The sequence below is a fragment of the Rhineura floridana genome, chromosome 11 (genome assembly GCF_030035675.1).
Source record: "Rhineura floridana isolate rRhiFlo1 chromosome 11, rRhiFlo1.hap2, whole genome shotgun sequence".
NCBI lineage: Eukaryota > Metazoa > Chordata > Lepidosauria > Squamata > Rhineuridae > Rhineura > Rhineura floridana.
The window spans coordinates 9,206,664-9,259,762 of NC_084490.1; the positions used below are offsets into that span (position 1 = coordinate 9,206,664).

General features: G+C 44.4%; 1 protein-coding gene across 1 annotated transcript; it reads left to right on the forward strand.

Moving 5' to 3' along the window:
- Positions 1–16,511: 16,511 nt before the first annotated feature.
- On the forward strand, positions 16,512–43,202 carry FIS1 (fission, mitochondrial 1). Its single transcript, XM_061589606.1, has 5 exons — positions 16,512–16,671; positions 33,923–34,055; positions 36,708–36,784; positions 40,731–40,836; positions 41,772–43,202. Exons 1-5 carry the CDS (start codon positions 16,627–16,629, stop codon positions 41,867–41,869), a joined length of 459 nt encoding a protein of 152 aa, XP_061445590.1. The 5' UTR covers positions 16,512–16,626; the 3' UTR covers positions 41,870–43,202.
- Positions 43,203–53,099: the final 9,897 nt, after the last annotated feature.

Genomic DNA, 53,099 nt, shown 5'->3' on the forward strand with positions numbered 1-53,099 from the left:
TGCATGTGCAACCGCAGAACAAGGTAGGTTAAGCAAGGGAATGGCGGAGCCCCGAAGCTCTCGCCGTGTGATCCGTGGCAGCAATCCTGCTGCGAATTGTGGAAGGGGAGGGGCCCTGTAGCCCCAGGGGGCCTCAGCCAGTGCCCCACCTGGCCGCCCTTTGGAACCGGCCCTGGTTATGGATTTTAAAATTATGCTTAAATCAGGGTGAATGCTGAATAAAAAGGTCAGAGGATCCCCTTATTCTGAAATAACAGCCCTGTCCTCTGCTGACTTAAAAACCATGAGCGTTTTTTAAATATGGCTTAGTAATATACTAGAAAAATGTAACATGTTCAGGACAGGTAGCTAGCCATCTTAGTCCATTGGAATAAAAGCAGCCTTGCGTTATCATTTATATATCTCCAGGTATCCACCAATTCTAAATGTCCCATCAGTTCAAAGCAAATCTTCGGTAATTTACCCTGTGTCTCTTTGATATTTTTTTCAGAAAGCCTATCAAGTTTTGGTGAGATTACCCCATTCCAATCACCCATAACGCACCAATGGTCATATGAAAACTCTGACAATTTTTCCATAAGTCCTGTGTAAAACCTTGTTTTATCTTCATTGGGGGCATAGATACCCACTATCAAAATGTTTGTACCCTGTAGAGTAATTTCGACCCCCACAAATCTACCACTATCATCCAGTAATACCAATTTAGGAAGCAATTGTGGGTTAATGTAGAGAACAACTCCATTTTTTTTTTTTGGTCCAGCCGAAATAAATTCTTCACCCAAATTTTTACAAATCAAATATTTGGAATCTTTCTTCTTAATATGAGTTTCTTGTAAACAAATGATATCCAATTTTAATTTTTTCAAATAATGAAACACTTTCTTTCTCTTCTGCGCCGTATTGGCTCCATTTATATTCCAAGTTAGATATTTGTAATCCATCTTTAAGAGTGTATTTTAAAATGTGCCTGATGCTCCTTTTAATCCATCATCTTCCTTCCCTTTCTCTGCATATTTTGTTGACTTTGTTCCCCAGGAATTATATCCATATCTTTGAGTTTATCTTCATCCATATCTTTTGAAGCTTTTCTCAAGAAGTCCCTTGCTTTTTGAACAGTATTCAATCTATATTTCTGTTGTCTGAATGTAAAGATCACTCCTTCTGGAACATCCCATCTAAATTGAATTTTGCGTTGCTTAAGTTTCTCTGTAAAGAAAGCATATTCTTTTCTCTTACGTAAAAGTCTAATAGGAATTTCTTTCATCACCAGTATTTCCTTACCATCAATTTTAAAGGAATTTACTTATTTTTCAGAAAGACACAAAACATTCTCGAGGATTGATATGATTTGGATGTCTAAAATTTTAGCGAAGGACACTTTTAAAATGGATATATTACCAAAAACTTTTTCGGATCATAACTCTGTGATATTAACTTTAAAAAAGAAAAATCTTGGATTTAGATGGAGACTAAATGAATCTTTATTACAGAATGACAAAGTAGTACAAGAATGTAAGAAGAAATTAAAAGAGTTTTTTGAACATAATTTACATAAAGGAACAAGTGAAAATATCGTTTGGGATACAAGTAAGGCATTTATGAGGGGATATCTTATTAAATGTAACTCTGAATTAAAAAAAAAGAAACAACAGAAAATGCAATTAATCTTGGAAGAAATAAAACAAAAAGAGGAAGAATTGAAAAAGAATCCAACTAAAGTTTCTATTGTAAATCAAATCAAAATGTTACAGAAGCAAGTATCAATGCTGACAGAGAAATTGAAAGAAAACTAAATTTTGCTAAACAAAGGACTTTTGAATTTGCAAATAAACCTGGGAAATGGTTAGCATATAAATTAAGAAAAGAACGCCAAAAAAATATCATTTTAAAGATACAAGAAGGAGATGAGACGTTGACAGATAATGTAAAAATTAAAAATATTTTTCATCAATATTATTCAACATTGTACAAATGTCAGGAAATTCCATCTGAAAAAATAGAAGAGTATATATCTAAACAGAATTTGCCTAGAATTACAGACTTTCAGAGACAAGCTATTAATGGTCCTATTACGTCAAGAGAGATATCTGAAGCTATAAACAAAATTAAATTAGGAAAGGCACCAGGACCAGATGGGTTATCTGCAATGTATTATAAATGTTTGGAGGAAGAACTCTTACTACCTTTACAGTCTACAATGAATCTTATTCTGCAAGAGGGAAAGATACCGGATAGTTGGAAAAATGCTAATATAACATTAATACCTAAAGAGGAGCAAGATTTAACTAAAACAAAAAATTATCGACCAATATCTCTATTGAATAATGACTATAAAATTTTTACAATGATCTTGGCAGAAAGATTGAAAATAATATTGCAACAATTTATTCAGGAAGATCAATCAGGGTTTTTACCTAAAAGACAATTACGTGACAACGTCAGGAATGTCTTGAATGTCTTGGAATATTTAGAACAACGAAATGATAAACAAGCAGCTTTGATTTTTTTAGATGCTGAAAAAGCATTTGATAATTTGAATTGGAAATTTATGTTTCAGGTTTTGGAGCAAATGGATTTTGGAGACAATTTTATAAAATGGATTAGATCGATTTATACATCTCAGAAGGCTCAGATAATTGTTAACGGAGATTTAACGGATTCATGTGAAATACAAAAGGGTACAAGACAAGGATGTCCTTTATCTCCCCTTTTATTTATTTTGGTCTTAGAAGTGCTGCTTAGAGATATAAGGCAAGATAAAAGAATTTCGGGATTAAAGATAAAAAAAGAAGAATATAAATTGAGAGCATTTGCTGATGATTTGATAATTGTACTAGAAAATCCTTTGGAAGGAATTAATGTATTGATGGACAAATTAAAAGAATTTGGACCGTTAGCAGGATTTAAGATCAACAATCAAAAAACAAAGATGTTGGTGAAAAATTTAACTTTAAGGGAACAGAAAGAGTTAATGGACAAGACAGATTTTACAATAGAGAAAAAGTTGAAATATTTAGGTATCATTATGACAAATAAAAATTCAAAGTTGTTTCATAATAATTATGAAAAATTATGGACAGAGATTAAGAAAGACTTGCTAAGATGGGATAAACTACAATTGTCATTAATGGGTAGAATATCTGTGATAAAAATGAATGTATTACCGAGAATGATGTTTTTGTTTCAAACAATACCTGTAATATCCTCTGATTTACCTTTTAAACAATGGCAAAAAGATATCTCTAAATTTGTATGGCAAGGAAAAAAACCAAGAGTTAAATTTAAACTACTACAAGATGCCAAAGAAAGAGGAGGACTGGGATTACCAAATCTGAGACTTTATTTTGCTGCCTGCTGTCTAGTCTGGATAAAGGAATGGATTTTATTGAGGAATAAAAGACTATTGGATTTGGAGGGCCATAATTTGAAGTGGGGATGGCATGGATATCTATGGTATGACAAAGTAAAAGTAAATGTAGACTTTAACAATCATTTTATAAGACGTCCTCTGTTGAAAATATGGAATAGATATAAACCAAGGTTTTATTCGAAAATACCATTATGTGTCTCAAGTCAAGAAGCGTTTTATAGAAGAGAAATGGCTGGAAAAGAGAAATGGTTAACTTATCAAGAACTATTAGAAAATGTACATGGAGAATATACAATGAAAGAGAGAGAACAACTGACAAAGGAAGGATACAGTTTTCAATGGTTTGCCTATTTACAATTGTTAGAAAGATATAAAATGGACAAGAAAATGTATGGGTTTGAAATAAGTAAATCTGATTTTGAAATAGGATTGTGTACAAATGATGAAAATATAATTGCGAAAATGTATAAACTCTTATTGAAAATGGATATGGAGGAAGAACAAGTAAAAGAGTGTATGGTAAAGTGGGCAAAAAATTTTGGTCATAACATACAAATGGATCAATGGGAAAATATGTGGAAAAAAGGTTTGAAATTTACACTATGCTATAATCTTAAAGAAAATTTTTATAAAATGATGTACCGTTGGTACATGACTCCAGAAAAGTTGTCAAAAATGTATAGTAATGTTTCTAATGTTTGTTGGAAATGTAAACAACAAGAAGGATCATTTTATCATATGTGGTGGTTATGTAAAAAGGCAAAATCATTTTGGGCACAGATAGGTAGGAAGATGCAAAAAATTCTAAAGATAAATATTCAGTCAAAACCAGAATTTTTTTTATTGGGTTTTATGGATAAACAAATAGAAAAGAAATATGGAAGAATAATATTATATATGATTACGGCAGCAAGATTATTATATGCACAAAAGTGGAAAATGGAATCAACACCAACAATGGAAGAATGGTTATTGAAATTAATGGACTTAGTAGAAATGGATAAATTGACATGTTTACTTAGAGAAAAATCGACAGATACATTTCTTAAGGAATGGAAACCTCTCTTAGACTTTTTGTTGAAAGATCAAAATAAAATGATGATACTGGGATTTGACGATTAATTAAGACAGCCTATGGAGAAAAGGGACTCTGTATGTATACATTAAGGGACAGGTTTGATGTATATTATATACTTATAGCTGATCTGCGACAAATCGGAAGTCAACTATTTTATTTTCATTTTTTGTTGATGTATTGTTATGTTTTTTTGACTTTGTTTTGTTTGTTTTTGGAAAAATTTGAATAAAAAATATTAAAAAAAAAAAAAGGAATAAAAGCAGCCTTGCAATATGTTCTCAGCAGCTGCAATGTGTGAAAGGCCAGGCTGTGCACTGTGCTTATGGAGAACTTAATGGGCATGCATTTATGTACAAAGATGTGATATAGTCAAGATGCATCACCCACTATTGGGGGGGGGAGGAATTCAATTCAGTTTGCATTTAAAGGCAAACCTCCCTAGTTTGCTCAAACTGAAACACAGCCATTCTTCAAATATTGCACTTCTCCAGCCAAGGAATGTGTACAAAATGCATATATTGGGGCAAAATATGCACCAAAAATGCATATATTCATGAAAGTAACATACAAAAATGCTTTACATTAGAGGAAATGGCTTTGCAACAATGTGTATCTTAGGCAAAATTTATTTATTTATTAGATTTATATCCCACCCTTTCTCCCAGTAGGAGTCCAGGGCGGTAAACAAAAGCACTAAAAACACTTTAACACATCATTAAAAACAGACTTTAAAATATATTAAAACAAAACAACCATTAAAAACTTATTAAAACAAAACATCATTAAAAACATTTTTAAAGCTTTAAAAACATCTATTTTTTTTTTTTAAAAAAGGTTTAAAAACATACTAAAAAGCAATTCCAACACAGAAGCAGACTGGAATAAGGTCTCTACTTAAAGGGCTTGTTGAAAGAGGGAGGTCTTTAGTAGGCACTGAAAAGATAACAGAGATGGTGCCTGTCTAATATTTCAGGGAAGGGAATTCCAAAGGGTAGGCTCCACTGCACTAAAGGTCTGTTTCCTATGTTGTGCGGAATGGACTTCCTGATAAGATGGTATCTGCAGGACTCGGAGGCCTTCACCTGCAGAGCTCAGTGATTGACTGGGTATATAAGGGGTAAGACAATCTTTCAGGTATCCTGGTCCCAAGCTGTATAGGGCTTTGTACACCAAGACTAGAACCTTGAACTTGGCCCGGTAGCAAATGGGCAGCCAATGCAATTCTTTCAGCAGCAGGGTGACATGTTGGCAATACCCTGCTGCACTGAGCAGTCTCGCCACTGCATTCTGCAGCTTCCGGACCAACCTCAAGGGTAGCCCCACATAGAGTGCATTGCAGTAATCCAGCCTGGAGGTTACCAGTGCGTGGACAACAGTGGTCAGCCTATCCTGGTTCAGAAACGGCCACAGCTGTCTTACCAGCCGAAGCTGGAAAAAGCCACTCCTAGCCCCTCAAGTCACCTGGGCCTCTAGCGACAAAGATGGATCCAGGAGCACCCCCAAACTATGGACCTGCTCTTTCAGAGAGAGTATGACCCCATCCAGAGCAGGTAACTGACTAATTATCTGAACTCCGGAGCCACCAACAGCCTCTCCGTCTGTTTGTTTTGCATAGAATTGCATAGGGAAATGTAGATATTAGGAGAAATTTGCACCCAAATGTTGATGAATTTTCATGAGGACATGAAAAACAAATAAACCTCAAGCTGATGTGGAAATGTGGAGAACTGAAATTCTGGAAAAAGGGAATTCTGGGAAAAGCTTCCAAGAAGGGCTTGATGAAAAACCTAAGACAATACTCTCTGTTATTCAGAGATAGACTGCTTCTGGACAGAGAAGGTCCATCTCGGCCATTATGGTGATGACTTTTTGTATCTGCCTTTTAGGACTGTGATATGAAAGGCTCTTGTTCCTTTTTCTTTTTTTAAACAGCATTCCAATCTTCATGTTTTCATTTAATTAAATCTTTTGTTCACCTTGGCAAGAAATCTAGAAGAGCAAATTTGTTTGTCCTGTGCAAATATCATCCTCTGAGTTTGGATCCTGATGTAGCCAAAAGGGCACAATCCACGCACAAAAGGGAGGTATCAGCAGGCTTGCAAAAGCCTCAGCATTTGCGAAAGTACAAAAAACTTTTTTAGAGGAAACACTGAGCAAACTCAGTGGGCACAGAATGCTGACTAACTTGTGGTAGGAAGAGGCATAGAAAACTAGGGAGTAGGAGTGGAAGAGGGCATGGCTGGCTGGCTGGCACAGCGAACACTTCACACTGCAACATTTTGTTGCAGATCCCACTGTTTCATGATGACAGTTTATCAGTTCAGATTCCATGCTAAGCCTCCTACAAAAAATGGGACTGACAGTGCTGGAAATAAAAGTCTCTAGGATTAAACAGTTATTCATATTGGGAGAGACTTTAATATAAGTGGGAGTGCCTGTATACAGATTGGGGCCTAGTCAAGGCAGAATGACACAAGCCATTTAAAAAGGAAATAAGAAATTGACAGCAGATTTCAGTCACAGGCTAATACAGTTACTCCAATGGAATAAATCAACAGTGTGCACCAGGTACAATAACAGTGTGCACCAGGTGCAATCCGTGCAACCACATTGCCCTCTAATGGCCGTTTGGTGCACTACAAAATCCTGCCAAAAGGATGTTGTAAAAACATACAGTAAAAACAAACTTTACTATAGCATAAGCTTTTGTGGAGGAGAGCTCCGTTTCATCAGATGCATCTAGTCCACAAATGCTTATGCCACAATAAAACTGGTTATATATATATATATATAAAACTCCATTCCTACCTGAGGGTATCTATAGAGATCCAACAACCTAGCTATTGTCCTGGATGGGATTATGTCTGCCTCTGCTATAAGACCAGCTTGAGGTGGGGTATGCCGGCACTGAAAGTTGGGGATGGCTTTTTTACTGCCCACAAGAAACTGCATGGTACTCAAGAGGGCTCGTGAAAGAGTTTGGCAGGAATCGAAGATCTGGAAGCCGAGAGTGATGTTAGGTAAAAGGCTTGAATCCTGGTTAATCTCTTCAATGGCAAAGACCATAGTTTGGATGTACTTGTAAAACCAAAAGGACAAGCTGTGGAGAAGTGGGAGAGAATGTAGGGGAGTCCAATCAGGATGTGGGAACTGATCTTTGGAGTTCACAGATTATTGCTACCAAGTGAGATGGGTTTACGTTTCAGAGAGACTGAAAGAACTGGGCATGTTTAGCCTTGAGAAGAGAAGACCAAGGGGAGATATGATAGCACTCTTCAAGTACCTTTTATTTATTTGTTTGTTTGTTTAATTTATATCCCACCCTTTCTCCCAGTAGGAGCCCAGGGTGGCAAACAAAAGCACTAAAAACACTTTAAAACATCTTTAAAAACAGACTTCAAAATATATTAAAACACAACAACCATTAAAAACCTATTAAAACAAAACATCTTTAAAAGCATTTTTAAAGCTTTAAAATCATTTTAAAAAAGGTTTAAAAATATATTGAAAAGTACTTGAAAGTACAATTGCTTGAAAGGTTGTCACACAGAGGAGGGCCAGGATCTCTTCTCGATCATCCCAGAATGCAGGACACAGAATAAGAGGCTCACATTACAGGAAGCCAGATTTCGGCTGAACATCAGGACAAACTTCCTAACTGTTAGAGTGATACGATGATGGAAACAATTACCTCAGGAGGTGGTGGGCTCTCCAACACTGGAGGCATTCAAGAGGCAGCTGGACAGCTACCTGTCAGGTATGCTTTAAATTGGATTACTGCATTGAGCAGGGGGTTGGACCTGATGGCCTTATAGGCCCCTTCCAACTCTACTATTCTATGATTGTCTGACTTTCACAATTATGCCTCAATCCCCACGAAAGTGGTTCAACAACATGCAACAAAAACCCTGCCCCTTCGAACTCTACTGTTCTATGGTTCTGTGATTGTATTTCAAGTCTTTTATTTAGCCAATAGCTAACATTATTTTCTCAGTACATATGAATAATGAACAGATGTTTCTTCAATGGCTTTTGATGGCTGGTGGCTACAAGCTACTGAATTCACTTATCAGTTAGGGTGAGTAGAGTGTACACACATACCTTTTGATTAAAATAAAATTAAAAAATAAACTGAACGTTAATTTTCTAAACATTTCTGTTGTTTTCTGTTAACATAACAGACAAAAACTTAAATATTGAGAACCTAAAACAAATAAAAGGCTAAATACTGAGATTCCAAGATAATAACTACTAGATAGCTAGGGGACCACCTTTAAAATTAGTAGGTAGGCCACCCCACCTTTCTCCCACATTCCACTCCTAAAACTTCACAAAATCAAAATGAAAAACACTCCTTCCTTCCCTGCTCAAACTTACAAGATATTAACGTTTTAACACAATCTTCACCAACCTGGTGCCCTTCAGACGCTTTGGACTATAACACCCACATATTGTCTGGGGCTGATGGGAGCTATAGTCCAAAACATCTGCAGGGCACCAGGTTGGCGAAAACTACCTTAACAGAAGCTGACAGCATTACAAACATCTGCCCCCTCTCCTTGCAAAAGAGCTTCTGAAAAAGATTAAAAACAAAAAACACCAAAAAGAGATATGAAAGAGGGGTGGGACTAACTGAACCCCTTTTAGTTGGGAATTTGATTAATGCACTCCACTGCTGTTCACTCTGTATAAAATCAGGGTTGGGAACGTGTGGCCCTCCAGATGTCGTTGGAATTTAACTCCCACCATCCCTGACCACTAGCCATGCTGGCTGGGGTCGATGGGGGTTGGAATCCAACAACATCTGGAGGACCACTGGTTCTCTACCCTGGCGTAAGCAAATCCAGTGCCCCCCCCAATCAGACATCCTTTTTATTGTGCATTCCTGATGATTTGCACTCATGATACTACTGGGGCAGTTATTTACACAATCCCACTTTCAGTGCCGTTTATGCCTGCAAAAGCTTTGAGGCGGGCATACTGCTTCATTTCTAGTCAGTACTTATCTTGTAACTTCCTGCTGAAAGCCTGTAACTTTTCATACCGCAAAAGTTCTGGTGTATTTTATTTTTGTGGTCACTCCCCCCCCCCCTTTTCATTTGGTGCTAAATCCTCTCTGGACAGCAATAATGTGGCAATATTTGGGAAGCATCACAGAACATCTAACGAAGCAGAATAAATCCTCCACTAAATGCAGTATTGTGGTGTCAAGAACACTTTGCAGAATACACCTGCGGTAAAACACCAATCTGGACTGGAGCCCCAAATGATGTCTATGCATGTGCGAGTGGACCAGGCCTTTTTAGGCAGCAGAAAGAAGTAGACGCCCTCCCCAAGCAGCCAAAACACACCAGATTTATTTATTTATTATTTGTTATTATTATTATTTGATTAAATAAGCTTTACCTTAAGGGGTGGCTTCCATTGGCAGTCCTAGTAGGATAGGTCAGATTTGTCAGAAGGGGTTGCTGACCTGACCTGTGGCTGTGACAGTATGTGGAACTAGGGGGCTCAGCAAAGGTGATGCTCATAGCCTCGCCTGATGTCTGCCAATGCAGTGGGAAGACCCCTCCAATGAGGATGTCTCCTCCTCTCTCAAAAGCCTCCATCCTGTGGGTGGGGAGCTGGCACTGGTGCCCATTGACAGGGACCACCAGGATGAAAAATGGGAGGCCGAGGAAGTTCATAGATCCACAAGCAGATCTGTATCGAGTTCTCTCAGATAACATCTAAAGAAGAAGCCCTTGGCCTGGATGGTGTTATGGTTCAGAGAAGGGAAGAGAGGGTTTCAAAACCAAATTGCAGCAAAGTCTGCCAAAATTGAGGGTGCGAGGGAAGACTGGAAGGTCTTCTGTTCTGCTTCTTGGTTGATGGCAAAAACAAACTATAAATAATACCTCACATTGTGTTAGTTAGTGGGCAGGACCAGCAAGAGGTAGTGGGCAGAGAAAGGGACCAGCAGCTCCCTGACATGGCCCCATCAGAGGACTCATCAGACGAGGATGACTCTGGAGTAACAGCAGCAGACCCAGAAGGAGAAACGGAGGAAACTCCTGAGAACCCAGCTCCTTCTCCCCCTCAGCTGCAGAGCACCCCAGACGCAGCTGAAGCCCTTCAGCCAGACGCAGACAGTGAACAGGATACTCTCCCCTCACCTGCAGAACGTAGACAACAGAAGGTCAGGCAGAAGAGGGGCAGGCCTGTCCACTTAAGGCCAAAACGCTGAGGGCTCACACCTGCTGACAAACCTGCTCCTTAAAAGTCAAACCTTGGGTTCAGCTTGTTGCTGACTACAATGTCAGGCGTGACCACTGTGTGTCTTCCTATCCCCTGAACCTTGACTTGGACTGATCTCTCGGCAAACTAGACCCGGACCTTCACTGATGTCTCTTTTGGATTTCTGGCTTGGCATGTAAGTTTTGAATGGCCTCTGTCCTTATCTTGCTTCCTCCTTGCTAGCCTGGCAGATTTATAGCCAAGCTGCCGGCTGAGGACTTACGGCCTGGCAATTACCAAGGAATCTCCAGCCCTGCCTGCACCCCCACCGACACTGCTGTCTCAGTGAAGAGCTGACACTCCCTTGGCTAAGGATGTAGAGGGTGTGCCAGGACCCCACAACTCTCTTAGATGGTGCAGAGAACAGGATGAAGATCTTGTTGGCTCTTACCGTCCCTGGTGCATTTCTGCCAAATGGAAAATTGTGGGGAGAAGAGGACGGACAGAGAGATGAGCAATGTGCCACTGTACGCCACAAAAGGAAGAGCACAGTTGAAAAGAGTCTCTGGGGACAGCACACTGGGGACTCCAGTCACTCGGCAAGACAGCCTTTGGCTTCTGTCATCGTAGCTAATAGCACAAAATTATTTCCACCCCCCACCTCCTCTGAAACTTTTATCCCCAAGTGGGCTGTTGCAGATGATCGAGCAAGGCCAGAGAATTCAGGAATTGCTCATTCTTTCATCTGGGAGATGGGAGAAAGAGACGTCATGTACTTCATCACATCTTTGCCACTTGGCTTGGGGCCCTCAGGCCAACAAGCCTCTCCTGGCAAGGCTGTATGCTTCTGGGTGTATTCTGTACAGACTGTTGAGAAACCTCCGGGTTCCAGGTCTAATCCAGGGACCAGGGTTTGGTTTCCTTGGAATGCAGGTCACTGGAAACTGTGGTGTCTTTAGGATATATGGCTTTATTTGCACATATATACATCCTGAGCATAAGATGGAAGGCTTTAACATTTCAACAGATTTTGCTTCCCCATTAGGTTTCTAGGGGATTCCCCAAAGCCATAATTTGGGATTAAGCCTCTGCCTCATTCAAGGTCCCAACTCCAGACTACTCTAGCCAAAGCCACTTCCTAGGCTATTGTTCTCCAACCAGACAACCTCCAGCCAGATGATGGCTGGGGGAGGCGGAGATCTACCCTCTCCTGAAAGATCAGCACCAGCCAGTTGTTCCTATGGCAACATGGCCAGCTCTTTAGTCATGCAAATAGGATGCTTCACAGACTTGGCTGGGGCCATTATCATCAAAGGGATACAGAATTACAGGCTTGGGAGTGGGGGTGGGGAAGAATCCAAAGACATCATCCAGAGACCAATCCCCCAATCCTATAACACTATGTAGGAGTGTCACATTAGTGTGGAATTTTGTGTCTGATGTGGAATTCAACCTCTTTCCATTTTATCTGAATAGGTTTATAGACCTCATGATGTCTGAGGAGCCTAGCATGCAGACACAATGTCTGTCCTTCTTACCATTGGTGGCTGGTGCCCAAGGGCACAAGAACAGTGGAGTAGGGCTCCATCCATCCTACTGGACCAGCCTCCGCTGTTTCCTATATAACACTTGTTAAGAAATCCAAGTGAAAAGTGTTAACAAGTAGCAAAGGTTCAAAATGACTAAGGGGATAGAGCAACTCCCCTGTGAGGAAAGGTTACAGCATTTGAGGCTTTTTAGTTTAGAGAAAAGAGCCAGTGTGGTGTAGTGGTTAAGGTGTTGGCCTATGACCTGGGAGACCAGGGTTTGAATCCCCACACAGCCATGAAACTCACTGGGTGACCTTGGGCCAGTCACTGCCTCTCAGACTCAGAGGAAGGCAATGGTAAACCACCTCTGAATACCGCTTACCATGAAAGCCCTATTTGTACGGTCACCATAAGTTGGAATCGACTTGGGCAGTACATTTACATTTAGTTTGGAGAAAAGGTAAGAGGAGATTGATGATTGATTGAGTTTATTTATATGCCACATTTCCACAGCAAGCTGTGCCCAAAGTGGATTACAACAAAGAGACGTCGGTTTACAAAACATAAATTCAAGCAGGACAAAAACCAACAATGTAAAAACATAAAATAAATTCAGTATTACAAAAGAAATAACCTTAATTGAAATACATTAAGTACAAAGCGAATAAGTAAATTTTTAGCTCAACTGAGATGTGATGCAGGTGTATAAATCTATGCGTGGTGTAGAAAAAGTGGATAGAGAAACGTTTTCTCCGCTCTCCTGTCTATAGAACTCATGGACATCCAGTGATGCTGAATTGTGGAAGATGCAGGACAGACAAAAGAAAGTACTTCTTCAGCACATCACTAAACAATGGAATTTGCTCCCACAAGACGTAGTGATGGCCACTAACTTGGATGGCTTTCAAAGAGGATTAGACAGATTCATGGAGGGGAAGGCTATCAGTGACTACTAGCCATGATGGCTATGTTTTTCCTCCACTCCTCTGGCCTTACTTGTGGACTTTCCATGGGCATTTGGCTTGCCGGGTGTTGGCTGAACAGGATGGTGGACTAGATGGGCCATTGGCATGATCCAGCAGGCTCTGCTTAGGTTCTTAACAGAATGCAAAAGCCACACAGATTCTGTATGAATGATGAGGAAAGGCAAGAATCTATTGTCTTGCCAGACTTTGACAAAATCCACACTGATACACATTCCCACTAGGTTGCCAATTTTTCAGTGTCAGAGACGATGTGAAAATTAAATGGGTGCAGCTTTTTCCGACTGAGAGATGCATTGGTGGGGAAAACCTTTGCCCTGTTGAATTTCTGCCCATTTTTCACCTGTAAAAAGCACAGGAACCTCAGTGCGTGCCCTACTTGAGGACAAACTTTGGGCCATGAAACTTTTGCAAGCTGATTGTCACTGTTTACAGATTTATTCCCAGTTGCTATATGCAATTAAGCCAGTTCCTGCCCTAAAGCTCATTTTGTCTCATTAACCAAATAAGCCAACACATTAGTAACTCAAGCGACACCCTTATCACCCACCAAGGGCGGGTAAACTGCATATGGCAGGGGAGTTGTTAAGATTATTTTTGTTCCAATTACCATTAAGAAAATAACAGATAAGTGCATGAAATTGAGGGCAGGTTCAAACATGAAGCAGAACACTTACTTACACCTCCCTCTCCCAATTAAGTGCCTGTTAGCTTGTGCGTGTATGTTTGTGTGCATGTGTGAAAGAGAACGGTATAACAAAGAAACATTGCCAGTAGTTGGTAACTGGCAGCCTATGGTGGCCAACGGTAGCATTCACTTTGCCAAAAAAAGAGGAAATGCATCATCAGAAAACATGGCAAAAATTGACTGAATGTGGCTCTCTCTAACTGGCCCTTGGGACTCTTCCACACCCATCCCTGGTCCTGCTCCACACCCTCCTTGAGTGCTTTTGCTTGGCTGAAATGTGTCTCTGAACTGTTGATAATGCTTCTTGCCTGCCTGGACAAGGATATGTGAATGTAGAAACCTCTGACTTTTGCACAATTGAACAAAGACAAGAGTCAAATCTGTTGCTTTGCCCACTTCCACCCCCTTTTCGTTTTTACAGCTGAAGACATTCTGTCTGACATTGAGCCAGCGCTCGTCCTGCCTCTCAGGCCTGTCTTGTGTCGCCTGAGCCACCACTCGTGCCTCCTCCCAAGGAAGAGGAGGCTCAGCCAGAGGCAATGTTAGGGGAGGATCTGACTAAAGCGCCACCATCGCCATTGCCAAGGATGCACTGGCTGATGCGCAGGTGTCAGTAGATAGTGCCAGCTTTTCATCCTGTTCATAGGAGTGCTTGGTTGCTCACGCAGCCCCATTCAGAAGAACCTTCCCCACACAAATAGAAAGCCCACCGCATACCTATTTAAAGTGTCTCCAGGGGCCTGTCTAATTGCTGTGACAACAGCTTGAGTAGCCATGCCTAGTTATGCTTTGTAGAGATGCAGAGTCCTGTGTAATCTGTAAAACAATCTATAAAAGACTGAGCCAAGATTTCACATTAATGGAGAAAGGCACACCAGTGAATCTCAGTCTGAATCCAATGGGGTTGGCCAGGACAATGCCCTTTCTCCAAATGGAGCATCTCTGGCTCAGCCACCATCCACGACAATGTGACCCCAAGAAAGTTCCCAATGAGGGGATGTGGCCTTCAGGCTAAAGAAGGCTCCCTAACCCTGGTTTAAATAGAAATAAGATGCATCTTGCCATAGTAGGTAAAAATGTGAGTAGGTGACCTACTTGCTCAATCTGCTGTCTAGGTGCTCACTGTTGATGGGCAACTTCAAGGCACCTCCAGCTCTTCTGCTTTAAGGTTCTTTATTTTTAAACCAGACTTGGACCAGAGAGCCCTTCAAACAGATGACTGTCCTCTGTAAAGTATGATACATGACCTCCCTGGTGGCACATGGGTGGTACTCACTCACTGATGGTCCAAAAAAGAAGTTAACAAAAAAATGTTCTTCAAGTTCTTCAGATCTTGGTTTGGGGGAGATGGAAGGGAATCTGCCAGGAACATAAAGCCCTGCATCATTTCCTGTAGGTCTTCTTTTCCATTAGGAAAAGCAGTGTTTGGGCCTGTTTGCAGAAGGGGGGCATGGAAGCAAAATGGATCCTTTGTTTGTGTCCTCCTTAAATTAGTCCAATTGTTTATAAATCTCTGATTTCCACTTAAACAAATCACTAGGGTGGGGAACCTGTGCTGCCCCTAGGATGGTGTCAGCTGCCTAGACAGATCCAGCAGCAGAAAGGGGAATAGCAATTCCCATCAGGCCCAGCCAAGAGGACAGCCAATGGTCAGGAATGATGGGGAGTTGTAAATGATTTAAATATGAGGCAGGTAATTTGTTGTACTGTTTTGGATGCTTGCTAAAATCTTTTTTGTTTATGACAAGCCAACCCAGATGTGTGTGTGTGAGATCCAGCAGCACTGACTAAGAAGGAGAACTTTTGGATATACTGTCTGGAGGCATTGGTCACCCAGCAAGCTTCATGGCTAAATCAGGATTTGAACCCTGGTCTCCCAGGTTCTGGTTTTAATCTGTTATTATGTCTTCATGTTTTTAAGTTTCATTTTATCTGTGTTTTGTATGAATATATTGTTTTATGTAAACTGCTTAGAGGTGGGTTGCTGTCGTTTTGGATTAAACCAGAGCTTGGAAAATTTACTTTATTTGAACTACAACTCCCATCAGCCCCAGCCAGCATAGCCACTAGATTGGGCTGATGGGAGTTGTAGTTCAAAAAAAGTAACTTTTCCAAGCTCTGGATTAAACGGTATAAAATTCTTGTTAAATAAATAAATAAATTCGGGCAATATCTGGAAGGCCGCATATTTCCCCACCGCTGCTTTATCTGCCTCAACTCTTCCCGTCTGAAAAATGGGAGATTTCAGATCACAGCCTACGTAATACTCAATACTAAGAGATATTACTAGTACTAGTACTAACAATACGCAGTATTCTCCTCTAACCTCTGCCCACACCCGCGAATAGCCTATGAGGCGGCGCGCTCTCAGGGTTGTCATGGTAGTGTACCGATGCTGGTTTTGTGAGCATTGAGGGGAGGTCATTTCCTTTTCCTCCAATGAACGAGGAGGAGAGGAGAAGGCGGGAAAGACACTTTCCCCCATAGGAGTTTCCCGCCGCCACGGAAACGAAGGAGCGCACGCGCAAGGTCGTCTTTCAGAACCTCGCCTCTCGGGTTTTTTTGCGCAGGCGTGCGCGCGCGACGTAGGGAGCAGAAAGGGAGGGGTTCGTGGCTGAAAACATGGGGAGTGAAAGGAGGAGGGGAGAAAAGGGCTGTCATAGAGACATCTGCTCTTTTGTCCTAGAGTAACCAGGGGGAGGGATAAAGGTTCCATTTCCGTGGGATGACTACTTCCGGCTCTGATTCTTGGGTCTGACGCGATGGAGTCGGTGCTCAGCGAAGTGGTGGCGTTGGAGGATCTACAGGTGAGCCAGAGGTTTAACTGGAAAGGACCCTTCGCCCTCCTGACTCTAGTCGTGAGACGCGACAGTTAAGTGGAGTCCCCAGGTTCAGGGGCAGTCTACCTTTGAGTGCTGACGGTAAATAAGCAGAGTGGGGTGTGTCCTGCCTTTGAGTTTCCTGTGGCCAGCTGGGCTGGGTGGACCATTTGGGCCTGGCCCAACATTGCTCTTCCTTAATAATAGTAACAATTATGATAATAATTTTTATAATAATTAATTATTAGATTTATATCCCACCTTTTCTCCCAGTAGGAGCCCAGGACAGCAGACAAAAGCATTAAAACATTTTAAAACATCATAAAAACAGACTTTAAAATATATTAAAACAAAACAACCATTAAAAATATATTAAAAGAAAACACCTTTAAAAGCCTTTTTGAAAAAGCTTTTAAAACATCTTTTTGTAAAAGGTTTAATAACATATTTTAAAGCAATTCCAACACAGATGCAGACTGGGATAAGGTCTCTGCTTAAAAGGCTTGTTGAAAGAGGAAGGTCTTCGTAATATTAATATTTATTACCCACTCTTCACCCAGAGGTCCCAGGGTGAGTTACAACAAGCATATAGATAGAGGTGATCCAGTGGACATAGTGTACTTAGACTTTCAAAAAGCGTTTGACAAGGTACCTCACCAAAGACTTCTGAGGAAGCTTAGCAGTCATGGAATAAGAGGAGAGGTCCTCTTGTGGGTAAGGAATTGGTTAAGAAGCAGAAAGCAGAGAGTAGGAATAAACGGACAGTTCTCCCAATGGAGGGCTGTAGAAAGTGGAGTCCCTCAAGGATCGGTATTGGGACCTGTACTTTTCAACTTGTTCGTTAATGACCTAGAATTAGGAGTGAGCAGTGAAGTGGCCAAGTTTGCTGACGACACTAAATTGTTCAGGGTTGTTAAAACAAAAAGGGATTGCGAAGAGCTCCAAAAAGACCTCTCCAAACTGAGTGAATGGGCGGAAAAATGGCAAATGCAATTCAATATAAACAAGTGTAAAATTATGCATATTGGAGCAAAAAATCTTAATTTCACATATACGCTCATGGGGGTCTGAACTGGCGGTGACCGACCAGGAGAGAGACCTCGGGGTTGTAGTGGACAGCACGATGAAAATGTTGACCCAGTGTGCGGCAGCTGTGAAAAAGGCAAATTCCATGCTAGCGATAATTAGGAAAGGTATTGAAAATAAAACAGTCGATATCATAATGCCGTTGTATAAATCTATGGTGCGGCCGCATTTGGAATACTGTGTACAGTTCTGGTCGCCTCATCTGAAAAAGGATATAGAGTTGGAAAAGGTTCAGAAGAGGGCAACCAGAATGATCAAGGGGATGGAGCGACTCCCTTACGAGGAAAGGTTGCAGCATTTGGGGCATTTTAGTTTAGAGAAAAGGCGGGTCAGAGGAGACATGATAGAAGTGTATAAAATTATGCATGGCATTGAGAAAGTGGATAGAGAAAAGTTCTTCTCCCTCTCTCATAATACTAGAACTCGTGGACATTCAAAGAAGCTGAATGTTGGAAGATTCAGGACAGACAAAAGGAAGTACTTCTTTACTCAGCGCATAGTTAAACTATGGAATTTGCTCCCACAAGATGCAGTAATGGCCACCAGCTTGGACAGCTTTAAAAGAAGATTAGACCAATTCATGGAGGACAGGGCTATCAATGGCTACTAGCCGTGATGGCTGTGCTGTGCCACCCTAGTCAGAGGCAGCATGCTTCTGAAAACCAGTTGCCGGAAGCCTCAGGAGGGAAGAGTGTTCTTGCACTCGGGTCCTGCTTGCGGGCTTCCCCCAGGCACCTGGTTGGCCACTGTGAGAACAGGATGCTGGACTAGATGGGCCACTGGCCTGATCCAGCAGGCTCTTCTTATGTTCTTATGTTCTTAACAATTTTAAAACACATAATTAAACCAGTTAAAAAAACAGCCTGAACAACATCTCTCCATTGTACCTCGTCTCTTGTTGCTTCATCCTTCTTCCCACGTAACGCTCCTTTCCGCCTACCTAATGGTGGTTGTTGTTTTTAAACTGCCTTTTCTAAAAAAAAAAAGTTAATCTGTGTTGTTGGGTTATATGTCCTGTCCAAAAATGACATGGGGTGGAACTCTGGACTGTAGTGGGAATACTTCATGATAGCAACTGTGGGAATGATAATTGTTTTGTGCTGGGCAACCACACTGTGAGGTGTGCTGGAAGTCTCTGTGCATTATATGCCTTTTTCTGAGTGAGAGAAAGGAATATGGTGACATCTCAGATTACTTGTTACCATAATCATAATAAAACTTATTACCTGCCCTTCACCGGTAGGTCCTAGGGCATGTTGCGTTCAATATTAAAAACAGTTAAAACAATTTGCAATCACAGGAAAAGCGTGGGCCCTGAAAACATACAACTTTGGTGTCAAAGGCCAAGGTAAGAGGTGCACCTTTGCCTATTGGTCCCAGTCTTTCAAGGCTGGAAAACATCAGGCCTGGGGGCTGAATGTGGCCCTCCAGGCCTCTCTGTTTGACCCTTAGGACTCTCCACAGGCCTTAAAGCTCCCTGGGTCACTCCATTCACTAGCCCTACTCTGTACTGCCCTCAAATGGTTTTGCCTGGCTGGAACATGTTCCCAGCTATGATTATGCTTTTTTGCGTGCCAGGATGGAAAGTAAGTGTAGAACCTTCCAGGTTTTGCATGGCTGAAATGTAGCCTATGTACAATCTCTGCCTATTCTTGCATCTGGCCCCAACCACCACTGGAATGTGGCCCCTAGAATAAACTGCAGGAGGACAGAATGCTGTTGTGCTCAGGTCTTGGTTTCTTGTAGGCATCTAGTTGGCCACTGTGAGAACAGGATGCTGGACTAGATGGGGCACTGGCCTGATCCAGCAGGCTCAATATGTTCTTATATCCACAAGGAAAGGAGGTCCTCTGGCTGAAAAAGCTTCCCCACTCCAGCTCTCTTGGTTAATTTTGGGTAATGTCCAGCTAAATTATGCTTGGTGTGGACCACTGAATGGCTCTACTCTAGTTTGATACTACCCTTTATGATTATGAATATTAGGTATGACCTGGATATTAACTCACTTAGGTAAATTAAATTAGTAAACTGCTTATACTATGAATGTTTGCTGTTAAAGTTCTATATTTCTTCTTTCTGCCCACCCACCCCAGTCTCAGAGAGCTCCAGAAGAATATAGGCTGTTTTTACTGTTCACCTGTGATCTTTCTGCATCCCACCAGTTACTCTTTCCTCCCCACAATAGCATACACATTGAGGCAGTTTCATGGCTGAGGCTTCTTCCATCCTGCAGTTAGGATTCCTGTGCAACAGTGTTTACCGCATATCTGAGTGCTGAAGTAGCTTTTACACCCTACCAACATGCCTAGAACGAAAACTGAAGAAACACTTCCAGTCACAGTTTTTCATGCTGTGACCTTTGAGGGTGTAAGAATGATTTCCTGTCAGTGCATCCTGGCTGTGTTCCACTGTCATTCTAATTGGAAGGAGGTCAGAGTATCAACTCTTGGAGAGACATAACTGGTATAGATTTGTTGTGGAATTATTTACTTCCAGTAGAGTCTGCTTAGAAAAAGACAGGCCAGAGCAGATAATTTGGGCAGCCTTCTCTGGATGAGTGATGTTGGGCTTCTAAGATCCTTTATAGTTTGCTTATTTTTCAGGGCACAGTTTTCTTGCAGCGTACAGTCTGGGAGTTAGTGCTGCAAAGGCTTCTCCTACATAACCTTGAGGAACATTTCCTCCTTCACCCTCTGATTTTGCCTTCTCTATAGATATGTATGGTCACTAACCATTTTTTCTTTTTTTGTAGTGGAAGGTCACTCTTAGTAGTGGTTTGCACATGACAGACCATGGCTCATACTCCCCCTCCCTTCTCCACCCTCCCCAATCTGCTACATGGCCCTCCAGGTATTACCAGACAACAACTCCATCTGTGACAATTGGTCTTGCTGGCTGGGGCTGATGGGAACTGGAGTCCAGCAATATCTGGAGGGCTGTGGGTCCCTCATCCTTTGCTTACAGATGACCAGGTGCTGACCCCTGCCACAAGGTGGACTGGCTGCTAACTTCGTATGTCTGCAGAATCTTATGCATTGATAGGTTTGCAGGGAGCACCCCTGCATAACTGCTATGTGACAGCTGCATGTTGCAAAGCATTCTGGGGTACGCTGTTGTTTCACAAGTGGTGTTTGGGTGTTAGGCCTTCTTGTTCTACACCAACATTGCACCCTGGAATGTGCCCTGTACCACATGGTAGTGCCACATGAACTGAAGAGGAAGGATAAACTCACACACCCATAATTGAATGAGAAGTAGGCCCCATTGGCACTATACAGTTGCAGCACTCTTATACCACTTTAAACAGTCATGGCTTCTCCCAAAGAATTCTTGGAGCTGTAGTTCTTTAAGGATGCTGAGAGTGGTGGGAAGACTCATATGCCCCTCACGGATTCCCAGAGTTCCTGGGAAGATGAATTGATTGGTGAACTGCCCTGACAGTTGTAGCTCTGTGAGGGGTATAGGAGTCTCCTAACAACTCTCGGCACCCTTCACAAACTGCAGTTCCCAGGATTCTTTGGGGGAAGCCACGATTGTTTAAAGTGGTATATTGCTGCTTTAAATGTGTAGTGCAGATGGGGCCTTAGGTGTGGCAGATCAAGTCCTTACAGGTCAGTACCCGGAAGATGATGGGGAGCACTGGACTGAGGAGGCAGGTCACCATGTTGCATGATAATTGAAGCCTCTGTGTGGCTGTTGAAAGCAGCCCCATAAGGAAGCACGTTGACAGCTTGTAATCTGATGATTTATTTTACGCGGAAGTAAATGGCTTAAGAAGTGAAGCAAAACCACTAGGGGGCGTCGGATCACTTCTGATAGCTCTTGAACGCTTACTGCCGAAACCTAAATGAGTACACTTATGTATTAAGTGTTGTTGAATTCAATGCAGTTTACATCCCACTAAGGATACTTAAGGTTACAGCCTTGCATAATTTTTTCCAGGGTAGCACTGAGGATTGGTGAAAGTTGTGACTAAACCAATGTCACGGCTCTTTTTGCAATCTCTTGAGTGGTGTCTTTGTTGTGAAGCGTTGGCGCTCTGTCTAGTCCTGTGTGTTGCACTTACATGGAATCTGCTGACTTGAGAGAGAATAGAAACCATAGTTTTCTGTGATTTCAGTGCAGGATAAGAACTGGGCATTCAGGTTCAATTTACTGTGAAGCAGATGTCTAACCCCTAAAGATATGAAGACAGAAATATGTGGGGAGTGGCTGTTGGAATCTTGGAAGGTCAGCCAATGCTGAGTGTAGGTTAGATTTCTTGGCATGTTTTTGCATTTCTCTTGAGCTCAGGACTGGCATTTCCCCCTCTCTCCCGGAATAGGTATTGAATGGTACAATGCAAAATCCTTTCCCTTTCCTCTAAAAGGGAGTTGATCCCGAGCAAATAGGAAGTGCTGTGGAACCTTATAGGTAAAATAGAAGCTGCCTTATACTGAGCCAGATTGTTTATTTATTTAATTAATTTATGTCCCACCCTTTCTTTAGTATGAGCCCAGATCATTGGCCCATCTAGCTCAATACTGACTACACTGATTGGAAGCGGCTCTTGAGGGCTGCGGGCAGGAGCTTTTTCTACCCCTGCCTAGAGATACCAGGGATTGAACTTGGGGCCTTCTGCATGTAAGGCAGGTGTTCTATTACTGAGCTACAGTCCTTTCCCTAGAAGAACAACATAACCAGAGATGTGAAGGCTTGGAAAGAAAACAGAATTTTTTGTGTGTGTGGGAACCGTTTTTCCCCTGTAAAAAAAAATGAAGAAAACCCCATTTTCCTCCCAGTTTTTCAGTCCCCCAGGCCTTCACATCTCTAAACATACCTCTCTGCAGGCTGAGTGGCCTGTGGCTAACTGCTCACTAAGAAGGAATGACATGGCACAATAAGGAATGGCCAAGATGTCTACAGCTGAGAGCTATTTCGCTAAGGGCGGTATATAAATTGAAATAATAAATAAATAAATACATTATTAACAACTGTTTTTAAGGACGACTGTTAATAATGCGAGAGCCAGTGTGTTGTAGTAGTTAAGGTGTTGGACTACAACCTGGGAGACCAGGGTTCAAATCCCCACACAGCCATGAAGCTCACTGGGTTACCTTGGGCCAGTCACTGTCTCTCAGCCTCAGAGGAAGGCAATGGTAAATCCCCTCTGAACACGGCTTTTCATGAAAACATTATTCATAGGGTCGCCATAAGTCAGAATTGACTTGAAGGCAGTCCATTATAGTATTATATAGTCAATAACGTAATTGTCACTGTCTTCTACTTTTTCTGCGTTTCATTTCCCTCTGGCCTTAGTGTTTACATTCCACCAAACTGAGTATCTATCTTATCTCATGGTAACATTTTTTACACCTGATGAAGTGGACTCCAGTTCACAAAAGCTTATGGCATAATAAATATGTTAGTCTTTAAGGTGCCAGAAGACTCTATGTTAAGTCTATCACAGGCATACTAACATGGCGACCCCACTGGAACTGTAAATTCACAAGGCCATGTGTGTTCATGCTATGACAATCAGTCAGGGTGCCTTTTACGTGACCAAGAATAAGGGCTGATTTTTAAAACTGATAGTTAAAGTAGGGGTTTCAGTGTTTTCATTCATAAATCATTGCTCCACAACAATGCATACTAATGTTTTGTTATAGCAACTAATGTCAATTTGCAACGAAATATGTTGGTTGCCCTTGGAGTAGAAATACTGGGTGGGGTGAGATACAAATGGAGCCTTTATGGTATTCAGGAACACAGTTTAAAACATTTATTCATGGAGTCTACTTTCCTTTTACACTACAGAATCTCTGTGTGTAAGGGAGCAATTGTGAAATTAAGGGTTTTTGTGGGGTTTTCTGTACATCTTTAAGACACTTATACAAATCAGGAGAAGGGATGGTAGCTGCAGAGCAGAGAGGTGTTTCTCCATGCCATGGAAAGTAAACCTTCATGCTGTTTATCAGTTTAAATAGTCAGTTGGAACCATAATCAGTTCTCATACTATTTGCCTTCAGAGACTATTTTTCTTATTATATTTCTATGTGGCTTTCCATTCAAGTGAATCCCAAACCTGTGCAAGCAATAAATCACAGCAATAAACATATCAACAGAAAATTACAGTTAACAGCACCAAACATCCCAATTGCAATGTCTAGGCTATTGGGAGCTGACCCGACCAAGTCATGTTAATACCATTAAGAAATCCACGATAGAAAAAGAATGGTAAGTAATTATACTCTTAAAACAAGACCGCAGCAAAAAAAGTAGTGGAAACATTACTGCGTTCACCCACATCCCACTGCAATAACATTGGTTTGTTCATTTACATTGAAAATGAAGTTTAACGTCATGGCTGTGGCAGGACGACTTGCTAACCCAGGAGTGGCGAACGTTCTTTGGGCCAGAGGGCTGCATTGCCACTTTGCAAACCCTCCAGGGGCTGCATGTCAGTGGTGGGCTTGCTCCAAAAGTGGGCATAGCCACCCACAGCTAGCATGGCCATGTCCATATTTGGTACCCTAGGGAATACATTGAGACTCACACTCAGAGACAGACAGGTGTAACATTGGCCACTCCCTTTGGTCATCAGACAGTCGATCTGATGAATGAGGGGAGGTCATGTTCTGAATCCTGTTGGAAGTGTTGATTCAGCCATCTCCTGAGCAGTGCATGCATTTGATGGACGTGGCTGAATCCTGATGTGATATAGTGGGCAATGCAGTTTTGGACTGTAGGTGGAAGGATGCCATTTTTTTTAAATCCTCCGCATGCGATAGAAACTCCTTGCAAGTAAAATAATAGCCTATAAGTCAAAGTTGGGGAGACTTGGCACCAGTTTTTCTTTGGCCTCTGGGGTTTCCCCCCCCCAAACCATGCCCTCCTACCATCATATGTGATATTGGGTGTGGGGCTAGAGATGTGAAGGCCTGGGGGGGGGGAAGTGCCCTCCATTTTTTCTGAATTCTGTTTTTGTGTGTGTGTTTGAAAAACTGGGGGGAGGGAAACCAGGGTTTTTTCCTATTTTTCCCCTGGGCCTTCACATCTATATATGGGGCAGATGGAAATACCTTAAAGTGCTCCCAAATGGTCCTTGACGAGGGAGACTTGCTGTCCAGCGCTCAATAGCAAGCCTGCAGTGATCACCTGCACTTTGGAATTCCCTCTCAGGAGCTCTGTAGCACAGCCAATACCTATAAATGGAGGGCTGCAGTTTCTAAAAGCTCCGTCGGTTAAAGGCTACCCCTTTATTTGCAGGAAGTTTCTATTGGGAAAATGGCCCCACTCTGTATATTTCCACCATCACACCTCTCTCCATGTCTGTGTATACTGTATAATTTGCCAGCTGAAGAGAATGCCTCTCTAGTCTGCAGAACCTTATCTGATAATAAATCTGTTAGTCTTTTTAAGGTGCTGCAAGCCTCTTGCGTTTTGCTGCGAGAGATGTAACTCTGATACCAGTCTGGAGGTTGGTACTGGTGAGAATGCTTTTAGCCCAGCCCGCTGCTTGAGGTGATAGACTTCCACTTGCGGAGAGTTTCTTACACGAGGGGCCATTCAAGACCTGTGATCGCTCACCTGAGGTCTGCATGGGAACAGTCCATTTCTGCCACCTCCAGGCTGTTTTACTTTCAGACCAGGCCTGTCTCATTACACCTTTGAGATAAGAGAGAGGACCAGCGTGAGCAGGGTACTTTACTTCCGAGGAGGAGCACTGTAACTGATGCTTAGAGTTACACATTGTGTTTATTTTATTGTGTCCTCCTTAACCCCCAGGGACTACCATGTCATCACTGGTGCTAGGATCCAGGCGGTGTCACCTTGTCTCTTGTCTACAGTGGACTCCTTGAGCTCTTCTGCTGTTTTTGCTTCTCAGATTGTCTGTTTCAAAATGTGGAAAATTGGACTTGAATCATAAGAACATAAGAAGAGCCTGCTGGATCAGGCCAGTGGCCCATCTAGTCCAGCATCCTGTTCTCACAGTGGCCAACCAGGTGCCTGGGGGAAGCCCGCAAGCAGGACCCGAGTGCAAGAACACTCTCCCCTCCTGAGGCTTCCGGCAACTGGTTTTCAGAAGCATGCTGCCTCTGACTAGGGTGGCAGAGCACAGCCATCACGGCTAGTAGCCATTGATAGCCCTGTCCTCCATGAATTGGTCTAATCTTCTTTTAAAGCCGTCCAAGCTGGTGGCCATTACTGCATCTTGTGGGAGCAAATTCCATAGTTTAACTATGCGCTGAGTAAAGAAGTACTTCCTTTTGTCTGTCCTGAATCTTCCAACATTCAGCTTCTTTGAATGTCCATGAGTTCTAGTATTATGAGAGAGGGAGAAGAACTTTTCTCTATCCACTTTCTCAATGCCATGCATAATTTTATACACTTCTATCATGTCTCCTCTGACCCGCCTTTTCTCTAAACTAAAAAGCCCCAAATGCTGCAACCTTTCCTCGTAAGGGAGTCGCTGCATCCCCTTGATCATTCTGGTTGCCCTCTTCTGAACCTTTTCCAACTCTATAATATCCTTTTTGAGATGAGGCGACCAGAACTGTACACAGTATTCCAAATGCGGCCGCACCATAGATTTATACAACGGCATTATGGTATCGGCTGTTTTATTTTCAATACCTTTCCTAATTATCGCTAGCATGGAATTTGCCTTTTTCACAGCTGCCGCACACTGGGTCGACATTTTCATCGTGCTGTCCACTACAACCCCGAGGTCTCTCTCCTGGTCGGTCACCGCCAGTTCAGACCCCATGAGCGTATATGTGAAATTAAGATTTTTTGCTCCAATATGCATAATTTTACACTTGTTTATATTGAATTGCATTTGCCATTTTTCTGCCCATTCACTCAGTTTGGAGAGGTCTTTTTGGAGCTCTTCGCAATCCCTTTTTGTTTTAACAACCCTGAACAATTTAGTGTCATCAGCAAACTTGGCCACTTCACTGCTCACTCCTAATTCTAGGTCATTAATGAACAAGTTGAAAAGTATAGGTCCCAATACTGATCCTTGAGGGACTCCACTTTCTACAGCCCTCCATTGGGAGAACTGTCCGTTTATTCCTACTCTCTGCTTTCTGCTTCTTAACCAATTTCTTATCCACAAGAGGACCTCTCCTCTTATTCCATGACTGCTAAGCTTCCTCAGAAGCCTTTGGTGAGGTACCTTGTCAAACGCTTTTTGAAAGTCTAAGTACACTATGTCCACTGGATCACCTCTATCTATATGCTTGTTGACACTCTCAAAGAATTCTAATAGGTTACTGAGACAGGACTTTCCCTTGCAGAAGCCATGCTGGCTCTGCTTCAGCAAGGCTTGTTCTTCTATGTGCTTAGTTAATCTAGCTTTAATAATACTTTCTACCAGTTTTCCAGGGACAGAAGTTAAGCTAACTGGCCTGTAATTTCCGGGATCCCCTCTGGATCCCTTTTTGAAGATTGGTGTTACATTTGCCACTTTCCAGTCCTCAGGCACGGAGGAGGACCCAAGGGACAAGTTACATATTTTAGTTAGCAGATCAGCAATTTCACCTTTGAGTTCTTTGAGAACTCTCGGGTGGATGCCATCCGGGCCCAGTGATTTGTCAGTTTTTATATTGTCCATTAAGCTTAGAACTTCCTCTCTCGTTACCACTATTTGTCTCAGTTCCTCAGAATCACTTCCTGCAAATGTTAGTTCAGGTTCAGGGATCTGCCCTATATCTTCCACTGTGAAGACAGATGCAAAGAATTCATTTAGCTTCTCTGCAATCTCCTTATCGTTCTTTAGTACACCTTTGACTCCCTTATCATCCAAGGGTCCAATTGTCTCCCTCGATGGTCTCCTGCTTTGAATGTATTTATAGAATTTTTTGTTGTTGGTTTTTATGTTCTTAGCAATGTGCTCCTCAAATTCTTTTTTAGCATCCCTTATTGTCTTCTTGCATTTCTTTTGCCAGAGTTTGTGTTCTTTTTTATTTTCTTCATTTGGACAAGACTTCCATTTTTTGAAGGAAGACTTTTTTCCTCTAAGAGCTTCCTTGACTTTGCTCGTTAACCATGCTGGCATCTTCTTGGCCCTGGCGGTACCTTTTCTGATCTGCGGTATGCACTCCAGTTGAGCTTCTAATATAGTGCTTTTAAACAACTTCCAAGCATTTTCGAGTGATGTGACCCTCTGGACTTTGTTTTTCAGCTTTCTTTTTACCAATCCCCTCATTTTTGTGAAGTTTCCTCTTTTGAAGTCAAATGTGACCGTGTTGGATTTTCTTGGCAATTGGCCAGTTACACGTATGTTTAATTTAATAGCACTGTGGTCACTGCTCCCAATCGGTTCAACAACACTTACATCTTGCACCAGGTCCCGGTCCCCACTGAGGATTAAGTCCAGGGTTGCCGTCCCTCTGGTCGGTTCCATGACCAACTGGTCTAGGGAATAGTCATTTAGAATATCTAGAAACTTTGCTTCTTTGTCATGACTGGAACACATATGCAGCCAGTCTATGTTCGGGTAGTTGAAGTCATCCATTACTACCACATTTCCTAGTTTGGATGCTTCCTCAATTTCATATCTCATCTCAAGGTCTCCCTGAGCATTTTGATCAGGGGGACGATAGATTGTTCCCAGTATTAAGTCCCTCCTGGGGCATGGTATCACCACCCACAACGATTCTGTGGAGGAATCTGCCTCTTTTGGGGTTTCGAGCTTGCTGGATTCAATGCCTTCTTTCACATATAGAGCGACTCCGCCACCAATACGTCCTTCCCTGTCCTTCCGATATAGTTTATATCCAGGGATAACCGTATCCCACTGGTTTTCTCCATTCCACCAGGTCTCTGTTATGCTCACTATATCAATGCTCTCCTCTAAGACCAAGCACTCCAGTTCTCCCATCTTGGTTCGCAGGCTCCTAGCATTAGCGTACAGGCACTTGTAAGCAGTGTCTCTCTTCAAGTGTCTTTGGCACTTGTGGTTAGGCCTGTGGTAATTTTGCTCTTCTGAATTTATATCCTGTGCCCCTGCTCTCACAATGCCTACTTCTAGGCCTACCCCTTTTAACATTTCATCATTTCTTTGGTTTTTATCCCAGGGGGGAGGTTTATTCCGAACCGGACCTTTCTCAGCTCCTGTCGGGTTTCCCCCCTCAGTCAGTTTAAAAGCAGCTCTGCCACCTTTTTAATTTTAATTTTAATCAGTGCCTTTAAGTTGATTTCTCTCTTCCCTCCCCCCCTCGCTGGTTTAAATCAATGATTTTACACTGCTTAGACATAAATCAGTCTCCATCCTACTGGATCACGCCCTGTAGGGACGAGGAACCTGTGGCCTTCCAAATGTTGTTGGACTCCCATCAGGCCCCAGCCAGCATGGCCAATGTTCAGGCATGATGGGGAGATCTAGTCCAGCAACATCTGGAGGGCTGCACATTCTTCACCCCTTCCCTAAAGTGCATTGCCCGCAGGCTTCATGGCTGACCGTCGTACGTGCATTCCTCTGTTGCCTCTGGGCTGGAAACTGGGAGTGTGGGCTTGACTCGGGGTTGCTAGTTGCTGACTCCTGTAGTAAAATAATCTGCTCCCCACACCCCAAAGAGGCCAAGGTGCTCTTCAGGGCTCCTCTTGGCTCCACTTGGATGTTTCCATGCTTCTGAGCGGTGATGTCGCAACCAGAGTGTTGTTTAAACAAAGTTCTGTTTCCTTAGAAGTGAAATGAAAAGGGCACTTTTATGGCAGATGACGTCTCTTCTTTGAGCTGCTGTTTAGTGAACGTGGGATTTTTGAGTAGGCTTCTGAGAAGCCACCCACCCACCAGGATGGATCTTTGGCTGGTGTTGGCCATTGCTGCGACCCGTTTAAGGAGTTTATTCCACTCCCACCCTGGTAAAGGTTGCCTCATTTTCATCGTGGTAGTGGAAGATCTCCCATATGTGTTCCTTATTTTTACCCCTTACATGCTTAGTTGATCACTCCTGCAGATACCATTTATCTGTTCTGCACAACATAGAAAGTGGACTTTTAGCGTTGTGGCACGTACCCTTTGGAATTCCCTGCCCTCAAATGTCAGACAGGCACCATCTCTGTTATCTTTTCAGCACCTACTGAAGACCTTCCTATTCCAACAAACCTTTCAAGTAGAGACCTTATCCCATTCTCTGTCTGTGTTGGAATTGCTTTTTAAGATGCTTAAAAAGTTTTTTTTAATGGTTTTTAAGATTTAATATATTTTAAAGTCTTTTGTTTTTAAGATGTTTTAAAGTGCTTTTGGTGTTTTTGTTTGCTACCCTGGGCTCCTTCAGGGAGGAAGGGTGAGATATAAATTTAATAAATAAATACAAACAAAGGAAGCTGCCTTGCATCAAGTCTGACAATTGATCCAGCTAGACCAGGACTGTCCACACAGAGGCTGCATATCCACTGTACATGTAAAGCACATGACTTCTTCTGAAGACTTCTGGGAGCTGTAGTTTATCCTTCCAGAGCTACAATTCCCAGTGCCTTTTACAAACTACAATTCTCAGGATTCTTTGAGGGAAATCATGTGCTTTAAATGTATGGTGTGTGCTCATTCATTCATTGGCGATCACTCGTGGCCGAGTAAGATTGTCTTCCAAGATTGCTTGGAAGACGCCTGTGCGTGAGTTTGTTTTACGTGGGGAGATTGGGGCACCACGATCAACAAACAATCTTGACAGAAAAAGGCTTTGATCCAATGGCATGGGTACCATGATGATTGGAAGTCCTTTATCTGCTGCAGCCTTCATCCACCTTCACAGCCGTAACGTACACATTGTTATCCTCCGCCTGTTCTGCCGTTGAGGACTTTCTTGGATCGTTCTTTGTCTGGTTCCTCTCCCTTGACCTTACCGCCATGGGTGACCCTGCTGGGAGTACATGACTCCCGATGGCATCGCTCACAGGGTTCATTGGAACGTGCAAGCCCACTCACCACTACAAGGCGAATGAGATCTCCGGGGTTTCAGGGAAAAGGAACTGCAGCCCTTTCCCCTTAAAGTTTACTTTTGAGCCCATTTACTTTTGAGCCCATTTACTTTTGAGCCCATTTACTTTTGAGCCCATTTATTAAGCATATTAGCCATAACAACAGCCTGGCAACCTTGGGTAGCAGTCAGTGAGAGATACTAGCACCAAATCAGTTGATGGGAGACAAAAGGTTCAGTGTCTCATTTCTGACAACACAATGCTGGTTACAGAGGTGCTTCCTGTTCTTATTTCTTTGATACTTGCATAATGCTTCATCAAAGATCCGGTCGTTAAGCCAGGGCGCTGGTTCCTGTTGGAGCAATTCCTCATCTGGGAATGGTGTGTTCTCACTAGGTACTCAATGCATTCAAATAAAACATTCTGCCGCCAGGCCGTGGCAGAGGAGCCGAATTCTCTGATCTTTGTGTGTGCATCATTCCTCTTGCATAATCAATCCTGCATTGTTTACTTGAACGTCTTTCCCTCTATTTCCAAAGTTCATGGTGAGCGTGGATCCTTTTTGTAGCCAAGATACCTTTATCTTGTGTGTGTGTGCTGCTCCCAGCAGGCTTCGGGGGAACCCTGAGTTTTTCAGAAGTACAAAAATATTTAGGGGGAGAATCCTAAAGGAGGAATCCCAGAACCCTCAAATGAGGACAGTGTGCTCAGTGAGCACAGGCCTTTTTAAAAAACCCTTTGATTGTGCTCTTTGAAACCAAAACCATCATTTTTGTGCTGTGAATGTTTTTTGTCACCTGGCTTTATTCTTCTGTGTGCTGGAAATCTTTAGACAGCATATTTTACATTACTTTTTTATGTTTGCGCTGACCAGAGAATAATATTATTGGGTGGCGCTGTATAAATATAGTTCATAATAAAATGATGATGTTCCATTTGGTTTTTGGATCCGCCAACCCTTTCCCTGACCCCTTGCAGAGAAATTGCACCAAATGTTTGGGATCCTTGCCTGTCTCTCTTTTTCTTCCTCTTCCTCCCTGTCCCCTCCCCACTAGCATGTGATATCGGGGATGTTGGTGGTGCAGAAACGATTTCTTGGCCTTTTTTTATTCCATAGTCAGAAGGCAAATGATGCCACCTTGCTAAGGCTAAGCAGGTCTGGGGCTGGTCAAGGCCTGGATGGGAGACTTCTTGGAATGCCCATGTCAACTACCTTGATTTCAGTAATGGAAGAAAGGAGAAATAGGAATGTATTAAATAAAAACAAAATACATAAATAAAGAATCCAGGCATATACAATATTAGCAAGCTTGGCAGTTCCAATTTTTTCAGCTTTGTTTACTAAATGCAGTAAGGGCGAATCAGAACATTTTCTGATTTTCAAATTATCCTAATTTTCTGTGGTCCCCCCCCCCCCCGGAAAACCCATCCACCCTGGAAAACCCACATCACTGGTTGGGATTAGTTGGAAGCAGGTGTAAGGGTGATATTTTAACACAATTGTGGTGTCATGTATACTACAGACTAGGAGCATCCTTCCCTCTCTGCAGGAGTGTTCCTGTGTCTTAATAGAACAGGCAGAAATTCAACGGACAAAGCTTCCAGTGCTGGGATCTTAAGCCCAGAAGAGTTTTACCTGTTGAATGCACCTTTTTAAAAAGCTTGTTCTGGGATGGCACCTCTAGTTTGGCAAATAGCGGCAGTGTTATGATGCCAGCTGGAATCATCAGAAAATGGGAGGTGGTGTCATGGTGCCAAGGAATTCAAAAATGTTTTCCCAGCTCAGTTCATTTCGCTTTGTCCTCATGGCAACCTTCGGAGATAAACGCCCAAGTGGGAAGAAATCTGCAAACCGCTGGAAGTCCTTCCTGGCTATAGAGCAAGGACCAAGCTCCCTAGTAGGGGATTTTATTTTTTTTACATAAAGGCTTGTTCCCTGGCAGTCTGCAGCTCCTTCTAGAAGGAAGGGTGGGATATAAATTTAATTAATAATAATAATAGGGCCAGATAGCAGGTGGTGGACAAGGTCCTCTCTGTGAGGTCGATGGAGAGCTGCTGCCAGTCAGAGTAGACAACAATAGGCTAGATGGAAATATAATTTGACCTGGTGTAAGGCAGCTTTCTATGTATGTGGAGAGTTCATTGTAAGTTGAAGACCCACCTCTGCTGCTGTCCTCATTATATGGCCCTGGGTGGATCACACCACTTTGCTCTCTTTTCATTGAAGTTGGAAGAATAGTCGGCAGGGTCTCTTTGCATTGGGCTTTATGAATGATAAGTGATAGCCATAAAAACAGGAGTATCTGCATCAAGGATGGAGAACTGGCTATGCTCTAGGTGGTGTTGGACTCCAACTCCCCCAGCCCCAGCCAGCATGGCCGGTTGTTGATGATGATGGGAGTCATAGTCCAGCAACAGGGGGTAGGGGTGCGCATAGGTTTCCCATCCTTGATCTGCACCCTCTTTCCCCTGCCTGCTTGTAGTTTGAACACACATAATTCAGATCTTTTGGATCTTGTGGCACAGGCAGAGAGGAAGTACCCCGTAGAAAATGCAGCTGGGGTGAAAGGAGAGAGAGAGAAGTGAGTGAGTGAGTGAGTGAGTGGCCAATAGCCAGGGATAGGGAACGTCAGGCCAGGGGGCAGAAAATGGCCCTTCAGGCCTCTCTCTCCAGTCCTTGAGACCCTCCCAAGGCCCCACCTCTTGCCAGCCCTACTCTGTGCCCTCCTTTAGTGCTTTTCATGGCTAGAATGTGTCTGAGCTGCAATTCAGTGCCTCTTGCTTGTTTAGGGGTGTGGGTATAGAAACATCTCACTTTTGCATGACTGGGATGTAGCTTGCTGTCAAAGGTAAGAGTCACATCTCTTACTCCACCCCCTTTTGTCTCTTGTCTCTCCCCACGACTGGCATGTGGCCCTTGGAAGGTTGCCCACAAAACAGTGTGGCCCTTGGGCTGAAAAAGTTTCCTCGTTCCCGCAATTGGAGCAAATGGAGCAATTTATAGCCCAAAGTCTCTTATCTGTCTTTCATGGTCTGTGTGCTCTCTACCTCCCCCCCCCCCAGTGACATGCTGTGGTCAGGATCGTGTCAGGCTGACCCTACTGAGAAATTGTTCAGATAATCTGTGAAATCACTTAATAGGTGGGTGGGAGGCAGCACAAAGGAAGTGATTGATGCTGACACATTTTGTCCCTTGCGTGGGAATCGCTGCAGCTCACCCACACCTTTTTCATTTGTTCTGCAGAGATTTGAGAAGAAATACAATGCTGAGCTGAGCTCGGGCAATGTCTCCAAAGGGACCAAGTTTGAGTATGCCTGGTGCCTGGTCCGCAGCAAGTACAACGAGGACATCAAGAAGGGAGTTGCGTTCTTGGAAGGTGAGCAGTAGACAAAAGCAGCGGTTCTCAAAGTTTCCCCCCTGTAGACTGCTTGCAAATTATTGAGAGTCTTGGCGGACCGCGTAATGCTTTTTCAGCCCATTGCAGCAATTGTAATACGCTGCGCTAGATGCTATATGATGTGTTACTGTATTTTTAAAGACATACCGTGGATCACCTGAGTGACGCTTGTGGACCACAGTTTGGGAACCTGTGGACTAGAGCATCCACTAAGCCACCTTGTGGATTTTCCTCAAGGGAATCTGCTCAGTGAGCTCCATTCTACTTAGTAATGATGCAGTTGTCCAAATGCCACCTTGGAAATCTAGTAACCATTTAATGTAATGACCTCTTCCCTGTGGGCTCAGCAGAAGGCCAGAACAGAAGGACCAGAGAGGTGCTTTTGTGCAAAGTGGCGAGAGGAGAGAGGGATCCACTCTGCAGAGTAGCTTTTTCTCCTTATCAGTCTCTGTGAATGACACTTTGAATTGCAACGGCGGGAAGCTAGTGGTTCTGGGGCAAGGGACTGTTTCCAGGAAATTAGGCGTGTTGAAAAATAGTTTTTATTTGTGAAAAATACTCCAAAGAAAGTTTCCTCTCCCATTCTCCATAAAGTTTTTTTAAGCAAAGGGACTGTTCCTCGGACATAATAGCAACTTCCCATCTTCGATAAAACCTCGAGGCAACTGCTTTTGGTCTTATGAGCAATACTCGGTCTTCCTCAACCTTAGATCTCCAGATGTTGTTGAGCAACAGCTTCTGTCATTCCTGGTCACTGGCCAAGCTGCCTAGGGATGATGGGAGTTGAAATTCAACATCTGGGGGACCAAGGTTGAAGAACGCTCCTCTGTCTGTTAGTAACTAGCCCCAGTCCACAGGCGAAGGAAGCATATGTTATTGAACTGGGGTGCTGGCCAATGTCATGTGAGCAGAAGTCTTTGGAATGTTTCCTTTCTTCTCTCTGCACACCCCAGATTGGCTCTGGAGGGTGCATGGGAGGCTGCTTTGTGGGGGAAGGGAAGGCACAGTCTTGCTTCACACACAGACGTCCGTTGCACTTCCAGGCAGACACAACTGGATATTTCCCTGAGTGATTGTCCCCCAGCAATGGCCACCTTGGTATACATAAAATGCTGATTTAAACCCACAGAACATTTGATTGCAGTGTTGATCACTCCCATGCAAAATCAGCCATCATTTTGAGGACATGAGGAATGTCCTCTGTCTTAATGTCCCCCATCTTAATGTGAGCTCCATAGGATATACTTTTGCTTGTTTTGGAGTTCTTATCACAAAGGATAAAGCACCTGTTCTAATAAGAAGAGCCCTGCTGGATCAGACCAAAGTTTATCTAATCCAGCATCCTGCTTTCCCCACAATGGCCAATTAGATGCTTCCAGGAAGCTCACAGGCAGGGCAGGAAGGCAATAGCCCTTCTGTGCTCTTGTCCCCCAGCAACTGGGATTCAGTGGCGACCTGCCTCTGAACATGGAGGATCCATTTACCAAACGTGGCTGAGTGGTTTCTTTGCTTATATTTTTTTGGATGTTTGTATACCACTTTTTGGGACCATGTAGTCCTCCCAAAGTGGTTCCTATCATACAGGAAATTAAAATACAATATAAAATATCCAGTCTGCGGTAAAACCAACGAATAAAAACAAATTCTTCCATAAATATGTCTACATCCATTTCAAAGCTGCCTAAGTTAGTGTCCATTCCCACATCTATTGGCAGTGAATTCCATACATCGGTTATGTGTTTTGCAAAGACTTGTTTTGGTCTATCCTGAATCTGCTGCCAGTCAATTGATTGGGTAGTTCCCAAGTTGTACTGTTATGGGCTGTGGGGGGAGAGAAATTCCTTAGCCATATTCCCACACCATGCATAGGCTACATTCACACCATACATTTATTCCACTTTAAATAGTCATGGCTTCCTCCAAAGAATCCTGGAAAGCCTAGAGTGCGGAGAGGAGACTGCTATTCTCCTCGCAGAACTATAATTCCCCAAGTGGCTTAACAGTCAGTCTCCCTTCCCAGAGAACTCTGGAAATAGTAGCTCTATAAGGGGAATAGGGGTTTCCTAACAACTTTCAGCACCCTGCAAACTACATTTCCCAGGATTCTTTGGGGAAAGCTGTGACTGTTTAAAGTGGAATAATAGTGGGATAAATGTATGGTGTGAATGTGTCCATAGCTTCATAAACCTCTCTTATGGGTCTTCCTGTCCTCCTTTGCTGTATGAAAGGGTCCTCAGCATTGGTAGAAAACAATTTGGGTGTATGTAGCGGCTGGAATACCTCCTGTTTTTCCTGCCTCTTCTGTTTCATGCATTCCACCATCTGTACCACTTCAGTCTTTTCATCAGTTGGGTGTGACCTCTCAGTGCAATATGCTCTTTTGCACGGCAGCGTCCTGTAGCTGGTACACCCTCTCTTAACCTTTGGCTTGCCAAAGTCCAGGCACTGTGATGATATTTGGAATTTGATTGTCAAGGATCCAGGTGGGGCTGTTCTAGTTGCAAGATCACATTTGTGTGTCTTAAGTTTTTCACAAGCTGTCAGAGGCAGGTAATAATCCGCATGCCAATCTCTGTCTTTAGAATGATAAAGCTAATATGTAAACTTTCTTTCCTTCACCTTTTTTTTTAGAACTGTTGCTCAAAGGAAACAAAGAAGAGCAGCGTGATTATGTCTTTTATCTCTCAGTGGCCAATTACCGGCTGAAGGTGAGCCAGTGCTGGTGGCCTGCTGGTCCTACCTCTTTCTTTTTAGTTGGTGCTTAGATTTGCCAGGAGACCAGCTTTTATTTGCATCCCTGAGGTTCAGGCAAGGTTGGATCCCAAAGAGGTTCATAATTAAAATCCACAAAAAAATCCTAACAGTTTTTATGGAGGTTATTTAAGGTACTGGCTCTTCCCTCTAGAGCACCAGTAGGGAACCTCCAGCCTACAGGACTAATCAGGCCCTCCAAGCCTCCCCATTTGGCCCTTGAGATTATTTCATCAAAGCCACACCCACTTGCCCTAAACCTGGTGTCGTATGTGATGTCAAGTCTAGGGCAGGTTAAGATGTGGATGAGATGAAGGGGGGTTGCAGGCACCGCTGATCAGTAGTGTCTGCAAAGCTCCATGCATGGAGTTTTGCAAGCCCTCGTGAACAGCTGATTGCCAGCACTTGGGAAGAACAGGGCTGTGCCTTTGCTTGCTTGTTTCAGGTTCAAACCACGTGGGCAAAAATGGGAGCAGGGCTCTAGCTTGGCAGAGTGTTTGCTTTGCGTGCAGAAGATCCCAGGTTCAATCTCGTAGGTCTAGATAGGGCTGTGTATGACCTCTGTTGGAAATCCTGAAGAGCCACTGCCTGTCAATGTGGACAATACTGAGCTAAATGGACCAATGGTCTGACTTTGGTATAATATTGCTTCCCATGAGAGCCAGTGTGGTGTAGCGGTTAGAGTGCTGGACTGGGACCTAGGAGACCAGGGTTCAAATCCCCACTCGGCCATGAAGCTCACTGGGTGATCTTGGGCCAGTCACTGCCTCTCAGCCTAACCTACCTCACAGGGTTGTTGTGGGGGGAGATGGAAAGGTGGGGGGGAGAACCATGTTTGTACATCACCTTGAGCTGCTTGGAGGAAAGGTGGGATATAAATGTAATAAATAAATAAATGTATGTTTCTATGAAGTCTTCCTAAGTTCCTAAGAGTCCATGCTCACCAGTCTAAGGAACCCTCCAGAGAACATAATGCAAGTAAAGCCCAGCTAGATCTTGCCAAACGCCCCTTTGCTCCAGCACGGGGAAGGGCCGTAGCTCAGTGGTGGAGCATCTGCTTTGGATGCAGAAGGGCCCTGGTTGAATCTTTGTCATCTCCAGGTAGGGCTAGGAAAGATTCCCTCCCCAAATCTCTGGGCAGCTGCTACCAGTCAGTGTAGACAATACTGAGCTACATGGACCAATGGTCTAACTTGGTATAAGGAAACCCCCTATGTGCCTGATGTCATTGTGATGCCAGATGATTGACAGGCAGGTTGCCTTGCCCACAAGTCAAACTTAGCTTGTTGGGGGGGGGAGGCCTTCTTCAAAGTGGCCTTTACAAGTAAGTGCCTCTTCTTTATTGCCTCTTCTGATCTCTCCCTTTATCCCTAACTGGACCTGATTTGACCCAGGGCTGCTAGTTGCTGATCCCTTCTTTAGTGTTTGGGCAGTACTCCCCAGGGTACTAGCTTCACATAACGGCCTGCGTAGCTTTTTTGGTTCTTAGGGCTCTGATGACTGAAAATCAAAGAGAAACACTTGACTCTCAAAAGGATTCAGTAGGGCAACCAAAAGCTGATGCTGCACTCGTTCTTCCTATATTCCATCCTTATCTCTTCTTCCCACCCCACCCCAAAAACTGACTTAAGGAAAAGTTGGGCTTGAATTTTTCATCAACTTCCTCCTTGCACAGATTAGAAAATTTGCAATGTTTTGCAACCTGCAGATTCCTGTAGGTAGGCAACAGATGTGTGTTCTCCTAGGGTTGCTGAAACCATAAGGGTGAAGTGTGTGTAATCTGCAGTCACCTGGTGCGACTTGGACTATCTTCTGCACCCCACATACATCCAGCCGTGTGAGGAGAAATCAAGTCTTCTGGCAAGGGTGAAAGTCCTGCGCCTCCCATTACCTCGGCCCTTCCTTATCTCTGGCAGCTAATCCCAACTTCATAAACCTTGTTGAAACAAGGGTGGTGCCCACATGTATCAGTCTTGACCAGGCTTTTTATCTCTGCATTTTTATGGACTGCAAGAGCAGCAGATCATCACTCTTCGGTCCCGTGTGTGTGGAGGCAACAATGCAAGATAAGAAGAAACTTGGGCCCTAAGGAAGAATGCAAAGTGCGGCTAAGTTAACAGTGCAATCCTTGGCATGTTTACTTGGAAGGAAATCCCACTGTGCACAGTGGGTTTTATTCCCAAGTAAGACTTGTCTGGGACTTTGGCCTTAAGAGCAGTGATGTGCAGCTGTTTACCGCTGTCACGCAACAGAAAAAGTGTTGGAGGCGAGAGATCCAGGGCAACATCCAGCCAAGTAATTCTGCTGGCACAGGGACACTTGGCTGTGCAATAGCATGTTCCCTCCTTGTGCGCCTTCCTAAATTTGTTCTGGAGGATCCCTCAACCATCTTGAGCAGATTTGGGAGGGTGTGTGTTGGGCTCTGCAGAGAGAAGGGGGAGAAGTGCCATTGTGCGAGTGGAAATCCTAGCGCTGGCAGAAATACTTCATTGGGTACCTCCCCTCCCCTTCAAATCCTGCCCTGCTCAAAGCTTATGGTGGGGGTGGGGAACCTTGGGCCTGGGGGCTGAATGTGGCCCTCCAGACCTCTCTGTCTGGCCCTCGGAATGCTCCCCAGCCACATCCCTCACTCACCGCCCTGCTTCATACCCCAGTGTTTTTGCCTAGCTGAAAAGTGTCCTTGAACTCGTGATAATGCCTCCCTCTTGTCTGGATAGAGAGGGATGTGCGAGTGTGGGCAGAAACTACTCTACGCCATAAGGGTAACATTTACATTTGTAGCTCCACCAACTTTGCCTCTAGCCCTGCTCTTTACTGGCCTGTGGCCCTGGGAAGGTTGCCCGGAAAGGAACACAGCCCCAAAGCAGGAAGAAGGTCCCCAACCCCCGGCTTATGGGGTGACCCTGGACAAGTCGCTATTCCTCGGTTTTACTGTGCTCGCAGCCTTCTTGTGTAAAGCACTTCCGTGGCTGCCTGCCATGAGTATTGTCACCTCCCAGACAACCATCCGTTTCCCCAGTTAAATCAGTGTGCGGCATTTGAATCTCCCGTGTAGCTTGAGCTCCTTGCTTTTAGCTGGCAGGAGGAAGAGCTTGGAGCCCTGACCTGGGCTTGTGAGGCAGGAGACACTTCAGGTGCCTCAATTTCCTGCAGAGGAATTCTGTCTCTCTTTAATAAGAGCTGCCAGGACAAAGGTTCATCTAGCCCAGCACTCTGTCCCTGATGGTGGTCATCTAGATGGCCACCTGAAAGTTTGTAAACTGGGCTGTTGCCTGTCATTTGTCCCTGTTATCTGGTACTCGGAGACACCCTATTTTTTTAATGTGGAGGCTTTGTTAAACCATTGTGGCCAATGGACTCATTTTCTGTGAACCTGTGCAGCTCTTCTGAAACCTATTTCGGCAGCCGCAAGAGAGGCTGCGAGCCAGTACTTATCTACTCAGAAGTAAGCTCCGTTGGGTTCAGTGGGACTTACTCCCAGGCAAGCGTGTATTGGATTGCAGCCTAAGTCTCTCTTTGTCCAGTCTGACCACACTCCAACTTCACTGGGTCATCCTCTGCTGTAAGGGTTGCATTCAGTTAAGTCCTACTCAAAGTAGACTCATTGAAACTAATGAACCTACGTTAGTCATGCCCATTTCATTGGGCCTCCCCTGAGTAGAACTGACATCGAATACCATTGAAAGTGTATATGAGTGTGGTTCTTACAAGGGAATGCATAACTCCTCCCCACCCCACCCTCTACAAGCCTCCATCCACTGCATCACTACCACAGCTAGGAAGCCCCACTTCCCACTGCCCTTCTCTCTGAAGGAAATTGCTCCATCTAAGATGGGCAATAGGAGCTGCACATGATGTCCCCAAACATGGATGCATTAACCCTCTCTCCTCTCTTCCTGGAAGGAATATGAGAAAGCTCTGAAGTACATCCGGGGCTTGCTGAAGACAGAGCCAAGCAACACGCAAGCTGTGGAGCTGGAGAAACTCATCAAGAAGGCCATGCAGAAAGGTTAGAGGGCCAGCAGAGAGGAAGGTGATGGGAGGGCAACCCTTTTTCTCCCACCTTTTTTAAGTTCCATTCAGACATAATGGTCTTGGCCCCAACAAACGATGATTAGGACAAACCTCACGAACCAAGAGACGAGTCCGCAAAGGAAGCTGCCTTTATGGTCTGAGTCAGACCATTCGTCCATGTAGCTTGGTAGTGTCAGCACTGACAGGCAGCAACTCTCCAGGGTTTCAGGCAGGGAATCTTTCCCAGGCCTAATTGGAGGCCTAATGACCTTGGGACCTTTTGCATGCAAAGCATGTCGTTTTCCACTGAGTTAAGGAGCCCGGTTTGTGGGCATTGTCCAAAACACAATTTCCTAATTTGGACATAGTGGAGAAAATGTGGCCTAACAAGCCAAGACTTCTTTTAACTGCACAAGAATAGGAGAGCTCATGGGCATTGCTCTTAATCCCTTGTCCAACAGACCATAGTGCTTTGGCTGTGGTTATGCATGTGAACTGAGCCTAAGCGTTCAGAGAGCGGAAGTTTTTTAAAGTATCCGACCATCACTGTCTGCCTTTATTAAATATTTCCTAATATTTCTCAGTGAGGCTGGGAATTTTTTTTTAACAAGTTTCCAGCACCATCAACAATTTCTGGGTGCCTCTGATAAGATGGTGCAGGGATCACTTTTGCGTTGGCAAAGATGATAAGGGGATGGTGGCCATCACCAGCACGGACAGTGCCCAAGCTCAGTTGGACCTGGGAGGTGGTGGTGGTGGTGGTGGTCGTGGCAGCTCCTCCTCCTCTGAAAAGGTGGAGGGGTGGTGATGGGAGTAGCTGGTCACCATGGCGACCAGTATTGTTCACTGCGGTCTCGCATGCTGTAGTCCAGCTTCTCGATCCTTAACTGGTGTTCTGGGATAATGCCTTTTTTCCTGTTCTCTCCACAGATGGCCTGGTCGGCATGGCGATCGTAGGTGGCATGGCACTGGGTGCGGCCGGGCTGGCCGGCCTCATCGGCTTGGCCATCTCCAAAGCGAAACCTTAATGGGCTGGGTTTAGAGGAGGGCTTCCTCCCCTTTTCACTCTCAGCCAGAGCGGCCTGCCCCAGCAGCTGACAGTTCTAACCCTGCAGAGACGCTGATGGACAATTAAAAAATGAAAGCCACTAACCTGACCGTGATTCCTAGGCTCCCCTCCCTGCTCCTTCTCCTGCCAGACTGCAGCACTCATGGGCTGCTCAGAGAGGCCACTTGATCTGGATAGCGCAATAGACCAGCGGCCAAATGGGAAACATGGGTCTGCGTGCGTGGGTGCCCTTCGCTCTTAGCAATCCCAGCCTCCTGTTGCACAACTTCTTAAGTTCAGGTTCTTTGCCACAGCCGGCATGGCACTTTAGTTCTCCCTCATTGCTTCCCTTTGCTGCCTCTTGATGGTCACAACGAGCAAGGATTTGGAAAATCCTCCTTCCTGAGATGTGCAAACAACCAGGAAATGAATGCATTTTGAGAAAGCTCTCTCTCTCTCTCTCTGTGTGTGTGTGTGTGTGTGTGTGAGTCAGTCATTGTTTGCCTGCAAAAGTGCAGCTTAGCTCATTGCTTCTGTGACCAACGTGGGGAGTAGAGAGCCTTCAGAAACCTGCAGGCTTTCTACATCAGTCTTTCCTTCACTGGTAGACTGCATTTTTCTTTCACGGATGCACAAACGTGCCTTCTTTCCCCTCTGAGTCCCCCACACGCATGGCACAGGCCCCCAGTTTGCACATGGGTCTGCACTATTTTTGGCATGGCCTCATGACCCATACCGGCACTTTGTTCCTTTAGAGCAGGGATGGGGGGAAACCTTGGGCCCCTCCAGTTGTTGTTGAACTCCAGCTCCCATCAGCCCCAAACACTGTGGCCAGTCGCCGGGAATGATGGGAGTTGGAGTCCAGCAACATCCCCACTCCTGCTTTGGAACCTTCTTCCACCTAACTAGCTACGCAGGCCCTTGAGTGTTTTTTAAAAAGTTCTTCTGCCCCCCCCTTTTTTTGTGGAGTTAGAGGGACAGAGTGGGTGAGGCTAACATGAGAAGTAGTTACAGTGCCTCATCTTACAATGGATATGGGCATATAGGAAGCATGGTAGCGAAGAGGGACTCAAAGCTGCCTTATAGTGTATTGTGTCTGCTTCTGAGCAGATGATGGAAGGTTCCTTTTTTGGGATGGGTGGGAACTCCTTTAGTGCAAGGTTGACGTGGCGATGTTAGGTGGTCTGTTGGAAACATTTCTCTCCTCCCTTCTGATAATTTAATCTCCCTGCTCATCTAACAGGTGCTTTTGTATTGTTTTCTAGCCTCTGACTATCGTGAGGCAGGGATGTGAATAAAAATGAAGAAACACATCTCAACGGCTTTAATAACTTTATTTGTGCCTCTTGGGAAGATTGGGGGGAGGGTCAAATGTCCTTAAACTAGTTGTAAAACTCATCCAGTTGATGTTGTAGGCCGGGTGTGGGGAACCTTTGTCTCTTTAGACACTGATGAACTACAACTCCCATTATTTCTTGCCATTGGCCATGCTGGCTAAGCCTGCTGGGAGTTCTGGTTCAGCAACATCTAATGGGCCAAAGGTTCCCCACTCCGGTTGTAGATTGCCAGTGATATTTCTATATTCTTGGCCACTTGGGAATCCTATTGAATCAGACCATTGGTCTGTCTAGTCCAGTATTGTTGGCACTTTCTGGCAGCAGCATTCCAGGGTTTCAGACAAGGTGTCTTATCCCAGGCCAGCCTGGAGATGCCAGGAATTGAACCTAGGACCTTCTGCATGCAAAGCAGATGCTCTGTCCTCCCCCCCCCCGAGCTCCAGCCCTTCCACTTACAGCCACTTTCCTTCAATAATAACTTTCTGACAACTTGCCTTGAACTTGGATCCTTGGCAGCAACATGCTGCTTAATTGCTGTAAGATAACTCGCGCTGAGTGCTGCAGGCAGCCAAAATTGATCTTCAGGAGTGAACAGATGGCTACTTTCACATTGGACTGTGAGGGGGCAGCTAGAACTGGACATGTTACAACGATTGCGTATCTGTGTGTCGGCATTCTGGAAAGTGCCTCTTGGCCCAGTGAGGGCAGAGGCCTGTGAAGTAGCCTTTGGACCGAGACTGAATTTGTTTCCCCCTCTTTCTCCTTACGCCCACCCCGGAGAATTGCTGAGCAAGTGGAAGCAAAGCAATTCCTGATCTGATGGGCCTCCTGTTCTTTCTGTGGTTGACGTGCGCTTGGAAGCAACCTGAGGCTGTCCTATTGTGTCTAGGACATCGTGTCTCAGACTTTCCTAGCAAGTCCCCTACCTCCTGATTTCTGACAGCTTGGACTGCTTTTGAATAAAGGTGATTTAAATAGCTGCAGTAGACAGATTTAAGTTGCTGTTGTTGTGGCTTTTTTAATATAAAAAAGCCCCACCACCACCAAGTTCTGGATTTTGAAATTGATTTATTAACTGAACAAGTTTGGGAGATGGAGCCAGCCTGACACACCCTCCAGATGTGGTTGAGCGAGCGTGGCCAACAGTCAGGGAAGAAGGGAGTTGTACCCCAGCAATATCTGGAGGGCACCCCATTGGCTTCCCCTACATAGGAAGCTGTTTTCTATTGAGTCAGACCCTTGGTCCATCCAGCTCAATATTGCCTTACACTGACTGGCAGGATTCCAGACTGGGTCTGTTCCCAGCCCTACCTGGAGATGTCACGGACTGAGCCAGGGACCACCTTCTGCATCCCAAGCAGATGCTCTACCAGCTCAGCTACAGCCCTTCCCCAAAGTCACTGGATGAGTTTGGACCTAGGCCAGTCTTTCTTTCTAAGGTTGATGTAGGCGGGAGAGAATCAAGTAGTCTGCCTTGGGCTGCTTAGAGGAATGGGGAGATGAGACTTGCTAGCAAAAATTGATGATTATAACCATTTAAACCATGAGTGGGGAACCTCAGTCTGGGGCTAAATGTGGCCCGCCAGATCTGGTCTATTGAACCCTCCCCAGGCCCACCCTTTACTGGTCCTGCTTTGCACCCGGAGAGTTTTGACCCAGCTGGGATCTGTATCCTTGGAACTCTGGCCATGCCTTTTCTCATCAGGATGGAGGACAGAGAGGTGTGTGTGTAGGAACAACGGGCCTGTTGTGCAAAGGGAACAGTTACATTTGATGCTCTGCCCTCCTTTGTCTCTGGCTCTGCCCACCACTGCCACGTGGCCCTCAAAAGGTTGCCCAGAAGGGAATGTGGCCCTGAGGCTGGAAAAAGTCTGTGGCTGATGGGAGCAGGGGATAGTTCCTCCTTTTTGCTTCCTCCTCTAGTTTTCTGTTGTGCCTCTGTTGGAAGTGGTGGCTGGTTTCCTTTGTGTTGGGCGATCCAAAGGAGGGTCTCCTTCCCCTGCTCCCCGCCCATGTCTTGCATCTTATTTAATACAAGAGGGAGAAATTCTGCAGGTAAAGCTGCTGCCAGTGTTGGATCTCTAGCCAGGCAAGAGCTTTACCTGTTGAATGCAGCTGTTCGAAGGGGGAAATATTGGTGAGCTAGCGAAGGTGTTCCACTGCTGGCTGCAGCCTCTTTGGAAATGTGAGTAATAGTGCTTAGGAACTGGAAATTATTTTTAGCGTATCTCATGTTGACATTAAGGTTTTCGTGTGTAATCTAGGATAACCTTTTTTTGTTTGGTTCAGCTTGTACATGCTTCTTGGTCATCTTTGGTTAATCACATGGCTTAAGAAGGAATAGGGTTGTAAGTAGGAAGCTGTCTTTTATTGGGGCAGACCCATGGATCATCTAAGGTGCTCTTTGTTTTTGTATCCTGCTTTTCTTTTTAAGAGCTTTAAGGTGTTTTACGGGGGGGGGGGAGTTAATCATCATATTGTCCCTGTAAAGTAGCAGCTGGTATAGCACAGTGGGGAGGAGAGCCTGGCTGGGAGTCCAGAGTCTGTGAGTTCAAATCCCTGCTCATGTCTCCTGGGCGTCAAGGGCCAGCTAAAGATCACCCTGACAGTGAGTGGCTCAGTGGTTATGTGCCCTGCCACCTGTGCAGCCGTGGGCAAGGTGCATAGTTCCAAGGAGCCCAGTTGCCCCCCAGCTGGCAGCTGCGGATGAGGAAGGGGCTGGCTTGTGCAGCTGTGGCAAGCTGAGCAGGCCCTAGCCAGCTGGGGAGGACTAGCCTGAGAGGGAGGCAATGGGAAACCCCCTCTGAATACCGCTTACCATGAAGTTATTTATTATTATTATTTATTTAATTTGTATCCCGCCCTTCCTCCCAGCAGGAGCCCAGGGTGTCAAACAAGGCACTGAAAACACTTTAAAATCATAAAAACAAATCTTAAAATAAATTAAGACAAAACAGCGTTAAAAACATTTAAAAAACTTTTTAAAAAAGGGTTAAAACATTATTTAAAAACATATTAAGCAATTCTGACACAGACATAGACTGGGATAGCTCTCAACTTAAAAGGCTTGTTGAAAGCAAACAGTCTTCAAAAGGCACCGAAAAGATAGCAGAGATGGTGCCTGCCTAATATTCAAAGGGAAGGAATTCCACAGGGTATCCCTATTCATCGGGTAGCCATAAGTTGGGATTGACTTGAAGGCAGTCCATTTCCATTTTCAAAGTAGACTTGGCTAAGAGGGTAACTTGGCCAAGGTCACCCAGTGAGCTCCACGGCTTAGTGAGGATTTGAGCCAGGACCCCCCCTTCTCTTAACTCTGGCACTCCAGCCACTCTGATGGGCAGTGTCTCTCCAGGATCTTGGACAGGGTCTCCCCCCAGCCTTGTTTCACAGAGATGCTGGGGACTGAACCTAAGGCCTTTGGCATGCAATGTGTGTGCTCTTATCACTGAGCTACGGCATATGGCCTTTCCTCAGTTTTAAATGGAATGGCAATGCTTAATGGGTTAGATTAAGTGATTGTACTGTTTCAGTTAAAGCATGCTGCCATGAATCAGGCAGCTGATTTTTAGATTAGTACAGGTGATTAGGAAAACTGCAGGTGGCAAACTCAGTCTTGGAAGAGGCATTCCCCCCTTTCCCAAAGTACATTTCTTGCTTCAGGTACATTTTTACCCATGTATATAATTTAATTAACTAAAAAACTAGTCAGTTTTTAGATCAATAAAGGTGCAAATGAATGGAAGGTGGTGTGCTTTTTTTTATTTAAGAAATCAATAGAGCCACTTTGGATAGCTTTACCTCCCAGTAGGAGGGAATGTTCCCTTGAAATAAAATCTTGTCTCAAGGTGCTATAAAAATATTTCCCCTCTAGTTTAGGATGCTGCTGATGTATTCCATATAGCCTCTTCCAGAGTGGTGGGTTTATTTACAGGTGTATTGTACAACATGTCATTGATGCAATAATAGTGCCTTCATGGAAGATTTATACTGTACCATCCACACATTGTTCCACTTTTATTAGCTGTTCTGCTGTGCTTTCCCAATGCTTTATTTGTTGCTGGTGCTAAATTTGTTAAGCAGCACAGCAGAGAGTAACAGCGGTCCGAAATGCGAGTGTGCCAGCGTGTGTGTGTGCGTTTACACTGCATTAGGATCACTGAGACTTAAAACTTAGTAAAACAGGAGAAGCTACTTTATTTATAGAAATACATAGTAGATAGAAAGGCATACCTAGTTTTAACGAACTAAGTTGGAGGCACAATGCCCAGGCATGGGAGTTGACCTCATGGCTAGGAGAGAGAGAGCAGAGACAAAGGGTGTCTCCTCTCTGGAGAAGAGAGGGTGGAAGGAGGAGGGGCAGGTAAGCTTCCCTAAAGAGGTATCAGTCTAACAGCCGGAAGGAAGTCAGAGCATCACAGGTAAAGGTAATCAAGCCTATCCATGTGGAGGACCCTAGCTCTATCTCCCTTCTGGAACATAAACAAAAGAACAAAACTGGAATTGCTCTTGCCCCACTTCCAACGTTATTGCTGTCTGGAAGGGCATTCTTGCCCTGTAGTCCAGCAGAAGCAAGACAGAAAATGAAATCTGAAACATTTATGGTATAAAAAATAGGATTTCTGCAAGAAGTTATGGGACATGCACCGATTAGAAAAGAAGCAGTATGCCTTTTGCATGCCTAAACAATATTGGAAGTAGGATCATGTCTAACTGTCCCCATACCACCATGAGCACAAATCATCATCAATAAAATGTCTGCGGGGGTCCCTAGGGATGGGGACAGACCTGAGTCACAAGATGGCTTTTGTATTTCTGGAGATGGGGGACTTGGTCAGTTTGGATGTTTGTTCTCCTTTCCTTCCCCAAAGGTCTTGTGCAACAGCAACTCCACATTCTCAGCTTCATGTCTTTTCTTTCCTCCCTTGGTTCATCTTAAGACTTCCAAGGATGCTTGGAAGAGTCTTAAGATGGACTGAAGGAGGAAGGAATAAACATTCAGCTGAAGCTGTGGAGATGCTGTTGCAGGCTGACTTCTTTCTCCTCCCTTACCACCAAATTTTGCATACCATCTAACATGATGCCAAGTTCTGGAGGACTTGAGCATTCTCACCCTCATAAATTTTTCTTTTGCCCTAATACGGATTTTGGAATTTTCCAGAATGTATTCTAGTAACTTTGTGGTAGCAAGCACAAATCCAGACATCCCGCGGACCACCTGAATGAAGCACGTGGACCACTGGTGGACCATTGTTTTGGGAATCCTTTAGATGTTACCTTTTATACTGTGTTTCTCTTGGTGTTGGGCTCATTAAAATACATACACACACGAACAAAACCCATCCGCTCTTCTAAATGTAGTGCTAAATTGTTACTCTACTTCCTCATCATGTTGTTCCCACTTTTCCACATATTTGTGTCCTTTAAAAACATTTTTTTAAAAGGCATCAGCAGTGTGTCCTGGCAAGATTTCCTCTTTGACTTGAATCCAACAAGATAGATTGTTCAGACGGTTTCCTTCAATGAGCTTGTGCAACATCCCTCTCCTAGCAGAAGTGCCTAACTTGGGAATGTTGTAATTAAGGCAGTCTTGGCCACTGTTCATTTAATGGCAAACCTCAATAAAACCATCTCTCTTCCATCAATCTGCCCCTCTTTCCCAAGTCAAAGATCCAGCCACTCATCGATATGTCCCAAAGTTGATGTTCAGTCAAAAGCCGGGGGGGGGGGGAGGAGTTCTGTGTTGAATATTCTCAACATTCCCCTACTAAGAAGCAGGGCTGTGGAGTCAGTACGTCAAACCTTCGACTCCGACTCCTCTATTTTTCTACTGTCCAACTCCACCCAAAATTGCTTCCGACTCCACAGCCCTGGAAAGGGCTGTAAATGTCTTTTTAAATTGGAAGCTCTCGTAGGAGCATTTTTATCGCTGCCTGAATATGCGCTGATCTTGGCATCACAGCATTTGTCTTCATCTGGGTCCTGTGTCATACACACAAAATGTTTTCCATCTTGAGTTATGGTGAAATGCTCAACTACAGCTGACTTCATGGGAAGCTGCTTTGACATTTTGAGTTTATATTTTAAAAAATTTGTCAATCAAAATTTATTTCAAAGCTGGAGTCGGTACATTTCTACCGACTCCACCCAAAATTGCTTCCGACTCCACGACTCTGACTCCACAGCCCCGCTAAGAAGTTTAAAGTTTATGCTTTCCTTTTTTAAAACAAAACAAAACCATGAAACATATTTCAACAGGATGTTAAGCCGAGATTGTTCTAGTTCAGCCTTTCTCAACCTGGTCTACTCCACACGTTTTGGACTACAGCTTCCATCCTCCTCAGCCAGCAGCACTGACTGGGGCTTATGGGAAATACTCACTTTTTTTCTTTTAGTGAGATATTCCTCCTTCTGAACTCTGGAAGACCACAGATTGCAATTGGCAAGATATTAACACAAGCATTCTTAGGATTTTCATTAGATCATGTGTCTCTTTGGGAGGTGATAAAGAAAATGAGAACCTGCTGGAGCAGGCCAGTGCCCCAGCTAGTCTAGCATCCTGTTCCCACAGTGGCCAACCAGGTGCCCATGGGCAACCTGCAAGCAGGAAATAAGCGCAGCACTTTCCACCTGCAGTTCTCAGCAAATAGTATTCATATTGCCTATGACAGTGGAGGTTACACCCTGTTGCTCTGTCCTTGCCATTAGTCCATGCAGACAGCAGCATCACTTGAACCATTCTAAGCTGTGTTCTCAAGGTTTTAATGCTAGTTTACCCAGCGGCATGTGTGACCAGGATAGCCAAAGCTTGGTTAAAATGTTACATTCCTTGGTTCTTAATTCAAGACAGCATTTACTGGACCTAGACCTGCTCAGGTTCAGCAAGGTTGCTACATCATGTTGTTTCAGACTGGGTCCTAGAATTCCTCCGTTTTGTCTTGTTATAATCCTGAACTGTTCACACTGTCCCAACTTTTTATAAAGGTGTTGGGGAGGTTTGGGGTTACTCTGCCCCCTTTGATGCCCATAAGCCAACCTCCTTCATGAAGAGATGGCTAAAATAGGAACTCTGGCTGTGTACCGACAATACATTTAGAGCCCATGGCTTTCCCCTAAGAATCCCAGGCACCTGGTTGGCCACTGTGAGAACAGGATGCTGCACTAGATGGGCCACTGGCCTGATCCAGCAGGCTCTTCTTATGTTCCTATGTTAATCCTGGGAACTATAGTTAAGGGTGCTGGGAAAGGTAGGTCTCTGAGAGATAAATGACAATTCCCAGGATTCTTTTGGGGAAACCATGTTCTGTAAATGTACAGTGTGTATGCAGTCATTAAAAGGCAACTTAGTCTATATTTAAATGATCTTGCGGATATCCATTCTTAATTCAAAAACACTCCTTCAGAAGAATGGGGACAGATTGTTCCATCTGGAATTATAGCATAGCCGGTAATAGGATTAAATGCAAGGAGAAAAGATTTAGGTTGGGTGTCGGGAAGAATGTTCCAGTGATAAGAATAGACGGCCAATGGGAGCAAATTACAAAGGCTGGTCACTTTCCGATTGCTTTTTTTTACCCTCCCTTAAACATGTGACTTAAACCTGTTAGGGCAGGTTTAGGTGTAACTGGCCCTTCATGGAATTGACTTCCTGAAGCTGCCTGCAGTCTCTTTTGAAATTCCTCCTTAAAACCCATCTTTCCCACAAAGTCTATGCTAAAATCCCTTCATCCTCATCACCTCCCAACAAAAACTAAGCCCAAGTATGTACAATTGAATGGATTGCTTTGTTCCTCCTGTTTGTCCTTCCCAAGGCTGGCACCAAGGGTTGGCATCGTTGGGCATTTGCCAAGGGTCCATTGGGGGCTCCACTGACAACAGCCCCTTAAACCTGCTGTAGAGAGTGGATAAGGGGACAGGGCTCAAGGAGTGTGGTTTGGCCAAGGCCCCTCTAAAGCACGTGTGACGAACCTTTGGCCCTCCAGATTTTGCTGAACTACAGCTCCCATCATCCCTGGCCATTGACCATAGTTGCTGGGGCTAATGGGAGTTGTAGTTCAGTAATATCTGGAGAGCCAAGGTTCCTCACACCTTCTCTGAAACCTGGAGCTGATACTGGCCCTTGCTCCTCTCTTTTGCCCCCCTCTATGTTGCAATTGTAAAGCGTAAGTTCCTGTTGAAGCAGAGGCTTCCCTTGTTATGTGCAAAGTACCCTGTGTATTGATAATGGCGATGTAAAAAGTTCTGGTACCTTTTTGCTAAAGAGCCTCATTTGTTCAGAATCTTGATCTTGGTCCTATCATTCTAGGTAAACACCCTCCCCAACACAGTCTTGAATCATGACCTGTTTATGCCTCTATTCAATCCCCAGTCAGCAGGAACATCAGAAGCAGCCATATGCCAGGTCAGGTTACGTATTTATTATTTCAGTTATATCCCACTTTTCCTCCAAGGAGCTCAAGGTGGAATACATGGTTCTTCCCCTCTCCATTTTATCCTTGCAGTACATGATTCTCCTCCCCGTTTTATCCTCACAACAACCCTGTAAAGTAGGTTAGGCTGAGAGATGGTGACTGGCCCAAGGACACTCAGTGAGCTTCATGGCTGAGTGGGGATTTGAACCTTCGTCTCCCAGCTACTACGCCAACAGAGCCTTTTCAGTGGTGGCTCCCTGTTTGTGAAGTGCCCTCCCCAGTGAGATCTGTCTATCACCAGGGCCGGCACCAGGCATGCTGGGGACCTTGGGCACCAGCCTGCCCCAGGGCCCAGTACATGCACGCACACCCAATCTACCTCTCCCTGAAGGGCTCCTCTTTAGCGTGGGTGGGTAGCTCACACACACACACACTGCCACACAGGCCCATGACAGCCACCTGCCACATGCTCCGTCTACCTCTCTCTTCACGTCAATGCTGGTTGCCAGGACCGGCGCCAGGCATGTCGGGGATAGTTGCACTGCAGGCGCAACCCTGCCATCAATAAAGATGGCAGTTGACATTCCCCTAAGGGCCTGATGCCTCCGCTTCCATCTTAGTTGACGGCACACATGCATGCTACGCGCTTGCATCCCTGCCATCAACCAAGATGGCGGCAGAGGCATCAAGCCCTTAGGGAAACCTTGGCCGCCATCTTGGTTGATGGCAGGCTTGCGCCCACAATACAACAAGCCCTGGCATGCCTGACACCAGCCCTGGTGACCAGCATTGATGTGAAGAGAGAGGTAGGCAGCTGCTGCGGGCCTGCACGGCAGTGGGGGGGGTGCATGGGAGCTCCCTCCCATGATCAGCTGTGCAGCTCGCGGAAGGGGAGTGCTACCCACCCATCCTAAGGAGAGGCCCTTCAGTGGGCCCCGGCCATGGCCTGACCTGGCCGCCCTCTGGCACCGGCCCTGTCTATCACTATTAACTTTCAGGAGGAATTTGAAAACATTCATGTTTATCCAGGCATTTGATGGTTCAAGGGGACTGTTCCTGGCAACCTGAAGGTTCCTAATGAAAGAATGTTTTTAAGCTCTGTTTTAAAATATTTTAACTGTGTGCTGGAATGTTTTTAACTGTTTTTCTTGCTGAATTGTTCTATGTTTGCCACCTTGGGTTCCTTCGGGAGGAAGGATAGGATATAGTTCCTAATAATAATAAGCACTGTACCGTTCTGGAGTTAGTTGTCCATCTCACCCAGTATTGTCTACTCTGACTGGCAGTGGCTCTATAGAAGGAGTGGGAACCTTTTTCAGCTTGAGGCCGCCACTGCCTCGTGGACAATCTTCCAAGGGCCATGTGCCAGGGGTGGGTGGGGGCCAGAGGCAAAAGTGGGTGCAGGAAGCAATGGCGCTGTTTCCTTTGTCCAGGAGGCAGCATTCCAGCCATGCGCAAGTCA

Coding starts and splice junctions, on each gene's coding strand:
- FIS1 (XM_061589606.1), top strand. CDS start 16,627: ATGGAGTCGGTGCTCAGCGAAGTGGTGGCGTTGGAGGATCTACAG. Junction 36,785..40,730: donor TGGCCAATTACCGGCTGAAG/GTGAGCCAGTGC, acceptor TCTTCCTGGAAG/GAATATGAGAAAGCTCTGAA. Junction 40,837..41,771: donor CAAGAAGGCCATGCAGAAAG/GTTAGAGGGCCA, acceptor TTCTCTCCACAG/ATGGCCTGGTCGGCATGGCG.